Source organism: Myxocyprinus asiaticus, chromosome 14 (assembly GCF_019703515.2).
Source record: "Myxocyprinus asiaticus isolate MX2 ecotype Aquarium Trade chromosome 14, UBuf_Myxa_2, whole genome shotgun sequence".
NCBI classification, from domain to species: domain Eukaryota; kingdom Metazoa; phylum Chordata; class Actinopteri; order Cypriniformes; family Catostomidae; genus Myxocyprinus; species Myxocyprinus asiaticus.
In genome coordinates, this window is record NC_059357.1 from 44,449,423 (window position 1) to 44,500,606 (window position 51,184).

At 38.1% G+C, this 51,184-nt stretch overlaps 1 protein-coding gene across 1 annotated transcript; it reads right to left on the minus strand.

Moving 5' to 3' along the window:
• Positions 1 to 2,179: 2,179 nt before the first annotated feature.
• LOC127452310 (von Willebrand factor A domain-containing protein 3A-like) lies at positions 2,180 to 50,946 on the minus strand. Its single transcript, XM_051717696.1, has 30 exons — positions 50,839 to 50,946; positions 47,209 to 47,289; positions 46,964 to 47,018; positions 39,571 to 39,672; positions 39,348 to 39,454; positions 35,693 to 35,818; positions 31,768 to 31,867; positions 31,626 to 31,688; positions 31,021 to 31,155; positions 30,760 to 30,898; positions 30,141 to 30,244; positions 29,955 to 30,035; positions 27,751 to 27,848; positions 23,993 to 24,112; positions 21,380 to 21,454; positions 20,064 to 20,205; positions 19,052 to 19,241; positions 17,372 to 17,442; positions 16,892 to 17,047; positions 15,962 to 16,040; positions 15,469 to 15,573; positions 8,511 to 8,611; positions 8,230 to 8,382; positions 7,826 to 7,934; positions 7,409 to 7,553; positions 5,053 to 5,197; positions 4,523 to 4,674; positions 2,979 to 3,096; positions 2,668 to 2,765; positions 2,180 to 2,592 (listed from the first exon to the last, which is right to left on the minus strand). Exons 1-30 carry the CDS (start codon positions 50,928 to 50,930, stop codon positions 2,559 to 2,561), a joined length of 3,276 nt encoding a protein of 1,091 aa, XP_051573656.1. The 5' UTR covers positions 50,931 to 50,946; the 3' UTR covers positions 2,180 to 2,558.
• Positions 50,947 to 51,184: the final 238 nt, after the last annotated feature.

Consider the following 51,184-nt stretch of genomic DNA (forward strand, 5'->3'; position numbering starts at 1 on the left):
CTAGTAATAATAAAATAATATATCTAAGTGCTCTATACACAACAGGATGCACCACCCATATGGTAAAAAATTAAAATAAATAAATAAATAAATAAATATATATATATATATATATATACACACTACCGGTCAAAAGTTTTGAAACACTTGACTGAAATGTTTCTCATGATCTTAAAAATCTTTTGATCTGAAGGCGTATGCTTAAATGTTTGAAACTAGTTTTGTAGACAAAAATATAATTGTGCCACCATATTAATTTATTTAATAATAAAACTAAAATTTGATAAAAAAAAAAAAAAAAAGTTTTTGAAATTGATGACTTGGACAAAATAATAAAGAAAAGCAGCCAATAAGTGCCCAACATAGATGGGAACTCCTTCAATACTGTTTAAAAAGCATCCCAGGGTGATACCTCAAGAAGTTGGTTGAGAAAATGTCAAGAGTACATGTCTGCAAATTCTAGGCAAAGGGTGACTACTTTGAAGATGCTAAAATATAACACAGTTTTGATTTATTTTGGATTTTGTTTAGTCACAACATAATTCCCATAGTTCCATTCATGTTATTCCATAGCTTTGATGACTTTACTATTATTCTAAAATGTAAAAAAAAATTTTGACCGGTAGTGTGTGTGTGTGTGTATATAAAGAGCACAAACAGTAAAATATTTTTTACAATATTAGACAGGTGGTGAAAATCCCAGGAGATCAGCAGTTACAGAAATACTCAAACCAGCCCATCTGGCACCAATAATCATGCCACGGTCCAAATCACATTTTTTCCCATTCCGATGGTTGATGTGAACATTAACTGAAGCTCCTGACCCGTATCTGAATGATTTTATGCACTGCACTGCTGCCACACGATTGGCTGATTAGATAATCACATGGATGATTGTTGGTGCCAGATGGGCTGGTTTGAGTATTTCTGTAACTGCTGATCTCCTGGGATTTTCACACACAACAGTCTCTAGAATTTACTCAGAATGGTGCCAAAAACAAAAAAACATCCAGTAAGCGGCAGTTCTGTGGATGGAAACGCCTTGTTGATGAGAGAGGTCAACAGAGAATGGCCAGACTGGTTCGAACTGACAAAGTCTACGGTAACTCAGATAACCACTCTGTACAATTGTGGTGAGAAGAATATTATCTCAGAATGCTATATATATTTCTAATATATTTATTTTTTCTGTATTATTAAAAACATCAAATACACCAAAATACATTTTGCATTCACTTTCATAACTGTAGGCTACCTACAGTATAGGATAGTCAGAATGTGTCATAAATTATTTCATTCAATTTCCATGCCTTTGTTGTTTTTCGATGCACCTTCATGTAGCCTCCTAATTAATTGATAACTTTAAACACAAAGATCTAAAGAATTTTACCTGTTTGTCAATTGTGAGTTTTTTTCCATCAGTTGTGCAGACAGCGCGTCATCCCGCTCGTCTCTGGTATCTGCACCTGTCAATCACCTGCGCTTCACCTGAGCGCGCTGCCATAAAACACCGAATAGACCCGAAGCACACTGCAGTAGCCAATGGCTGTCTCGTTTGGAAGGCTGCGTCCTCCGGAGGTCGCGTTTGTCGGCCGCATACGTCATCGAGGCTGTCTCGTTTCATTTTTTGTCTTTCTTTTTCATATTTTTTTATCTATTGTCAATGCCTTTTATGTATATGCACTTACATTTATACAATTGGTAACCTTTTTTGCATTCCCAATAAAATAAATAAAAAATTAAACGAGACAGCCTCGATGACGTATGCGGCCGACTAATGCGACCTCCGGAGGATGCAGCCTTCCAAACGAGGTTCGGGAGGTTCGTGCTGCACTTTAATCCTTCCTTCCTTCCTACCTATATTGTAAGTGCCTCACTGAAACCCAGATTTTTTCTTTCTTTTTTTTTTTTTTTTAAAGAAAATGAACCCGGAACATTCCTTTAGTATACATTATTACACTGGGGCTTACATAAAAATTTACAGATGGATAGTTGAATGAAAATGTATAAAGATATATTGTCACACTGACTGCTTGACCTCTTTACAGAGACATGTCGTCACAATACATCTAATATAATTGTCATAATGGGAACCTGCTGTTGATTGACACTGATCTATATTATGTAATATCAAGGACCACAATAGAAATAAGTTTTTCACTTTATTGTGTTATCCTTGACAATTTGAGTTGTGATTCATTTAACTTTTTATTGTCAAATAAATCAAATCAAATTAAATACATTTCAGAATAATACCTTGAAATATGAGAAATCCTGTGTGAAGGGGGAAAAAGCCATTTTCCACACGTTTGTATTTCAGACATATTATAGGCAATTTAATGGCTTTTCAGCCCAATTTAAACCGAAACAGTACAATTCACAAAACATTAAAACAATTTTTGTTTAAAAAAGGTAACATAAAAATATCAAACCATTGTTTGTGGCCCAGTGAAACTGCTGTTAATCAATTATAAGCAGTGAACACAGGTCTGGATAAAAGGTCTGGATTTGACTAAAGGTGTAATTATTTGAACAGTGTTGGAGATCAGTGTCTATGTTCACTCCAGATTCTTCCACTCCAGAATAGTTTCCCTATGAAAACAAAACACAAGTCATCAGATAAAGAAAAGAGTCCTCTATAACATCAAGCATTACACATCAACAAACCTGAAAGTTTTGGCTTGTTTCTGAAAGAATCTCAGCTTCTCAATCTCTTCTGCTAGTCTCCTCATATCATCCCCCTCAAATGTTGGAAGCACTAGATCCTTTCATTGTGGACACACAAGCATCAGTGCATTTCATAACAACGCCAATGCAGAAACGGAGTTCCCAAAAACATTCTGAAAACTAAAAGCTAGCTCAAAAGAATCTTCCAACAATGCAATAATATTAAAGAAATGTTGTTTATTTCCCTTTCAGGTGCAGTTGAGCTTCTAATAAAAAAGTGTTAAAGTCACCAAAAGTAAGCATGTACGTACTGCACTGCAGAGATCTGAAAGGAGTTTTCTGACAACAGCAGTATCTGTACTGTCGGGAGCCTGATGGAATCGACCACCCGTTTTATGGGCCAGACACTTCAGAAACTCACTGCTTGCTCTGTTAAAGAAAAACACAACTCCAATTTGGAAACGTAGGATTAATCGTATAGGCTTTGTTCACACAGGCAGCAAAAATCTTTTTTTTTTTTTTTTTACCATTTCCGACTCAAATCTGTTTCTAGTCTGAATAGCAGAAAAATTCATAAAATCTGATTTTTTACAAACCCGATCCAAATCACATTTGCATGTGGTTTAAAAACCGATAAAAACTGGATGTTTGACAAAGTTTTTTTTTTTTTTTTTAACTGTGTCTTGACATTGTGTTGACTCTTAAAGAAAAATGTCAAAACTCCCAAAAATGTATATTCTATCATGTATGACATGGGACAAAGCAGGGAAGCTGCACAAACGAATAACACAAAAAACAAAACACATCACTCCAAACAAGCAGATCTACCACCAAGACTTGTGTACTTCTGCTGCTCCAAAGAGCCATGTGCACCGAGTGCATGCTATCTAGGTGTGCCTTGGCCGACTTGGCCGAATGGCATAATGCTAATAAACTAAATTTATATGTGTGCCTGGGCCTGCTTAGCCAAAAGACTTAAACGGCTAGTGACCTGACGTATAATGTGTACCTGAACCTGGAAAGCCCGAAGCTTATTTAAGTAATGACTTAGACTAGCTTGGTGTGGACTTATTTAAGCTAATGACCTAAGATAGCGATGTGAGCCAGACTGTACCTTGTTAAAGATGCGCTTCTATGTGTCATGGCCAAAAGCAGACCTAACTGTGCAAGCTGTTTGAAGAAAAAGCCCCAGCAACCACCTGAGCAAGTAGCATTTTCAGAGAAAGATATCGCAGTGCGCTGCAGTGAAACCGGCTTACTTGCAAATTGGAAAATTTTAATGTAAGGCAATGAGACAGTACGCAAGTTAATTGGTTACCCGATTACACTTCAAAGGACCTATCAGCTTACACCATGTGAGCTGACTGGCTTGACATATCACATGCGAGCGAGCTGACTGGCTAACAGATAACAAGTTCAAAGAACCTATCAGCTTGCACCATTCAGAGTTTAATGCCTGAACTTAGTCATTTAATGGTGACTGCGAACATTCTGCCTAAAATCTCCTGTTATATTCAATAAAAAAAAGAAAAAAAAAAGAAAGTCATATGGGCTTTGAGCAACATGAGGGTAAATGCATGATGACAGAATTTTTATTTTTGGCTGAACAATCCCAGTCATGATGGTAACCGATATAGATACAGTACTGAACATCCACATATAAGAATATTATTAGTATTAACATCAATATGAATATACTGGATATTGACTACACTGTGTGAACAAACTGATTGGATTTCATTACTTGCAAATAAAAATATTGGATATGAAAAAGAAATTGGACTTGGGTGCAGTGTGAACAAAACCTTAGCAGACTGGACACAAGTCAGGAAATACCACCATGAATTCAGTTCACCTGTCGTGGCAGTCGAGTGTGATGGTGTGAATGGTGAAGTCTTTCTCTTGTCTCAGTGTGTCTATTTCTCTCAGGATCAGACTGTGGCTGGAGTCAGACCTGCCATCACTGATCAGATACAGACCCTCAGCATCTTCAAAACTACAACCTGCCTGAAGAAATATAAGCATTTTACACTAATGTGCACAAGTAAAACACAAAGCTTGAATATATTGCTTTTTAATGTATGGTATGCATCATTCAGGCATTTATACAACATACTTAACTATATGCTTTCTTTCCCTTGTATTTTGATGCCCAAATAAATATACATTAATAAACATAAACATACATTTTTTCATTAAAAAAAAAAACCTTCTAGAACCTCCTACACCGGTCCTTTGCATCACAAATACAACGATCTATCAGTTGAGCTACCATAAAAATGTGTAAAATATTTTATATTATAGGTATTATTTAAAAAGATTGTGATAAAGTGTACTTTTGTTTTAAGCAGTGACTCATTCTTCCTCATTAGTTAGTGTTGGTACCTGCAGTGCTTGTAGAGTGGATGAACCTCCATGTGTGCTGAGCTGATTCAACCACTGAACTGCATCCATACACAGCTCCTCACTGGACTGAACCAGTGCTGTCTGCCACATCCTCACCTCTTCAGAGAACACCAACACATTAAACCTGATCAAGTTCCAGCAAAAGGAGAGAATGAAATTGTAGGGTGTATAATGAGAGAAAAAGGTAAAAATGAGTCTATTAAATGATGTATGCATGTTCGCAACTATTTGCATTGTGAAAATAAATTATGAGGAAGAAAATTATTTAAATGTCTCTGACATTGAATGAACAAAATCCAAATATAAAGTATATGTATTAGGGTGCTTCTTCAACTTCAGACACAGCAATGTACACTTAATGCATAGAAAGAAATTTTTCACACTCTAACTAGTTTTTATTTAAATTTACTTATTTGTATTATTTGTCTAACAACAATGTCCAACAGCATATGTACATGCATCACAGGAGATTTATGTCACTGTTGTCTCCATTGTCTTGTTAAGGCTAATTTTATAGCTAACATCATGTGTTCTAAATACACACAATTAAATAATATGTTAAATAATATGCACTTTTTGCATAATTTGGCAAAATTACTGTTTAATTGGAAATGACGCCAAATAAAAATGATCTGCTCACAAGTGTTATTTACCTTAAATTATTTTTAATTTTCCTTAAATATCACTTGTCTCATATAACTTTGTTATAATGTAGGGATGTCATAAAATGTTGATATATCAATTATTGATCAGCACGTTATTTTATCTATATATTTTTGAGGCAAAATTTAGCCAACATTTAAATTAGAAGCCTAATATGCTTGCTTTTTAATGTACTCAATTGGCCTCTGTTTAACAGTGTGGAGAAATAGCGTTGGGAGACCACAAGGGGGCAATATAACATTTACTGAAGCTGGTCGAGGTATCACACACACACAGGACGAGCTGATGCAGCGCAGCAGATGGCAGTCCAAAGTTACAAAGGTTTTTGTACTTCTTCAAGAGTTTGCCGGTTAGTGAAACTGGTGTAACTGCGCAAACTGAACAATTAGAAATGGCGACATTTATTTTGCAATTTCTCTGTATGTAGCTTTAAATAGGTCTTTCATTCAAGCTGTCAAACCACAAAGATAGCGATGTGAGCCAGATTGTACCTTGTTAAAGATGCGCTTCTATGTGTCATGGCCAAAAGCAGACCTAACTGTGCAAGCTGATTGAAGAAAAAGCCCCAGCAACCACCTAAGCAAGTAGCATTTTCAGAGAAAGATATCGCAGTGCGCTGCAGTGAAACCGGCTTACTTGCAAATTGGAAAATTTTAATGTAAGGCAATGAGACAGTACGCAAGTTGATTGGTTACCCGATTACACTTCAAAGGACCTATCAGCTTACACCATGTGAGCTGACTGGCTTGACATATCACATGCGAGCGAGCTGACTGGCTAACAGATAACAAGTTCAAAGAACCTATCAGCTTGCACCATTCAGAGTTTAATGCCTGAACTTAGTCATTACTGTCAAACCACAAAACGACATACTTGTAACTGAAAATACATCATGTAGGCTCTATGAAAGACACATGTTCACAATAAATCATCCAGTGATGGCTAGAGTAAATAATCTTTGTCCTTTGATAATGATTTGTGTCGAATTAAATGGAAAACTATGGGAGTTGCACTCTGTGGCGATGCAGATTTTTGAGCATCATCCGGATTCGTAGGTGGGAGTTGTAGGTGTGTCGTATGTGTGTGTACCTTCATGGAAATTTTCTAATTTTACCCTTCACACTTTACCAAAGTTATGTTGAGAAATATGTTTAAAAGAGAGACTATTTTGCATTGAGCAGCCCAATTTAAATGATTATATAAATCGTTAATCATTGGGAAAATCATCAGGAAAATCTTCAGATTATCGATCCCAAGCCTATTAAAAAATACAATAACTTTTGAAAAAAGTTTATTAGGGGCGAAATTGTCGTAATATTTGAAAAAACACAATAAATATTAAAATATGTTATGTTTATTCACTCTTTGTTTAGATGATCATTGTTTTAACATGTAATAATTAGCATTTTTACAATGGATTGTCCTAGTTTAATATTGAAAGTCTGGGTCTGGGACAATGCTAAAACAGTAAAATCTACAAATAAAAGGCATTTGCAAAATAAATGATGAAGGTGTGTTAAACAGTTTACAATTCAGTTTTAATGAGACCTTCTATAAAAAAAGAAAAAAGTTGTAATAATAATCAGCCTCTGGGACATGGAAGTGCCTGAAGTTGAAGAAACACAAGTATATTTTTAACTATATATCGCCCTCTAGAGTCAAAAGAATGTACCTGACGTTGTTGGCATGCAGCTGGTCCCAGATCAGTGAAGCCAGTCCTGTCTGGAGTTCAGGAAGATAGGCGGTCATAGATCCAGACACATCCAACAGAATACAGACTGCTTTCTCCAGCACTGAGCCAAACATATGTCTGCTGCCTGCATGGAAAGTCATAACTCAGAAAACATAATGGAGCTTGACAGCCTCTGGTCACCATTAACCTTCATTACATGGAAAAGAGTGTCCAGGATATTCTTCAAAAATGTACCTTGTTTTGTTCAACATAGGAAAGAAAGTGATAAGGAGCGACAAGAGGGTGAGTAAATGATTCATCACACTCACTATTCTCATTGAAACTATGGGGACAAGTACACAACGAGAGTCATCCTTTGGAGTTATTTCCAAGAAGGGGTTGTGATGTCTATTTTACCTGTCAGTAACCACTCCATCCTCTGGCTGTAGCGCTGCATCAGTTTCTCAGTCTGATTCAGGTACTGCTTCAACTCACCAGGAGTCACATGCAAGTGTTTCACAGTCCCCTATGATTAAACATTGAAGGGAATGTTAACCCAAAATGAAATGTATCTCTTTTTCTTACTTTGAAAAAATTTTGAAGAATTTTCAAGCAGCTCTTTTCCATACAATGACAGATCATACAGTAATTACCATGGCTGTCAAGCTCCAAAAAGCACAAAAAGTATTGTTTAAGGCAACATGGTCTCATAGAATCACATTACTATATATATATATTTTAGCTAAATGATTTGCAACAACACACACACCAACCCCTTATATATTTTCAGTATGACTAGTGTAATACAGCACTGTACTTACATTGATGTGGACACTGGGGAATATGGCACAGTATTTAGCAGACACTCTCTTGTGGACAGATGGCACTAGTGTGTTGTGATGGGAGCATTCGGGTCCAGACAGCAGTTTATGAAGGTCCAACTTCAGATTCTTCAAACCAAACCTTCTCAGCCACTTAAAGAATGCAAAAGAGGAAATAACATGTAAAGATTTGAAAAAAACCCTACCCCTAATAGAACAATAGTATGTTGGTTTGGTCAAATATGTGTTTTCTGAGAGGGACAGATAATGCAGTGCAGTACCTGTTTAGTTGAACAGATGTCCTCATGTTTCGGCAGTTTAACGACTGTATTTATCAACTTACGCACACTCTTTGGTTTGGGATATTTCGTGAAGACAACACCTAGATAGAACAATACAACAAACAATATATATCTCAATATGATAAGGATGTCCCAATACCATTTTTTTGATACTGAGTATGAGTACTGCTACTTTTTTGTGGTACTCGCCGATCCAGATCCAATACCTGTTTTTTTTTTTGTTTTTCTGAATGGCATATCAACAGTTTCATTAAAAATTAATTACAATATTTTATCAAATGAAAGTATAACAATTAATTTTCAACATTATTTTGTATTATTTTTATCAAATGAAGTGCTTTTATTCAGAACCTCACAGCACAATCTAAAATACACTGGAGTTGTATTTTATCAAATAAAGTGCTGCATAACAGAGCGTCACAGATGTGAGATATTGCTTAAATATAATACAATTACTATTGACTTATTAGTAGTAGTAGTAATATAACAGTGAATATCAAATTTCTGTCATACTTTTTTTAATTTAAATTGAGCTTTTATTTTGGCAAAGCTTTTATTTTGAAGTGTTTCTTTGTTGTTATGACGTCATGATGAGCTTCACCCTCCGGAAAAGCTGGTCGCTACATGACTCAAAGTGATTATTAAACCACAAAGGCTGCTATTTAATTAAATAAGTATGTACTGTTTGTGCCTCGTGCTGCAACATGCATTTGCATTCTGTTCACTGTCATCTGCTTCAAACAGAGTGCTCGATGCGCATGACAGTGTTCCCTATATGAGCCGAGGTGGATTAAAAGGCATGTGCAGCTGGTGTCGCACAACACTGTCTCCACACATTCACAAGTGCTCACATTTGCAGCGCGCCGCTCATGCAAACTACATATTTATCTCATTAAATTGCAGCTTTTGCTGTAAAATAATCTCACTAAGACATGATGTGATTTTAATTTGTGCACTGAATGTTTACGTAATGACATTTGTACATCAGATGGTATCGGTTTTTGGTATCGGACCATTTTTACAAGCACAAGTACCAGTACATGAGCGTGGTATCGGGACATCCCTACAACATGAGGCAGAAATTTATATGTTCTTATAGGGCCACAGAAAATGCTAAATGCAAATAATAAATAGCAGCTAACCATACAATCATGCACTGTTAGGATAGCAAAATAATTAAGCAATATCACACAAGCAAGAGTGCTGTTGATTCGTATATCAGCATGGCTTTAACTCAGCTGAGGCTAGTTTGTTTAGTTGTAGTTTTTAGCTAACTTGTTAGCTGTAGTTTGTTTAGTTTTAGGCTTGTACATTTTGGCATGAACAAATTGTTCTCGTTCCCTTCCATTGTTTTGATGCTGAACGACTCAGTTTTTAAAGGAATCAGTTGAGTCATTGTTGAATGATTCAGTCAAAACATAAGAAACTCATTTGTCGCAACCTACTCAAGTACATATGCAATCTCCAGAAATGGTCACTGAATGAATCATTGAATTAAATCAAAATGAATATGAATCAAATCAAACAACTTGTTGCCATTCACTTCCATTGCTTTGGTGGTGAACAGCTGTGTCTTTTAACAAATCACTTGAGTCAATGATTAAACGACTCACTCATAACATAAAAGATGCACATTTGTCGCCAGCTACTAGAGTAAATATGCAATTTGCAGAAAATTCAATCAAAATGATGATGAATCAAATCAAATCTTTTATTTTAAGCAAACTAATCGTTCACGTTCGCTTCCATTGTTTCGGTGGTAAATGAATCTTTTTTTAGAACATCAGGTTGAGCAAATGGTTGAATTACTCACTCATCATATAAAGACGCTCATTTGTCGCCACCTACTGGAGTAAATATGCTGTCTCCGGAAATGGTCAATGAACGAATCAGTAAATGAAATGAAATTTAATCAAAATTACATTTTTTAAGTGAACAAATCATTCTCGTTCACTTCCATTGTTTTACGTCTTATAACAAATCAGTTGAGTCAATGATTAAATGACTCAAAACAAAACAAAAAAATGCTTATTTGTCACCACCTAATGGAGTAAATATGCAATATCCATAAATTGATACTGAACGAAGCAGTGAATGATATCAAAATGATGATAAATCAAAATCCCTACCACTATCTGGAAAGCTACGAACACGGAGAATAGGGCTGGGTGTCGATATAGATTTCCCGATTCGATTCCAATTCGATATCGATTCAGATGGGTATATTTTAGTTATAATGTCCATTTTTTTTTCAAACATATTAGGGATGCATGATATATCTGCGTACGAAATATTATTGGCCAGGGAAAATCAAAATATAATTTTGGCCAATAATTTGTTGTTTTATTTGCTTGCGGCTGAGAATCTCTGACTGCCTGCAAGCGTCTTTCATTGAAGCAGAGACTCGGACAGCCACAAGTGACAGTGTGTGTGCGCATACACAACGTGTCTGTGTGAGTGAAAGACAAGCTCATGTCACTCTGTGTGGATTATTTGAACATCTCTGCACCTTGTTACGCTGTTTTGGGTCTGGTTTTAATTCAGGATCATCTGCTGTAAGTAATGACATGCCATTTCCCATATTCTGTTTATGTTTCATGTGGCAATAAATAAAAATGCAACAAAAAACATTTTTTGGCAATGTGTGAACGGCTTGTAACGCAACTTAAAAAATGAGCCCTTCCCGGACTTCCTAGGTTGCCTATTAAAGCCTGTAGACTGATTTTCATACGAAGGGAGCGGGTCGCTTTTGCCGGGAAAATTCCAAGGATGTGACAGTAGCTTCTCTTCCGCTATTCAACAGCATCAACAGACAGTCTGCAACACTAGGTAACGTTATCTTAGAGATGGAATCCAGCAAACGTCCGGCTCCCAGCACAACACTGACTCCTACACAAACTCCAAGTAAGCCAAAAAAACAAAACAAAAAAACATTTATCTACTGAATCCCATCTGGCTAAGCGGGAACATGATCGTGGTCGAGTGAAAACTAGAGTGAACATCGGCTGAATTGGCGTTGAAAACTAGAGTGAACTGAATTGGCATTCTTCTTATTGGACAGGTAAGCTTACATAACTGCAAAGCATGTGAAATATAGTGCCATAAGGATTGATCTGTGTAATTTTAGCAAAACTACAATAACACATGAAATGAATGCTAGACAATGTTCAAGATAATGCAAAAAGCTCCATTCATTAGTGTAACGTAACTTGGATATACAGAAAATATATACATTCTATTATTATAAAACAATAGCGCATCGAGATATCAAATTTATATATCACATCAATACTGAATTGTGTCAACATATTTATAATGTACTGTCTATTTTATAAACAGCTGCTGTCATCATCCACCAAATTTAGCTAACAGCTATTGATAAAGCTGGCTAGCTAGCTAACGTCAACATAGGCTATCGTATAAATGCAGTCAATGGCTGTGTCTCGTTTGGAAGGCTGCGTCCTCCGGAGGTCACATTTGTCGGCCGCATACGTCATCGGGGCTGTCTTGTTTCAGAAAAGCGAGTAGGACACTTTGAATGCAGCCTTCGAATGTGAACTTCTTTCACGGGAATTCAGAGGATGCATGAGGTGTATCCTTCGTGGGCACTCACAACCCACAATTCTTTGCTTCAACGGAAATGAACATCATTTGTCTAAAAACATTACGCAAATTTGCCTGAAAATATGACGTTCAGATGCAAGTAATGTTAATTTCCAAGTTGAAGTACAGTAGATGGGTGCAGAGTATATAATATGTATAATTATAGTAATATATAATTAAAATACATTATTTTAGACTAAAAGTACACCTGTAAAATCTATTTTCTTTTCTCTCTATATCATTATATCTCTCCTAAAATGTACCTCATGCATTCCCATCCAAAGGGACTTTGTTCCCTTCTCACTCAAAGCGCTCGCACTTGTTAAAGAGTGGCTTGCTGTCATAGCAACCATGATAAGTTCTGTTTCCGTTTGTCCTACGAAGGCCGTCTCGTTTAAACAAGACTTGTTTAAAGGAGGACACTCGGTATACTGCAGCCTTCATAGGATTTCTGTAAACATAAGCGCATGTTAACGAGAGTGACTCGAATGGCTTTATCTCATCTGTGCTATGCCTGATTTTCTTTTCTCCCCTTTTCTCCCCAATTTGGAATTCCCAATGCGCTCTAAGTCCTCGTGGTGGTGTAGTGACTCGCCTCAATCCGGGTGGCGGAGGACAAATCTCAGTTGCCTCCATATCTGAGACCGTCAACCTGCGCATCTTATCACTTGACTTCTTGAGCGCGTTAAAGCGCGTGTGGAGGCTTCACGCTATTCTCCGCGGCATCCATGCACAACTCACCACGCGCCCCACCGAGAGCGAACCACATTATAGCGACCACGAATTGCCAAATATATACATTTTTAGTCACATAGCATGAAATTTGGTTGCAAATGCGAGTGATTTCCTCTCACTGTAGTGGAGGGCTGCGCACAGAGTAAAAGATTTAAGAATTTATATTGATATCGTTCAAATGAAGATTGCGATGCATCGGAAAATCAATATTTTTACACACCCCTAACGGAGTAGCAAAGTGATACAAATAGTGAAGCGTCCCAGTGCTATTGGACTGTGTATATTAGCAATCAGATTCAAGGACCAGAACTGTTGTAACACGATTACAGTGGTGTAAAGTAACGAAGTACAAATACTTCATTACTGTACTTAAGTAGCTTTTTTCAAAAATGTTACTTTCTTGAGTATTTAAGTTTGTTGCAATTTTAGTTTAAACTTCACTACATTTTTTAGCCAAACAAATACTTTTTACTTTGATACAGACCCTCTCGTTACTCATGACCTCGATTAAAAAAAGTTTGTTTAATTATTTGCAAAAAGAGAGCAGAGAGCAGCTGATAAACAGAGCACAGTGTGTTTGATTGACAGACACAGACACTCAGCGCTTTTCTCAGATGCTGTGGATGATTACAGTACGTTTTTTTACCACATGATTTTGCTTTATTCATCGATGATGATAAATGGAAAACTGGGTGCCGTATCAACTCAATGGTTCGTTTGGACGGTTAATGTATATGAAGCTTTCCTAAATATCCCTCACATATGAAACATTTTGAAGTTTGATTCATTTCAGTGAATCGGTTTGATCAGAGGACTCATGTACATGAACCGTATTAAAGGACGATTTATTTGAGTTTCACACAGATTACCCTACGCATTATGTCACTTCTTATTTGTTGCTGAATATTTAGTCAAACGCTGCTGTTCACCACTGTTTTCGATTAATTTATTGACAGGAATGTGTTTACATTTACAGGATTTACACACTGGTAACTTTTCAAATGCTGTTTAATACTGATAATTATATTTTATAATAAAGATAATACTTCCATGTAGTTAGGCCCTTTTTTAATAGCTTGTAGTGTAGTAACTATTTTTAAAAGGGTAGCTTCAATTCAAAACTGCTCAGGAACAGAATAAGTAAATATGTTGAATTTATACATTATAACATTATTGATATAATTGTTTAAATTCATTATATTCTGTTCATGTTTATTTCCATGAACTATAGCTTATTTCTGGAATAAAAGGTCTATCTTAATCCACCTGCATCTCAGCTTTAATTATCGTATACTGAACTATTGATTTATTTTGTATTACTGATTTATTTGTATAGGGACAGTACAAGAACAGAGATTCAGCAAAAAAAAAAAAAAAAAAAAAAAAAAAAAGAAATAAGGGGGATGCATTGTACGTACAGATTATAGCACATGCTAATTTGCATCTCAGGTCCCTAGATAAGCTTTTTTTTCCTAGAAAAAATCAAATCAAATAAATAAATACTAATAAATAAAACTAAACTAAAGTAAAACAAGCATTTGAAAATTGAAGGGAAAATATTAACTATAAAAGTTAATATTTATTGTATCCAATATCACAAATATGGCTTTAAAAATAACAACATGAATGGGTCGCATTTTATAAGATGAACGGATTCGAATTTGTAGTACTTTTACTTTTTGATACTTAAGTGTTAAAACACTGTACCTTTTACTTTTACTTAAGTAGTGTTTTAATGGATTACTTTTACTTAAGTAATACATTTGTGTGCTATCTGTACTTTTACTTAAAGGGATAGTTCACCCAAAAATGAAAATTCTCTCATCATTTACTCACCCTCATGCAATCCCAGATGTGTATGACTTTATTCATCAGAACACAAATTAAGATTTTTAGAAGAATATTTCAGCTCTGTAGATCAGTACAATGCAAATTATTTGGTGCCAAAATTTTGATGCTCCAGAAAGCACATAAAGACAGCATAAAAGTAAGCCATATGACTCTAGTGGTTTATTCCATGTCTTCAGAAGTGATATAATAGGTGTGGGTGAGAAACAGATCAATATTTTAATCAATTTTTACAATAAATTCTACTCCCTGCTCAGTCAATCTCCACTTTAACTTTCACTTTCACAATCTTCTTCTGTTGTTTATGGTGATTCACATTCTTCATGCATATGCCCCCTACTGGGCAGGGAGAAGAATTTCAAGCAAAAATTGACTTAATGATCTGACTTATTGATATTAATAATACTGATCTGTTTCTCACCCACACCTTTCAAATCACTTCTAAAGATATGGATTAAAACACTGGAATCATATGGATTACTTTTATGGTGTCTTTATGTGCTTTTTGGAGCATCAACATTTTGGTAGCCATTCATTTGCACTGTATGGACCAAAAGAGCTGAGATATTCTTCTAAAAATCTTAATTTGTGTTCAGCAGAATAAAGTCATACACATCTGGGATGGCATGAGGGTGAGTAAATGATGAGAGAATTTTCATTTTTGGGTGAACTATTCCTTTAAGTGTAGAAATTGAGTACTTTTTCCACCACTGCAGGAGTAGCAATTCTTAAAAGGGAGGATGCCACTAACCTAAGTAGCCATCTTCCATGTAGAAGACAGACTCTGATGCTTTGGTTCTCCTCTGATCAGCAGACTTTGATGAACATGCTGGTCTGTTGATATCAGCTGATTGGACTAAAAAAGACCACAAAAATTAATACTCTGTAAAACCTTAATGCAGCATGAGTCACATAAATAACCCAGCATTCCGTAGCCTATTTGAGGAGGCTTTTGACTGAGACAGATATAGAAACTGACAGGCTTTCTGAAGCTGACGTAGATCAAATGAGATGCTTTATCTAGTACAATCTAATGCAAACGATAATCATACATGACATCAACAAGGAAAAAATATAAGCCAATTTCCCAGAAAGAGAAAGCTTTAATATATGACACACTATATCTTTTTAGAGTATGATATAGAAAAAACATCTTGGATGGTCTGCCATGATCCCAGAAATAAGATGTGCTTGGTATATGGATCTCTAATAAGGACAAACTGGATGTTTGTAAGGCATCACACCTGGTGGGATATCTGCTTTAGAGCTGCTCGGCCTCCAAGCCAGTCTGCTCTCTGCAGACCTGTTCTTCTGCTTGCTTACCTGTTCATATAATACATCATGATGAAAAAGGATTCATTTAGATGACACCAATTTTAAGATTCCTTAAAGCTGAAGTGCATTTCTAGAGACACCAAAGTTTCTTAATGCAGCTTATTCTGGCTAAGAACCGCCCACTTAAACAAGAAGAGCCATCTGACTGACATGTAAAGCGATCAATCACAGTTTGTTTTACTTTTAGGTGCTGTTTAGGGGTAGGCTTATCTGAGAACAAAACAATAAACTTGAATGAGCATCATTCACAGTAATTCATATTGTGTCATGGGAGTGGGCGGTTGCTGCAGAGCTCTTTTGGTGTGCTTTGTTTGCCACAATTCTCTGACTGGTGGATCATTTCTCATAAGGATCATGGGTAGTGTAGTTCTTCTCCAGGAATTCTGTAATTAAACACTTTTTTTTAATGAAGTTGAAATATCGTAGACTGGTGGCTTTAACAGAAGCATATACAATCGATCAACAACTTCGGAGCTCATGGCAGGTCTGTTTTTAAAGGTTTATAAGTTATCGTTAAAAATCAAATCCCCTATGGAGAAAATGATTTTACTTCTAGAACCACATTGTTGCACTCTTATTTGTATTAGACAGTTAGTAAAGGGACTGTGTGTCATCTAAGGCTGAGACTACAGTAAGCTTAGATCAGTGTAAATTTCTTTTCAGAACAGTTATCATGTATGCTTAATTTCTTATGTAAATACAGTACAAGCTCTACATATTGATGTACAACATAAAGTAGTGTGACATGTACAATATAGTACAACATACAATACAAAATATATCAGTGTAGAGTAACACGTTTGATTGACAGCTGTTTGCGTTCAAAAGAATAATCTGACCAGTCTAGCGCGACTGAGTGCTGTGGGTCTTGGAGGTGGCAGTTTTGCTCTGTGGGACTGGGGTTGGATGGTTGAGGTACTCATCTCCTGAAACAGACTTTCTCCTGAACTTCTGCTGGATCCCTTCTGAATCAGAGAGTCCACTAAGTCAGAGCACTGCACCAGAACGTAGATGGAAGTCCAACATAAGAACCACATATTTGTTGGAATAACTTGCACTGATTAATCATGCATAATACAAACAGGAATGTGTATTAGGGTCAATTTTGTTGTAACATCATTTTGATTAAACATCCAGTTGCTTTTAAAGAACTTGACCTGACCTCAAAGACCTGGATGAACCTTTCTAAACATCAAGGGCTGATCAAACTTTGCTTCAAACTTCTCTTTGGTGTCCCATGAGTTATTTAGACATCATGGACACAGGTCAAATAAAGGTCGTGTGAGAAAAGGGTCACTTACACACTGCTGTAATCTCACCTTCTGAAAATAATTAGCGGCTGTCTCCATTTCTCCAATTAGAACAGTGATGTCATCACTCTCCACGATGCCTGCAGGGAAAGGTGAGGCAGAGGCTCATATTTTCCACTGCACATGCTATTACATACACACACATAAATGAAAACACAGACAAACAACAGGCATCCAATCACAAGTCTCACTGGACATCATGTGCTGTACACATGACATATACAAAAACAGCAAAACACTTAGCGTTAAAGTAAACAGCAGGACTTTGGACATTTTACAAACATCAAATTCACAGAGCTCAACTCTGGATGGCAGAACTGTTTGTCTATAACCAAAAAGGTTTTCTGCCATTTTAAGGACAGACAATGATAAACAAAACTGAATGACAGCCTGAACAAATACGTTTTAATCTCTGAACAAATGTTTTAAAAATGGAATACAGTACTTTATTTATGGTTCAAAACATGGATTATTTATCCATGGGGTTAAGATTGATCGATTCATCCATCCATTTGTCCATTCATCCATCTGTTTGTCCATCCATCCATCCATCCATCTATACATCCATCCATTCATTAATTCATCCATCCATCCATTCATTTGTATATCAGTCTATCCACCCCTCCATTTGTCTATTAGCTATCCATCCATTATTCCGTTTGTCTATTATCCATACATTCATTAATTCATCCATCCATCCATCAATCTGTTTGTCTATTATCCATCCATCCTTTCATTTATTACTTTATCTATCCATTCATCCATTCATCTAGAGGTCAGCATTCCTGTGGGACCTGATTAGATATCTTGCGGTGCAGTATTCAACTTCAGTTTAAGGCTGGAGTTGGTGGTACTTCCAAGAGTTGTGGGCAGGAGTGGGCAGTTAGAAAATAGCCAATAAAAATGCAATGTGGATATCGTTTTTGTTTTATAATTAATGAAAGCAAAAAAACTAATGTATTTTTACAATAATAAACAGAAAATATGACGTAAAAATGTGCACATAGCAGGTGCATCAAATTATCCAACCCTTATTTAGAGTAGGCTATGAATGTAGTCAAAGGTCTTTAGGAAAAGTTAGAGCAACACGTGAAACACTCATTCATCAAAGGATGTGAAACTCGGACTGGAAAATGGTCAAGTTATTGTGAAGAAACCAACTTCAGGCAAGTCAGATGGGCATCTTTTTCACACGTCATCTGATAATAGCAATAACAGAAAAGTTCAATGTTCTTTGGGTACACTTGTCTATTTCTATGGCTTTTGCTCTATGTGGAAAACAATTAAGGGTTGGGGGAATGGGAGCAGTCAGGAAGAAAATTTTTGTGGACAGAGAACGGGTTAACATGAGAGAAAATTCAGCGGGAGCGTATCCATCCATCCGTTTGTCTATCGGTCCATCCATCCGTCCATCCATCCATCCATTCTTTTGTCTATCAGCCCACTCATCCGTCCATCCATCTGTCCATCCATCCATCCATCCATTCATTCATCAATCCGTTTGCCCATCCATCCATCCAACCATCCATCCATTTGTCTATCGGTTTTGTCTATCCATTCTTTAATCCATACCTTTTTTTAATATCAGTTCCTCTGCTCAACATTTCTTCCAACACTGGTTTGTCCTCACAAAAACATCATCATCATGTATCATTGAGGCAGTTAAAGAGCACAACACCCCCTTCTCACCCATCTCAGTCATCCAAAGGAATCGTCCATTGCCCGCATGTGCTAGATTACGCAGGGGCCGTGCGGTGTCAGCAAGGGTGGCGTAACAGGACGGAGGGCAGCTCTGAATGTCCTCTCCAGTGAACAGGCATACGTGGAGATTCAGGTTTACTATGCTGCAGCGCTCAGACACATAGGCAGTGACAGAAACCTGAGAATAAAAGTGTGAAAAACACTTTGACTACATTTGTAATGTGGTGACCGTTTGCATAAAAAAAGATGCCCCCATCTTGGTTCTTTAAGTATTTTTCCCATTCATTTCATAAAATGAACAACAATCCCATGAAATATTGTGAATGACGTAACTGAATTAAAAACAACTTATTTAAAGTTGTTGATTATAAGTATATAATAAGTATATAAACTATACATTTTAATTTTACTGCAAAATATTCTTAATTGTATTTTCTATTCCCAAATACGTTTTCATACAGGTTTCCTGAACTCTCCAATGGTTGGACAAAAACGTCATACTCCCACGATTGGTTGAGCCATTGTTGCTCTGTCAGGATGCTCAAAGAAACAAGAGCAATGTTCTGAAAGCACCTTCTCTTTATTATTTAACATTGAAAAATATCAAATTACAATACCTTTAAGTATTAATACACTAATTTGATTTCAGCAAATGCACTTTTCAGATATGAGCAGCAGAAGGCAGCAGAGAGTGTCATGGTCATTTATGTGAAGGTTAAACGTAAGTTCTTAGCAATTCATCGCTTCATCAAAATGTGAACTATATTTCCAGACAATATAATATTCAAAGGGTTTTAGTTCATAATTCAACATACTGATATGCTGGTTGGTGACATAATGCCACATTCATACCAGTGCGGGCTAGGCAAAAGGGCACCTCTCTGAACCCTAAAATGACAAAAGGCACACCCTATGGTCTCATCCACATCAGCTGTGCCATTTGGGCCAGGGCCTCTTTATTGCAAGGGATTTTAAAATCAACCTTGAGGATCTGACTAACCATCTCCTGATCAGGCAAGCCGGTGGTGAGGAGGTATACTCCATGAGTCAGCAATGAATCTTCACATGGTTCCTCCTCTAGAGCACGCCGTAGAGCAGCCAGAGTATTACAACCCCCGACACACTCCATTCCCAGAATCCACCTGAAGACACACACACGCAGACAAGATCAAGACAAGGCGGTTAGTACAAAGATTTGACATAAATCAATACTTCTTACAGAGAGCTTCGATTAAACTTTAGACCCAAATTAGCCAAACAAAGCAGTTCTTCAGAAATATATAGACTACATGTTCTAATTTGAGATGAACCGAAGCTGAACTTTGTACCCCACAAATAATTAATCAAGTGATATAAATATATATACAACTGAATCACACACAAAAACAAACACAGTAATGATTTTTATGACTGTAATAAGAACTGGGGTGGAAATGTCTTTAATTATCATTTAAATAATGTCACAATGCAAAAAAATCTTACTGGTCCTAAAAAAAAATTTCGTTTCTTTTAACAAAATAAAATGTGTGGGTGAAATTTGAGATACAAATTTTCCTGACAGGTTTTATGAGGTTCACAGAGAAAGAAACGGTGTAAAATAAGTGTTCATTTAAAAGTGCACTCAGTAACTTTTGTCTTTGTGTCATCTTGTACTTCCACTGACACCTAGTGGTTTGGATGCAGCATCATTTAAAATCAATAGTTTTCAGTTTCAGATGCCATTGTAGAAACGTTGTAATCACAGTCAGCCATGATTACTTTAATCAATGAGTGAAAGTGTCAAATAACAGGACGGTTACTGGATTAAGTGAGTAGTATTCGGCTGGTCATGTGATTCTAACATGGCGCCCCCATGTGTGGACCCTCTCCATGTAGAATAAAACAGCTTTTATAAGGTTACTGATATGACTGGAGTCTTCATTTTAATGTGAGTGCTCATGATTTCATACATATATTGCAAAATTACAATTCATGTCTTTAGGAGTTCAACTATTTTAATGAGGAAAAAATTAATGAGTGCACCTTTAAATCCAGCAATTTTGTATACATCTATGAACACTTCCTTGGTCTTGCAAAACATCCGCACCAATTTAGAACCATTTTAAATATGGGTCAAAATGACCCACAAGACCAAGGAAGCGTTAAGGGTGCTATGATTAAATTATATTATACATTTCAGCATTATATTGGCCACCGTCCACCCTTTTCTCTAAATATCGGCATCAGCCATTAAAAACCCATACTGGTCGACCAATATTAACAAACAGCACTAATAAAAAAGACAAAGCCTTAAAAAGCAGAAGTAAAATCTCTTACTGCCAAACAGCTTGCAAGTTTTTATGAGTGGGGGGAACCATCTTCTGTTGCCATGACTGCACATCTGTTCCAAAACTGTGATAAGCATTAACCAGATCACATGTAGTGAATACATTTGCAGAACACACAATAGTAAACTTGACACAGATGACACAAGGATCATTTCTTCTATGCGGCACAATTTCATAATTTACATATTTTCATCGTCTATATTTTTCTCATTTAAATTGTCTCTTTATGAAATATTTTGCTTGAGAAGTGCGCTTGAGTGTCTAAATACTTTTTGGGGCTACGGTAAAAGTCAAAGAGCATACATACATTCATTCAATAACAGAGTGAATTAAATTCTTGAGGATGTGGAGGTTACAGCATGAGTCATTTAAACACTCTGAAGTGAGGCCGTGCAGCTGCTCTCTGTTTTATTAAGAGCAGGTATGTGTGCTGTGCTCCCAGCAAAATTTATCAAGAGTTATATTTAAGCCAGACTAAAGTAGAACACTCATGACATCGCTATAAGAGGAGTAGGCCTCTGGTACAGATGCTTTTTACTCTCCATTAACAACTTCAATTTCAGTGTGTGTTTGCAGATGAAAACTCGCTGGCGTTGATGCTCTGACACGAATCTTGAATCCAGCTTCACGATTGCTGTAACAAAGCGGATAGCCACAATCTTCCAGCAGATTAATATTGTAGAGGATGACAGTTTAAGGGATTTAATGCCCACTGCAATGAATATGCAACCTATGTGGGGAGTAGTTCTTTCAATTAGTCAAACTCTCACTTAGACTTGGTCAAAATGGTCAACTGAGAGCACTCATTTTTATATTAACATTTTCTGCCTAAGACAATGCAAGTACAATTTGGTAAGTTTAAAATAGTAGACCTACAATAAAAACGGTAAACTAAAAACAAAACTGATGATTCACCGCGATCATTTGATTTAAAGGAATAGTTCACCCAAAAATTAAAATTCTCTCATCATGTACTCACCCTTATCCCAGATGTGTTTGACTTTCTTTCTTCTGTTGAACACAAATGAAGATTTTTAGAAGAATATCTTTGCTCTGTAGGTCCATACAATGAAAGTGAAAGGAGTCCAAAACTTTGAAGCTCCAAAAAGTACAGTACTGTTCAAAAGTCTTAGGCACATAAGAGGTTTCACAAAAACATTTGTCTTAAAATGGTTATTTATATCTGCTACTTTAGTGTGTCAAAAGGAAATATACATGTTATACTCCCAAACATTCCTTTTGCAAATAGAATAGAATAGAAGAACAGGGAGCCCTGCAACGGATGGCATGGCCCTCACAAAGCCCCCCACTGAACATCATGTTAATCTGAGACTACATAAAGAGACAGAAGTAATTGAGACAGTCTAAATAAATAAGAGAACTGTGGCGAATTCTCCAAGATGCTTGGAACATCCTATCTGCCAACAACCAAGAAAAACTGTGTCCAGGTGTAAGTAGGAGCATTGGTGATGTTTTGAAGGCAAAACTGTTCACACCAAATACTGATTTAGCTCTTTTTCTGTTTACTGGACTTTGTATGACATAAATTGATTAATGAAAACTATTTATGTCATTCTTTTTTTAAGAAATCCTCACTTTAAACATTTTCACAAGTGCCTAAAACTTTTGCACAGTACTGTACATAAAGGCAGCATAAAAGTACTTTAACCGTGATTATCTGAGAGAACTGTTCAAAGCACTTCAACTATTGAGCACTTCAAATTCTAATCACATCTCACTATCCAAATAATGGATTTTAAGTGAATATAGAAATCATAAACGCGTTTCATGAATGTTGAGTCTCATTTTTTTGGTGTAACACTGTATTATTTGAGGCTGTCACCATTCTGCACTTCAGACCATTAAGAGCAGCGTCTAAAGTGCATGTGAAGATTAAACACTAGCTGAAATGTATGCATGATACAAGGCTTTCGATATTAAACGCAAAATGTTTCACTTTAACATTCGTGTAATGGCAAATGTTCTTGATTGTTGCAGGTTCATACACAGAGGAGGAGACGGTGAGGAGATGAGCCGCTTATTCTGTTACTATGGATCTGAATGGCAGTTGTGCAGCTGGATACCGACACTTCAAGCTATTCGAGCACTGTTTTTGCTGCTGTCAATATGGAGAAAAGCTATAGTGATTTAGTATTTAAGATTACCTCAGATTTCCAGTTTTTGACTGGTTAAAAAGAGTCCCAATGAAATAACATTGTACTTAATTCAGTCAACAGCACTGGATTAAATGTTCATTATATTATATCCTTTTGTGTTTTACAGAAGAAAGTAATACAGTTTTGGAATTACATGATGGTGAGTAAATAATGACAGAATTTTCCTTTTTGGGTTAACTATCCCTTTAAGTATAAGCCTTTAGATCAAAAGGTTTTTAATATCATGAAAAAACATGAATTCAATCAAGTTTATCAAAAAAGAATTTGACCACAGAGAGAAATTATCCAAACATGAAATATCCTCTAGAGAGAAACCGACAAAAGACACTGAGACCAAATGACAAACCTGTCACTATAAATGACTGATAATGTGTGTGTGTGTGTGTGTGTGTGTGTGTGTGTGTGCAAATTTGTGTATGACTTACACAATGACATTGAAGCTGTGTTTATTAACCAGTTGTTCTTGCAGCAGTAGTCGGAGGGCATGCTGGATGTGGAGCTGGTAGTGGGCATTCTTCCCAGACATATCCACAAGAATCTGCACCCTGAGAGAGAGAGAGAGAGAGAGAGAGTCTGTAATCCATGATCCTCCTGACCTGATCTGAATATCAGTGCAGCACTAATGGATTTCTAGAAAGGTTGAAGACTGGAGAGCGAATATCAATAAGCACTAATACTCATATTTACTCTATCTTCCGATTGACATATGAGGGCAAGTCTGTTGGTTTAACGATCTAAAAAACTGGTGATTCGATCAGAGTTCTCACTGTATATGACCCTGAGAAAAGAGCAGTCTGTGTTTTACCGGATTCTCTTAGGCCGCTGATCTCAACTGGTATATAGAGCCTGATCCAATGAAAATTATGTGACGGTGGTGCCATTTTTGCCAAATTATATTACATGGTTCATTGCATGTATCGTGCCATTTCGGAGGTGAAATGTACACTGTGTGGCACTAAAACTGAGTTAAATGTTCTCCCAAACAGATGAGGTTTTGAAGGTTAATGCTTTATCGAGTTTTAAATTAACAAAATCAACCTCCCTACCCTAAACCTCAAACCTAAACCTAACGGACAGTGTCATAAAAAACAAATGTGAGATGAAAAACGCAATTGCTGAAGCAACGACATAATTTTATGGAGCTTCTATGACACTTTCAGCTTACGTGTCAACTCGCATGCTCTTCAGGACTCGTATCCCGGTCCTTTACATCACAAGTGCAACACTCTATCAATTGAGCTACTGTACAATTTGATCAAACTCAAACAAGCTTATAAATGTAGTTGGTTATGAAACGCGAACATTAAACTGTATCGTGATGTACTATAGTAAAAGTGTTTTAATGGCATTAAGATAAGATTGCGTTGTGTGAGGAACAGGGCGAAAAGTGTTTATGAACTGATTTGTGTGACAGTGAATCAAAGTCATTGTTGTTGTAGCCCCTTCAGTGATCATTTCACCAGGAAACTGTCGCGATACGTACAGGTGCATCTCAATAAATTAGAATGTCGTGGAAAAGTTCATTTATTTCAGTAATTCAACTCAAATTGTGAAACTTGTGTATTAAATAAATTCAATGCACACAGACTGAAGTAGTTTAAGTCTTTGGTTCTTTTAATTGTGATGATTTTAGCTCACATTTAACAGAAACCCACCAATTCACTATCTCAAAAAATTAGAATACATCATAAGACCAATAAAACATTTTTTTTTAGTGAATTGTTGGCCTTCTGGAAAGTATGTTCATTTACTGTATATGTACTCAATACTTGGTAGGGGCTCCTTTTGCTTTAATTACTGCCTCAGTTCAGCGTGGCATGGAGGTGATCAGTTTGTGGCATTGCTGAGGTGGTATGGAAGCCCAGGTTTCTTTGACAGTGGCCTTCAGCTCATCTGCATTTTTTGGTCTCTTGTTTCTCATTTTCCTCTTGACAATACCCCATAGATTCTCTATGGGGTTCAGGTCTGGTGAGTTTGCTGGCCAGTCAAGCACACCAACACCATGGTCATTTAACCAACTTTTGGTGCTTTTGGCAGTGTGAGCAGGTGCCAAATCCTGCTGGAAAATGAAATCAGCATCTTTAAAAAGCTGGTCAGCAGAAGGAAGCATGAAGTGCTCCAAAATTTCTTGGTAAACGGGTGCAGTGACTTTGGTTTTCAAAAAACACAATGGACCAACACCAGCAGATGACATTGCACCCCAAATCATCACAGACTGTGGAAACTTAACACTGGACTTCAAGCAACTTGGGCTATGAGCTTCTCCACCCCTCCTCCAGACTCTAGGACCTTGGTTTCCAAATGAAATACAAAACCTGCTCTCATCTGAAAAGAGGACTTTGGACCACTGGGCAACAGTCCAGTTCTTCTCCTTAGCCCAGGTAAGACGCCTCTGACGTTGTCTGTGGTTCAGGAGTGGCTTAACAAGAGGAATACGACAACTGTAGCCAAATTCCTTGACACGTCTGTGTGTGGTGGCTCTTGATGCCTTGACCCCATCCTCAGTCCATTCCTTGTGAAGTTCACCCAAATTCTTGAATCGATTTTGCTTGACAATCCTCATAAGGCTGCGGTTATCTCGGTTGGTTGTGCATCTTTTTCTTCCACACTTTTTCCTTCCACTCAACTTTCTGTTAACATGTTTGGATACAGCACTCTGTGAACAGTCAGCTTCTTTGGCAATGAATGTTTGTGGCTTACCCTCCTTGTGAAGGGTGTCAATGATTGTCTTCTGGACAACTGTCAGATCAGCAGTCTTCCCCATGATTGTGTAGCCTAGTGAACCAAACTGAGAGACCATTTTGAAGGCTCAGGAAACCTTTGCAGGTGTTTTGAGTTGATTAGCTGATTGGCATGTCACCATATTCTAATTTTTTTGAGATAGTGAATTGGTGGGTTTTTGTTAAATGTGAGCCAAAATCATCACAATTAAAAGAACCAAAGACTTAAACTACTTCAGTCTGTGTGCATTGAATTTATTTAATACACGAGTTTCACAATTTGAGTTGAATTACTGAAATAAATGAACTTTTCCACGACATTCTAATTTATTGAGATGCACCTGTACAGCGAGCTATTTAAAAATCATTTTGCAAAAATGTAGGTATAAGGATGCGATTCATTTAGATTAGGTTGGGTATATAATACCAGATGAATAATAAAACGTAATTAATGAAATCATGCATTGTTAGGACAGCAAAATAAATTGGCATATCAATTTTTACAAGACTTTTAACAAAATACAAATATTTATATATATACTGTATATTTTGCACATCTAATCAAACTCTACAGTATTTTAGCATACATTCATCTGTCTTTTGGTAGAAGCTTGTCAAATTAGACAGATGCCAACATAGACAGGTTGTGTGACATACCCTCATCCTCAAAAAACATGAACAAAACTACGCATTGTAAAAGAAAATACGATGCAGGCTAAATTAAATATGAGTTCACCTGCAGCTAAAAGAAACATGGTTGTCTTTTATGTGGTGAAATATTGGCTGTCGAGAGCATGAAAGCATTCAAATTTAAAGAGACATTAAGATACCAAACACTCAACTATCAACCCTAAAGATCACACTTCTGCTGTTACTTGTTCGACCATCATGAGACAGGTTAGTTTTACCCTGCTGATGATGTGTTGTTGCAATGTTAATCCTGCTCAGTACGAGAGGAACCGCAGGTTCAGATATTTGGTGCGTGTGCTTGGCTGAGGGGCCGCTGGTGCGAAGCTACCATCTGTGGGATTATGACTGAACGCCTCTAAGTCAGTATCTCCCATAAATGTAATAATACTGCAGCACCACAGGACTCTGATTGGCCCGGGATAGCCGGTCTGCGATGACCAGGCGAGTAGAGCTGTTCGAGACGGGGCCGGGGCGCAGCCGGATGAGTGCTGCCCCTCTCCCATGTTTGGCACGTTTGTGGAGAACCTGGGGCTAAATGACTCGTAGACGACCTGAACGATGGTAGTAAATGTTTAATTCAGTCTATATTCATAATTTTGCATATAGTTGGGCCTATGCTCTCCATGGTAATATTAATACATTTTAATGTTTGATATAAAGGGCATTTTCATTTATTATGTTGGGTCGCCACTTGAAGTCCAATGTAAAATATGGGTCCTGAAGCAAAACCAGATGTGAATCACTGTGTTAGATGAAGAGCTACACATCCTCACCTCTGCTCACACACGGTTCCCCATATCTGCCTACTGCCTGTCCTGTTCAGCCACTGAACTCTCCTTTCACACAGACGCACAGCACCCATGAGCCTCCTCTACACACCATACATAAAATCCAGGAAAGAAGGTAAAAATACAGAAAAATAGCACCAGATACTAGTGATAGATAGACAAAGAGCAAAGGCTGCCCCTGCTGGAAAATCATTGAAATCCTGAGAAATCACACTTGTCTCTCTGACAGCCCTAGACTCTGTAAACAGCAAGGCAGCATAAAAGTTATCCATACAACTCCAGTGGTTTAATCAATATCTTCAGAAATGATATGATAGGTGTGGGTGAGAAACAGATCAATATTTAAGTCTCTTTTATACTATAAATTTTCCCTGCCCAGTAGGTGGCGATATGCACGAAGAATGCGAATTGCCAAGAACAAAAGACGAAGAATGAGAAAGTGAAAGTAGAGATTGATAGTTAAAAAAAAAAAAAAAACACTCCAGTGGTTAAATTTATGTTTTCAGAAGCGATGCAATAGTTGTGGATGAGAAACAGATAAATATTTAAGTCCTTTTTTACTATAAATCTACACTTTCAAACAACCCCATCCTAAGAGTTCTTCTTTTTTTTTTTTTTTTTGGCAATTCACATTCTTCGTGCATGTCGCCACCTACTGGGCAGGGAGGAGAATTTATAGTAAAAAAGGACTTCAATATTGATCTGTTTCTCAACCACACCAATCATCTTGCTTCAGAAGACATGGATTTAACCACTGGAGTTGTATGGATTACTTTTATGTTGACTTCATGTGATTTCTGGAGCTTTAAGGGGACCTATTATGCAAAATTCACTTTTACATGGTGTTTGAACATAAATGTGAGTCGGCAGTGTGTGTACACAACCACCCTACAATGTTAAAAGTCCACCCACTCCTCTTTCTTATATTTCTATTAATCAAAAACAGTGTCTCAAAATGACTGGTTTTCGTATCCGCTCTAAAGTGACGTCACTTTAGAGCAGGCCACGCCAACGACCAGTGACGGACTCCACCCTATTATCATAGATCCTCCCCTGAGTGATTGACACACAGTCCGCCATTTTTTTCCGCGCTGGAGCAGCTACAGAGAAAAGAATAATGTCTCAGCTTCATAAGCATCATAAGTGTTCTGTTGTTGGCTGTAAAAGTGAACATAAGAGTCTTCATGTACTCCCGGCATCAGAGCCACTGAACACGCAGTGGACAAGTTTTGTTTTTGAAGAAAATGTGCCCCAAAACATACCAAAATTTGTGTATGTTTGTGCATGGATCAGTACCAACTGTTTGTGTTCCAGCTTTATATATCCTGAAGATGTAAGTATCGCACTTTATATCTTGTGAATGTTTGCAAATCGCCTTTCCGAATGTGCTTGTTAGCTGATTCCACGGCTAATGCAGCTAAAGTTACCACTGTCTCTGACTGTATTCACGGAGACCAGAGCTATGTTGTTACAGCTTGTTTGCACATGATGTCACGTCACTGCATGCTGTGGCGTGAAATGCAGATGGAGGGCAGGAAGTGATTTTCTACATAAGAAGCACTATCACAAACTCAAAATGCCTATGTTTTGTGTCGTTTACGGTTGCTCATACATATATGGCTGAACTCCGGTATTTACGGTGTCAGTCATATTGGTTCTGATTTGTTGATGCTATAGTATCGGAAGAATGGGCTGTAAAGGCACAGCCACAGATGAGCTGCTGCGGGGAGCAGCAGCTCATCTGCATTTAAAGAGACACACACAAGAACAGCGTGTTTTTGATTCCACCCAAAAAGAGGCATTTACAATATGATATAATAAATGATCCGTGGCGTATTTTGAGCTGAAACTTCACAGACACATTCTGGGGACACCTGAGACTTATATTACATCTTGTAAAAAGGGGCATAATAGGTCTCCTTTAAAGTTCTGGTCACCATTCACTTGCATTCTATGGACCTACAGAGCTGAGATATTCTTCTAAAAATCTTCATTTTTGTTCAGCAGAAGAAAGTCATACACCTCTGGGATGGCATGAGGGTGAGTAAATGATGAGAGGATTTTCCTTTTTGGGTGAACTATCCCTTTAAGACCACCTTAAGATGGAATTACATTTTTTTTTTTCAGCAGGGGTGTGCCTGTCTCTAGCATTAGAGTATAAAAAGTGATTCTTGGTATTAAAACTGCACCTGGTACTTTTCCAATGATGGAAGATCCACATGCAAATTCTTCACCGTTCCATCGTGCCACTCAAACTGCACCATGACCCGCTGTGGACAAACACAGCTTATTGAGTTAGCTCAGTAAGACTGCAGTGAAGTGAATGGATGGGACTCAAACCAGGATTCATCAGTGAAGCAGGACAAGTACATCACCTCATGGACTGTAGAGGAAACAGTCTTTCCCAGGATTGGCACAAACATCTCTTGTGGAGAATAGGCATTACGAGCCAGCAACTGATACAAGTCCAGCTTCTGAGCTGCATTAATACAACTGTTAGCCAAGTGTGACCACTCTCATCAAGGGAACTTAAGATATACACTTAACTGGCACTTAAACTGACACATGGTCCAACAATGCCTTGTTTGTAAGACACTCTAATTGTGTTTATGGGACTAACAGTGTGGTTTACAATGTGAACTTCCTCAAAAATATATAAAATGTCAAAATGTATTTAGAATTTGAAATCAAAATGAAATTGCAATTGACCCAATTTAATTTTTTAATAAACAATCTTATTATATCCAATTTATTGGTGCAAGTCATTTCAAGCCATTGTTTTAGGCTAATGTTGTAGGTCATGCAGCCTTTCTAAAATAGTTAACACAGTATGTTAATGAAACATTTAGTTTCATGCTTAAATACATCACATTACTAAAAAGTAAAATGGGTTACAAGTACTGATTCATGATGATATTTAAATCAAGATTGACCCCACAGACATTCTCTCTTCAGAGTTTGAATAAGTCAATGCAGGTCAGATTGGCATGTTACCCTTCAGGCCGTGGCTCTTCAGCCATTCACTGGAGCTGGTGGCTGCTGGGCCTGTGGACTGGATGTATAGTGGTGCACTGAGAGCACATGTTACAGCAACGGGGTCAGAAAGAGAGACACTGTCCAAACCTGCAGAGATCTGTCAAGGTAAAAGTGAAGGGAGGTTCAGTCCAGGAACATTCAACCAGAGTTTCCAGCTCTAACAATGCTATGGCATTGATAAAATAAGGATTTTAGTGAGACTCAGGAATGTAGTATCACCTCTGACTCAGTGACAGTGACAGCTCTGTCTCCGAGTTGACCCTGACGCATGCTCTGAATTTGGGCAAGAACATCCCGCGCTGCTTTAATCTCCGCCCAGAGCAGCTCCACATCTGTACTATTATCTACTACACCCTGTTACACACACAAACACACTTACACTGATATTCTTACACCATTTATGAGATACAGTGGCCCCCAAAAGTGTTTGAACACATAAATAAGTCCCACTTAAAAATTGGATTAGATTAAAAAATCAAGCCAAATGGCATCATGTTAGTTCTTTTCTGAGCCACTTTTGCAATGACTATTAACCAACTGGTGTCAAGGTGATTTTAAGTGGATGTATGAAGTCGAACTGAATGTAATTAATCACATTAACCATGGACATCCATTCCACTAACATCTGACAACCACAATGTGTTCAAATTGTTTTTGTTTCATTTTCAACAGTAAGTACTATTTTAAGTACGTACAAATATTTTTTGGGGCCACAGTATTGTAATATCAATTTGATGTCCATTTCAGAGATATTTGTGAAAATTGTGAATAGTAACATTTATTTTGAATTTAATTGACCAGAAGTATGATTTTTCACAGATTACCAGTGCAGCAAAATACAAGTGATGTTTTCCACTGGTAACTGCTGCCATTCGCTTCACAGTCTCCTATGGCAGGAAATGTCAATCAGTGACAGTGACGAGAAATGTCCCTCTGCATATTAAATGAAGAAGAGTCTATACTCACAATGGCGACTGGACTGCTGCAGTTGTAGGCGACCGCATGAACAGATGGCATTCTCCTCTGAGCTAAATAATCACATATAACGTCTACTGTCTGATCAGGGCTGAAAATAAAATTCATTTAACAAATGATCATTAAAAAAGGATTCAAACATAATTTGGCATCAGTAATTGCAATAGAGTTGCAACAGTGACCGCTCAATTTTGTGGTAGTGTGGTAGTTTTCTTCATAGGAATTTGAAAAAAAATAAGTTGTAAGCCACGAACCAAACCAACCAGCTTTCAGAAGAATTACAACATTGCATAAAATATTTGGGGGAAAAAGACAAAGAAGAGACTGTTTAATTAAATTCTTTTATAAGGGAATTAACTACTACCATTAACCACTGTGAATAAACGAATTGAATCAGATACAGCAGTAAAATATAAATGTAATTACTGTTAGTCACTGATTTTCAGTATAAAATACCATTTATTTAAAGTATAATGTGAAACATTCAGATACATTTAAATATATAAGTAGTTTCCCTACTGAACAACAACAAAAACAACTAAAAATTAAATCAGTTAGTTGGTCTTAGCTGGTATCACAGCCTGGACAGGCTGGTCAGTTGGCTGGTTTAAGAGGGGTTTTGGGCACTTTTTAGCTGGTCAGGCTGGGAGACCAGTTTGCCGACCAGTAGGGATGTCATAAAATATCGATATATCGATTATTGATCGGCACGTTATTTGATCAATATTTGATTGAGGCATCGATATATAAAAATTAGCCAACTTTTAAGTTAGAAGCCTAATTTGCATGCTTTTCAATTCACTCAATTGGCCCTCTGTTTAACAGTGTGGAGAAATAGCGTTGGGAGACCACAAGAGGGTGATATAACATTTACTGAAGCTGGGTCGCCTGTAGGAAAAGCACCGGGATCACACACAGAGGACGAGCTGATGAGGCACAGAAGATGGCAGTCCCAAGTTACAAAGGTTTTTGTACTTCAAGAATTAACAAACTTGTTGATGAGTTTGCAGGTTAGTGTATGAAACTGGTGTAACTGCGCAAACTGAACGAATACAAATGGCGACATTTATTGTGCAATTTCTCTGTATGTACTCATGAATAGTCTTCATTCAAGCTGTCAAACCACAAAACGACATACTTGTAACTGAAAATACATACATTGTGTAGGCTCTATGAAAGATACATAAACTCAGCAAAAAAAAGAAATGTCCCTTTTCAGGACACTGTATTTTAAAGATAATTTTGTAAAAATCCAAATAACTTCACAGATCTTCATTGTAAAGGGTTTAAACAATGTTTTCCATGCTTGTTCAATGAACCATAAAAAAATTAATGAACATGCATTTGGGAACAGTCGTTAAGACACTAACAGCTTACAGATGGTAGGCAATTAAGGTCACAGTTATAAAAATTTAGGACACTAAAGAGACCTTTCTACTGACTCTGAAAAACACCAAAAGAAAGATGCCCAGGGTCCCTGCTCATCTGTATGAACGTGCCTTAGGCATGCTGCATGGAGGCATGAGCATTGCAGATGTGGACAGGGCAATAAATTGTAATGTCCGTACTGTGAGACACCTAAGACAGCGCTACAGGGAGACAGGAAGGACAGTGGATCGTCCTCGCAGTGGCAGACCACGTGTAACAACACCTGCACAGGATCGGTACATCTGAATATCACACCTGTGGGACAGGTACAGGATGGCAACAACAACTGCTCGAGTTACACCAGGAATGCACAATCCCTCCATCAGTGCTCAGACTGTCAGCAAGAGGCTGAGAGAGGCTGGACTGAGGGCTTGTAGGCCTGTTGTAAGGCAGGTCCTTACCAGACAACCGGCAACAATGTTGCCTATGGGCACAAACCCACCTTCGCTGGACCAGACAGGACTGGCAAAAAGTGCTCTTCACTGACAAGTTGCAGTTTTGTCTCACCAGGGGTGATGGTCGGACTCGCATTTATCGTCGAAGGAATGAGCGTTACACAAAGGCCCGTACTCCGGAGCGGTATCGATTTGGAGGTGGAGGGTCCGTCATGGTCTGGAGCGGTGTGTCATAGCATCATCGGACTGAGCTTGCTGTCATTGCAGGCAATCTCAACACTGTGCGTTACAGGGAAGACATCCTCCTCCCTCATGTGGTACCCTTCCTGCCATACTGCTCGTTCTGTGCGTGATTTCCTGCAAGACAGGAATGTCAGTGTTCTGCCATGGCCAGTGAAGAGCCCGGATCTCAATCCCATTAAGCACGTCTGGGACCTGTTGGATCGGAGGGTGAGGGCTAGGGCCTTTCCCCCCAGAAATGTCTGGGAACTTGCAAGTGCCTTGGTGGAAAAGTGGGGTAATATCTCAAAGCAAGAACTGCCAAATCTGGTGCAGTCCATGAGGAGGAGATGCACTGTACTTAATGCAGCTGGTGGCCACACCAAATACTGACTGTTACTTTTTATTTTGACCCCCCCCTTTGTTCAGGGACACATTATTCCATTTCTGTTAGTCACATGTATGTGAAACTTGTTCAATTTATGTCTTAGTTGTTGAATCTTTTTATGTTCATACAAATATTTACACATGTCAAGTTTGCTGAAAATAAAAGTAGTTGAAAGTGAGAGGACGTTTCTTTTTTTGCTGAGTTTATAAATAATAGATCATCCACTGATGGCTAGAGTAAATAATCTTTGTTCTTTGATAATGATTTAGGTCAAATTTAATGGAAAACTATGCAAGTTACCCTCCGTGGCACTGCAGAATTTTGATGCTGAGTGTTGGCGGAGTGTACGTATCTTTAAAGGAAATAATTGTTACGAATTTTAGGACGCGCCATGTTGCCCGCCAGATGCATCCGGTGCGCAAACCCCCTTTAATTTACCCTGCTGCTCACACTTTACCAAAGTTGTGTTGAGAAACATATTTGAAAAGACAAAAACTATTGTGCAATGGTAGCCCTATATCGATAATCATCGGTAAAATCTTCCTATTATCGATGCGTGAAAAAGGCATTGACCCCAAGGCTTCCAAACAGCTAAACCAGCTGAGAACTAACTTTTGAGAATTCAGCTAGTAAACACAATTAAAAAAATACATTAGAAATCACACTGATTTATGTCTTCTACAGCAGACTGATCTCACTTTGAACAGTAGTTGACAGTCAGTAGGTCAAAAGTTCTTCAGCTGAAATCAGTCTGTGCTTACCAAAATTCAAATCACTGCCCTAGAAGTGTTACTGAATGTATGGGCATGAATGAGCTGGTTCTGAGTGAAATGTCCACATGGCGGTACCAAAAGTGACTTGTGTTTTTAGTTGTAAATGATCAGTCAACAGGAATGCATTTTTTATTAACCCGACCTCACCCCAACCCTAAACTTATCCGTCAGTGGAGTAAAAATGTAAGACCTCGCTGTAAGTGAAAATGCAACCTCCAAAGTGCGCTCACCATTTTTTATGTGAACGCGATTACTTCCTGGTTCGTACGGGACCAGAGCCCGTGTAGTGCTAGAGGGAAAATTTGAGCACAGTTGAAATTATGTAAAAATGTCTGATTGGGGATAGCTTTTGTCAGTAATTCTTGTTTTTTCTGAACTTTCGGAAGCAACATAACGATTTCCTATGTGATCATGTTGTCTGCAAAAGGGAATAGCATTACCTAACAATCTCAGAGTTGTGGTTTTTCACGTTATCACTGACAGACTAAGGAATTGTTTTATTCCGGAGCCGTACTTTTTCAATCTATTATGCTGGGGAGGAAATAGTTCTCAGCTGCCATTTTTAAACCCTCTCTTCAGACATTACCAATTATTGTATTCAAGCTATTTAAGGTAAACTGATGGATGATTGCAGAAATGCCTGACAGATATATCATGGAAATGAGTTGGCTGCTGGCTCAAGTTAAGTTAAGGAACAGTGATTTATCTCTCACCAGGAGCCCAGGATGATGAGTAGTGTGTCCAGCTGTGTGTGGGTCATCACCCTCTGCACCGCCTGTAGGAGGTCACAGCCTCCACTCGCCTGCAGCTGCATAACCCACGCCCGACTCTCCGTGAGCCTGAGACAGAATACATACATTTAGAAATGATGCATATTTATGTATATACTTGTAACACAAACAAAGATTTCACCACCTTGTCTCAAACATGTTAGCTCTGCTCAAATGAGTTGTCTTCTTGTCTACTGTCTACACAGTGGTGGGTAGATTACTTCTGAAATGTAATCTGGTACTGAAATTACAAGACTTAAATTGTAATCAGTAATTTAATTTTATAGACTACACTTTTAGGTAATCTAATCCAATTACTTTTGGATTACTTATTGCATGTTGTAATGCAAACATAAAATCAACAGCAACTTGATGTAATCTGTTACTTCCCAACACTGTGTCTACATATCACCTACCTGCACCTTAAAGGCCCAGATACACAGTACTTCATATGAAATAAAAGAACGAAAGGGTGTGACGTCATTTAGAACATAATCTGGCCAAAAATAAGGTGTTTTTGTGTTCATTTCGGTGGTTCGTTACTGCCCGCCTAGGCGAAATTTTAGGACAAATTCTTACTGGCTGCTAAACACCTTCTTACTGCCATTGGCCACATCATCGGTAGGTGTGACCTGAAGCTCCATCTACCTTGAGGCCAACAACTAATTCTTTATGTTGTTCAGTCAGTCAATATGGTCACGCCGGCATGCAGTTTTTAGCGAGCTGCTGCAAATTTACCTTCATCTGTACGATCGTTCGTGTAGAGACGTTTTCCAAAAACATGTCATGCCTTATTTTTATTATTAGTCTACAAAAGGAATCAAATCTACTCAAATACTCTCAAGTGCCCATTCACTTTTATATGCTACTTCACTCATGTGCCTTCTGCAGTGAAAGACATTTACACATCTGCCCAAAATCAGGTATGCCCCACTTATCATTCATTTGTCTGTATTCTGAACACCAATTTTTGCAGTTGTATCATTGTCATCATAAATTACAATAACAGAGAGTAATTGTCGCATATTTTGGCCACGTATAGCATGAGCGCATTAGCGTCATGAATTCAGAATGTAAACAAGACAAATTGTGCATTTTCTTCTGCATATACAGGTCCATCTCAATAAATTAGAATGTCGTGGAAAAGTTCATTTATTTCAGTAATTCAACTCAAATTGTGAAACTCGTGTATTAAATAAATTCAATGAACACAGACTGAAGTAGTTGAAGTCTTTGGTTCTTTTAATTGTGATGATTTTGGCTCACATTTAACAAAAACCCACCAATTCACTATCTCAAAAAATTAGAATACATCATAAGACCAATACAAAAAACATTTTTAGTGAATTGTTGGCCTTCTGGAAAGTATGTTCATTTACTGTATATGTACTCAGTACTTGGTAGGGGCTCCTTTTGCTTTAATTACTGCCTCAATTCGGCGTGGCATGGAGGTGATCAGTTTGTGGCACTGCTGAGGTGGTATGGAAGCCCAGGTTTCTTTGACAGTGGCCTTCAGTTCATCTGCATTTTTTGGTCTCTTGTTTCTCATTTACCTCTTGGCAATACCCCATAGATTCTCTATGGGGTTCAGGTCTGGTGAGTTTGCTGGCCAGTCAAGCACACCAACACCATAGTCATTTAACCAACTTTTGGTGCTTTTGGCAGTGTGGGCAGGTGCCAAATCCTGCTGGAAAATGAAATCAGCATCTTTAAAAAGCTGGTCAGCAGAAGGAAGCATGAAGTGCTCCAAAATTTCTTGGTAAACAGGTGAAGTGACTTTGGTTTTCAAAAAACACAATGGACCAACACCAGCAGATGACATTGCACCCCAAATCATCACAGACTGTGGAAACTTAACACTGGACTTCTAGCAACTTGGGCTATGAGCTTCTCCACCCTTCCTCCAGACTCTAGGACCTTGGTTTCCAAATGAAATACAAAACTTGCTCTCATCTGAAAAGAGGACTTTGGACCACTGGGCAACAGTCCAGTTCTTCTTCTCCTTAGCCCAGGTAAGACGCCTCTGACGTTGTCTGTGGTTCAGGAGTGGCATAACAAGAGGAATACGACAACTGTAGCCAAATTCCTTGACACGTCTGTGTGTGGTGGCTCTTGATGCCTTGACCCCATCCTCAGTCCATTCCTTGTGAAGTTCACCCAAATTCTTGAATTGATTTTGCTTGACAATCCTCATAAGGCTGCGGTTCTCTCGGTTGGTTGTGCATCTTTTTCTTCCACACTTTTTCCTTCCACTCAACTTTCTGTTAACATGCTTGGATACAGCACTCTGTGAACAGCCAGCTTCTTTGGCAATGAATGTTTGTGGCTTACCCTCCTTGTGAAGGGTGTCAATGATTGTCTTCTGGACAACTGTCAAATCAGCAGTCTTCCCCATGATTGTGTAGCCTAGTGAACCAAACTGAGAGACCATTTTGAAGGCTCAGGAAACCTTTGCAGGTGTTTTGAGTTGATTAGCTGATTGGCATGTCACCATATTCTAATTTTTTGAGATAGTGAATTGGTGGGTTTTTGTTAAATGTGAGCCAAAATCATCACAATTAAAAGAACCAAAGACTTAAACTACTTCAGTCTGTGTGCATTGAATTTATTTAATACACGAGTTTCACAATTTGAGTTGAATTACTGAAATAAATGAACTTTTCCACGACATTCTAATTTATTGAGATGCACCTGTATATTATTGGTACTAACCTAAGGTTAGAAATTATGTTGTTCAATGTTAGAAACAATTAATGCATAAATATGCACGATTTTGAAATTAAAAAAACTCCAAGCCACCAACAGCATAGTGGAGGAGGAGGATGGCTACAACACCAAAGACCAGGGTTCAAATCCAGAAATAAATAAACCCCTTTGATAGATCCTATATTTACCAGTCCATGTAAAAGCATGTGGCCCATGTCAATTTAAAGGAAAAAAATCCCTCTTAAATTTTGCCTTCACCTAAACCTACCTGTACTTCAACCTCAGTAGAGAAATTTGCAGAACAACCTGAAGTTACACAGTAAATCTTAGCATGTTGCTAAAATAATAACACGATACTCTAATAAGCATCAAAATTCAAAGCACATATAAATATTTGGTAAAATAATCACATTTTAATTAGACTGCACTATTTTGCATTATTGATTTTTTGGGGGAATAAAATGATTTATAATTAACAAATCTTTCACTTCATCCACTAGCATGGATTTTTTAACTGAGCTTGTTTTTTCACTCTTTCCTCTCATTCTCTCCTCTCCTCGTCTCTCCCTAATGGTTTCTTGGCATCTAATACAGGCACAAACTGTTCTCACATGTCCACTCATCCCCAAATGACAAAGCTAAAATAAAACAACCAGGCTATTAAAATAGACACTGAGCATCCTATTGAAGATAATGGCCCGGCAGAGGCATTTTTACAACACAAGGGGCTTGCATGATCACAGTCCATCACTGACCTTGTGAATCATGAAAATAATATAATTGCTCACCTTTAAATTACCAATCTAAAAATAGCTTGTTGGTTTAAACATCAGGGAGCAATGGAGTGGGATACACTCTCAGCTATAGGAATACCCAAAAGAAACCCATTCACCTTAGTGGGCAGGTATATGCCGGCTCTTCCCAAAGACTGCTAACTTCTGTGCCGTAGGATAGTAGATGCAGTTGATTCTTTAAGCTTAGTTGCTCTTCAATGAGAGTCTTTGATGGTATAACAGGAGCAAAGAAAGGAAAATCACAACATGAGCAGAGTTTTTTAATAAATGAGCAAACAAAGCAAGGAAATTGATGCAATTAGTCATCGTGAGGGATCCTACTAAGAGATCTTGCTGTAGATCTGGTAGCCTCTCTTCAGAGCAGTTCAAATCAGACGTGTCAACAAGAACTCCAACTCGGGATCCGTTTAACACTCCAAACACCTAACAGAAGAAATCAAACCAGCAGAAGATACCAAAGTTTATGACTGGTTAAACCATACCCATTTTCCACCGAAATTATACTGTTGCTCACTTTAGAGTCAAGTTGAAGACAGTTGAAGTGAGAAGTTTACATACACCTTAGCCAAATACATTTAAACTCAGTTTTTCACAGTTCCTGACACATAATCGTAGAAAACACTTCCTGTCTTAAGTCTGTTAAGATCACTACTTTATTTTAAAAATGTGAAATATCAGAATAATAGTAGAGAGAATTATTTCTTTCATCACATTCCCAGTAGGTCAGAAGTTTACATACACTTTGTTAGTATTTGGTAGCATTGCCTTTAAATTGCTTAACTTGGGTCAAACATTTTGGGTAGTCTTCCACAAGCTTCTCGCAATAAGTTGCTGAAATTTTGGCCCATTCCTCCAGACAGAACTGGTATAACTGAGTCAGGTTTGTAGGCCTCCTTGCTCGCACATGCTTTTTTCAGTTCTGCCCACAAATTTTCTATCGTACTGAGGTCAGGGCTTTGTGATAGCCACTCCAAAACCTTGACTTTGTTGTCCTTAAGCCATTTTGCCACAACTTTGGATGTATGCTTGGGGTCATTGTCCATTTGGAAGACCCATTTGCAACCGAGCTTTAACTTCCTGGCTGATGTCTTGAGATGTTGCTTCAATATATCCACATAATTTTCCTTCACCTTAATGCCATCTATTTTGTGAAGTGCACCAGTCCCTCCTGCAGCAAAGCACCTCCACAACATGATGCTGCCACCCCCATGCTTCACGGTTGGGATGGTGTTCTTTGGCTTGCAAGCCTCACCCTTTTTCCTCCAAACATATCGATGGTCATTATGGTCAAAAAGTTCCATATTTGTTTCATCAGACCAGAGGAAATTTCTCCAAAAAGTAAGATCTTTGTCCCCATGTGCACTTACACACAGTAGTCTGGCTTTTTTATGGTGGTTTTGGAGCAGTGGTTTCTTCCTTGCTGAGCAGCCTTTCAGGTTATATTGATATAGGACTCGTTTTACTGTGGATATAGATACTTGCCTACCTGTTTCCTCCAGCATCTTCACAATGTCCTTTGCTGTTGTTCTGGGATTGATTTGCACTTTTCGCACCAAACTACGTTCATCTCTAGGAGACAGAATGCGTCTCCTTCCTGAGCGGTATGATGGCTGCGTGGTCCCATGTTGTTTATACCTATGTACTATTGTTTGTACACATGAACATGGAACCTTCAGGCATTTGGAAATTGTTCCCAAGGATGAACCAGACTTGTGGAGGTCCACAATGTTTTTTCTGAGGTCTTGGCTGATTTCTTTTGATTTTCCTATGATGTCAAGCAAAGAGGCACTGAATTTGAGGGTAGGCCTTAAAATACATCCACAGGTACACCCCCAATTCAGTACACCTCCTATCAGAAGCTAACTGGCTAATTGTCTAAAGGCTTGACATCATTTTCTGGAATTTTCCAAGTTGCTTAAAGTCACAGTTAATTTAGTGTATGTAAACTTCTGACCCACTGGGATTGTGATATAGTCCATTAAAAGTTAAACAATCTGTCTGTAAACAATTGTTGGAAACATTACTTGTATCATGCACAAAGTAGATGTCCTAAACGACTTGCCAAAACTATAGTTTGCTAATATGAAATCTGTGGAGTGGTTAAAAAATGAGTTTTAATGACTTCAACCTAAGTGTATGTAAACTTCTGACTTCAACTTTAACTGACTTTATGCAAGTTAGTTACAGTCCTCTAATCTGATTGGACAAGTGACATTCCAAGAGTGCTGATATTTGGTATACAGCACAGGGATGCTTCACTTCACTTGCAATGGTTGTTCCTACTTTGGCGTCTTTTGTAACTACTTTCATTGGTGGAGCAAAACTAGACAAAATAGCTGTGGCCATATTAGGGCTGTTCCAAAACCTAGTGAGCTGCCTCAGAAGGCAGCACTTTATGCATCACTGGCATGCTCCCGACGTAAAGGTGGTTCCAAAAGGTAGTTATCTTAATTATGTTGTCTCCTAAGATATCTTGTTCTAGGGCTTTACTGGTTGTTTAGATCAGAGTTACTATCAGAAATAATTAATAATTATTTCTGTAGTTATTAATTAATATTTAAATTAATCAGTTGAATCTAACTCATTAAAACCTCATATGGGGCTCCAGTAAATGTAGTGTGCTACTTTTAGGAGCAAGTTTGGTTATTAGTAATAATTAATCATTATCAAAGGTAATTATTAATTATTAAAATCAACAGAACATTGATGAGAATCAATGTTAGCTTTTTAAAATCCTTTAAATCAACAATTATCAAAGATAATCGTTAACTGTTAACATTGATGAAACCTTGCCTACCCACTCACCTTCTTGTTTGGGTTTTCGTTCGAAACTTGCATTACTTTTCGGCCGGCGAACGTTTTGTTGTTTAGGCCTGCCATGACCCTGGGGGTGTGTCTGGTCACCACCCCCCTGGTTCTGTTGCCTACCCTGCTGGCGGGGTGATAGGCGCCTCTGGGGTCCGGTTCTAGCATTCACCTTAACGCGAGGCATTTTGTTGCCTTCAAGCGCTAGGTCTGCATATTCTGAGGCTTGGATCCCCAGGGCTCTGGCGTCACCTTCGTGCCCTCGGGCAGGGCACACGTGTGTCTCCCATGCAAGTTGCGCGTATCTTCTGATTTCCTGCATGGTGGGGTTGCCCATTCTGCAGTGCATCGTGACGTCATATCGCACGCACTCGTGGAGGTTGTGAAGGAAAAGAGACCTGAAATCTCGTTCCTCCTCCAGACCTGGTGCATTACTTCCTTGGAAGTACGTGGTTCTCAGGCTTCTATAATACTCACGCGGAGGCTCGTGCCTCTTCTGGGTGATGGTGAAAGCAGCTATGGTAGCGGAGGCTTTGTCGATATACAGCGAATACTCCTCACGTAGGCCTATACACAGAGCTGAGTAGCGGTTTCGTGTACAAGTCGGTAGCGTTTCCATGAACGCATGGACACTCCTTACCGTGGTCTTCCACATAAGCTTTAGTTTTTCACGCGACGAAGCATAAGGCAAGTCAACCAGGCAGTGCTCAATTTCTCTAAGATAATTGTCGATGTTTGAATCTCGATTACTTGGGTCAAAGCGTTCTATGTCCCCTCCGAGGGACTCGAGTTGTCGGATGCGCAAGCGTTGGTTTTGGTATGACCACGGGTCGTCCGAGTCATCCGAAACACCATAGTCACTCGGATCGCTATAGTGATGAGGACGACTTCCTCCCCTTCGTGGTGGGGAAGGAGTCCAGTCGACGCGTGGGGGTGGACCCCGGGTTGCGTATAGCTCCCTGGCTAATGGGATCTTTGAGCCGCTTATGCCACTCTGGGCTTGAAAATAATCGTTCCCCTTCCGTGGTGTGGAATCAGTCAGTTTGAAACATAAGGTGGCATGACTGAAAACTGACTGGGGGGGGTGGCAACTGTAAGGAGGGGCACCTGCATCCAACCAGCGGGCTACTGGAGGATTTTGAAAGGAGGACGTCTTGGAGGACGAAGTCAGAGACTGTACCACTAGGGGCAGCTCGGCTCCTAGCGTGTGTCCCTGGGTTTCTCGGGGGCACATTCCTATGTGTATCGCTAAAAAGGGGGCCCTCTTCTATGTCAGATGTTGTGCTGTGCATTTCAGCTGCACTTACCTGATCTGACTCTACTTTTAGCTGGGCAGCTTGAAGCTGCCTGCGCAGGGTTTCGTTTTCCTCCTGCATCAGGGCATTATCTTCCTGTGCCTGTACTTTCTCAGCTTGGGTGCACCTAACGTCTTGGTGCAGGCTGAGATTTTCCCTCTGCACCGCTTGATAGCTGCTCTGCAGCTGGGCAAGCTGGGCCTGGTGCTCTGTGGTTTGCAGTTGGGTTTTGCAGTGATGAAGAAGGAACATTTGGCCCACAAGGTCCAGGATTGTGCGCATTGGCTTCCCGACCGGGTTGTTGACATAATCAACTAGTTCCTGCAATGCTTCATCACAACGACTAATATTGTAGCCATTAAGGTTATCTCTCTCCTCTACGGAGAGACGGAGGACAGCAGCAACCACATCCTGCAGTGCTGGGTCGACTAACCTCTGTGGAGCTTCAGCTCCAGTCACGCAGGGTGATTGGTGACTCATTTTACTGGGGCCGTAAAAATTCTTGTGATAGTGGCTCTGATAGCTTGTTGTTTTACAGTTGATATAATGCTAACACAAAAGCACAGGTGAGAGGCTTCGACCTGTGGCTTACGGTCTACTGTTATGTAATGTGCAAATTTCACGGCGTTCTCTCTTTGGTGGACATCAATGAAGTGACTTGGCACCTCTCTGTAACATTTAAATGAAAGCGTTAGGAGTTAAATAACAACAACAGCAGGTTTTAAGCAGACTATAGTAAATTTACCAACCCCTAATTCACTCTTAAGAGTACTTTCACACCACACTGGCTTATGTTTGGCAAGTTTTGAGAAGTAAATTGTCAAACAGAACCAAACTTTGAAGTAAGGATTCAAGTTATTACTTTGGATTCTTATGCATACACACTGTGACAGAACTGGCACGTAGGATGCCTCACACGGGGCACCAATTATTATGTAGGGCTTTACTGGTTGTTTAGATCAGAGTTACTATCAGAAATAATTAATAATTATTTCTGTAGTTATTAATTAATATTTAAATTAATCAATTGAATCTAACTCATTAAAACCTCATATGGGGCTCCAGTAAATGTAGTGTGCTACTTTTAGGAGCAAGTTTGGTTATTAGTAATAATTAATAATTATCAAAGATAATTATTAATTATTAAAATCAATAGAACATTGATGAGAATCAATGTTAGCTTTTTAAAATCCTTTAAATCAACAATTATCAAAGATAATTGTTAATTGTTAACATCGATGAAACATTAATTAAAATTAACACTAGCTTATTGATCATTCAAATTCAATCATCAAAGATAATTATCAATTATCAAAAATCAATAGAATATTAATAAGGATTAACATTGACGGGGCACCACCCTGAAATCAGGGACTAATAACCAAATAGTAAAACAGTCTCAATATTAGATTGTTTTCTTAGGAAAATCGACATCCGAAGAATATCGATTTTCGGGGAAAAAACAATGAATGAAGGTTTGAATCCGAGCACTGACATCCCATCAGCATGACACAGGCGTATGCAAAACAAACCAAAACACTTCTCTTTGTAATATAAACAAAGTTTATTTATGCAGTAATATCAATTAATAATTAATACAATGCAGTCAATAAACTTCCGACTTACAACTACAAACTAAACAGTGATATGATTACATATGGAAATAAAAGTAATTCTATAACACATAAGGTGTGTGTGTGTGTGTGTGTGTGTGGGTGTGTGGTTAGTACGAGAGAGAGAGAGATGACGCCCTAAAGCCGATTTCGCGATCGTGGGAGAGAAAACAGCTGTCAGTTTATCACTCAGAGACGCGGTGGACGGCTCGTAAACAGTCCCACGTTATTTGACTCTTTAATGGATGAACTCAGTTGCTGTCTCACCCGCGATGGCGAAATTGCACAACAATCCAATTTGGTTGGACCACAATACAGCAAAACAAATTTGTGATAATTAATACCCTGAGTATTAATAATGAGCGGACATGGCGGTCCGTAAACTGTACAAGCAAAAACCTTGAAACACAAGAATAACACACTATAATATTCTATCTCTGCCCAGACGTAAACCCCTTACTTGAATCGCATGAGGACACAGGTAGAATGTGTTTTCCTCCGTCCTTTAACTCTGACCCGGTTCCTTGAGCCTCGGGTGATGACGGGAGGCCGTTTCCTCGCTCTGTCAGCGGGCGGTACGGCTGTTGATTCTCGATGGGCTGGCGGAGAACTCAGAAATGTCGACTTGATTGAAGATGGAAGAGAAATCTTTAATCTCTTCACTTCTGTAGGCAAACGGATGAAGATGCGAATTGCTCGGCGTTCTCCTTCGGATCCGTTAGAGTGTTCGGTTGAACACAGAATAATCACAACTCGTCCAGCGAGATGGAGATTGTATGGCTACAGTTTCAAGTCGGACGTTACTTCCTTGTGCCACGAGGTTGCACGTGAGAGCAGCGTTGAACTGCTTCCACACACTGCAAGCAAAGTTGCTGGAAGCAAATTCTGGAAGCATTTCAGAGGTATTTCAACTCCTGATGATGTCATGTTTGAGGGACGTTCTGTTGTGTGCCTCATCTAATAGGAGTTGAGAGTTCGATCCTTTAGTGAGCAAGGCTTCATGGATTTGTAGTCTGTTTTGGACTCCCTTTGTTTGATTTTGGCGCGATTTTTATCAGTAAGATTTACGATTTGGGGGTCTTGAGTTAGGTTTTTACGACTGTTAGGCCTGCCTTTGTCTTCTATCTGAATACATGAGGCCCAACATTGTTTTAGGCAAATTCTAATGTATCATTGTATGTATCCTTCCCCACGTAGCCAATCCCAGAAAGCACCGTGATGAGCTCGGTGGAAAAATAAATCCAACATGGTGGACAAAGCCAGAGAAATTTTGCTATGTGTATTCGTGCTCATCAGATTATCGCATTGTTCCTCTCGAGCACCATGCACTAAGCATGAGGAACGCTATTTGAAAGATGTCCGGAGCTGCTGCCTATGAAGAGAGTTCTAAATCGGTCTCTTTTGAGGCTTCATTTCAGTTAGGATGCCGACATAAAAGACAGCTGCCTATGTAGGCAGGAGACAGCGAGGTAGCTCACTAAGTTTTGGAACAGACCCAATATGTCTTGTGGTTACTCAATAAAAACTTCTTGTTTATAAAACTGTTGTACTGAATAACAGCACAGTTGTAATTCCCTGCAGCCTTATGTCTGCAGCCAGATCATAGCCATGTTGATATCCAAACAATACGATTGCAAATGTGTGATATTGCTTAAACGTTAAACCAGCTCATAAACACACATAGTACATTGTGCTCTTCCTTTATGAGGAGTTCATTTATGACTCCCAGGTTTGAGATCATATTTTAAAATCTAAGGTTATTTAATTCAGCGTCTTAACGCCATTATGATCTGTCTTTGATGTAATGGTCAGAAATTAGTTAAATATACGCTATACTGAATACAACTCAGCAATCAATTTACACATTTGATCTGCAACAGTGGGCTAAATTGGGTTCTGGCACTGATTACGGCACACTGATGGTGGAAAGGGGGTACCAGATCTCTGATTGAAACTAATCTGCAATTCATGGACTGAAGATATCCCAGATATCCAGTTTACCTTCTTGCTTCCTTGAGTGAGCCACTTTATTTGATCATGGTACATCTCAATGGCTCTACAGAAAGCAGATCAAAACATTCATCTCAATCAAGATCTAAATTTAACTGTACTAAAGCCATCAACAATTAGATTGGCTAATTCATATAAATACATGTGTAACATATAAATACTAAGCCTTCACTGTCATTGAGAATGATAAGGCATCATCATAGTGACTGTACACAAATGGAGGAGATGTTGCTCACATGTAAAGCTGTTCCTCGAAGTCATTGAGTGACTCAGTGCTGATGTGCATCTGTTTGCACACTCCATCTCCTCTCTCAGGCCTGTCATAAATACACAGAGTTGTATCAATTGGTGGAATCTCATGAAGAACATATCCAAGTCATATTTTCCCCATATTTCAATATTGTTGTCATAAAAAAATAAAATCTTATTTTTCGTTTGATTTAAGGGAAAAATATAAACTGGGCATGTTCTTGCCAGGTTATCCAGGTACAGTAAGTGCTTTTCTTCCTATAAAAGAGCTGTTGGATGTTATTTAATTTATTTTGATTTGCTGTCAATATTAAATTACCTTGTGAATATCTTAATGATTTTAATGTGCTTTGTTACTATTATTTGACCATTAAGTTTCCTAAAGACTGTGTTTTTAGACTAGTTTCATGTTCCTTTCTTGTTTTGCAACTTGCGAGTATGAGAGTGTTAAAACAGAGATGTTTTGATTTTGCTCTATGATTTAAATGTCAGAAGCAATGGTTTTAAGTTTAATTTACTTCTGTGAATCAGTTCAAACTGTTTTAATTAATATATTTACATATACCGGTGCATCTCAATAAATTAGAATGTCGTGGAAAAGTTCATTTATTTCAGTAATTCAACTCAAATTGTGAAACTCGTGTATTAAATAAATTCAATGCACACAGACTGAAGTAGTTTAAGTCTTTGGTTCTTTTAATTGTGATGATTTTGGCTCACATTTAACAAAAACCCACCAATTCACTATCTCAAAAAATTAGAATATGGTGACATGCCAATCAGCTAATCAACTCAAAACACCTGCAAAGGTTTCCTGAGCCTTCAAAATGGTCTCTCAGTTTGGTTCACTAGGCTACACAATCATGGGAAATACTGCTGATCTGACAGTTGTCCAGAAGACAATCATTGACACCCTTCACAAGGAGGGTAAGCCACAAACATTCATTGCCAAAGAAGCTGGCTGTTCACAGAGTGCTGTATCCAAGCATGTTAACAGAAAGTTGAGTGGAAGGAAAAAGTGTGGAAGAAAAAGATGCACAACCAACCGAGATAACCGCAGCCTTATGAGGATTGTCAAGCAAAATCGATTCAAGAATTTGGGTGAACTTCACAAGGAATGGACTGAGGATGGGGTCAAGGCATCAAGAGCCACCACACACAGACGTGTCAAGGAATTTGGCTACAGTTGTTGTATTCCTCTTGTTAAGCCACTCCTGAACCACAGACAACGTCAGAGGCGTCTTACCTGGGCTAAGGAGAAGAAGAACTGGACTGTTGCCCAGTGGTCCAAAGTCCTCTTTTCAGATGAGAGCAAGTTTTGTATTTCATTTGGAAACCAAGGTCCTAGAGTCTGGAGGAAGGGTGGAGAAGCTCATAGCCCAAGTTGCTAGAAGTCCAGTGTTAAGTTTACACAGTCTGTGATGATTTGGGGTGCAATGTCATCTGCTGGTGTTGGTCCATTGTGTTTTTTGAAAACCAAAGTCACTGCACCCGTTTACCAAGAAATTTTGGAGCACTTCATGCTTCCTTCTGCTGTCCAGCTTTTTAAAGATGCTGATTTCATTTTCCAGCAAGATTTGGCACTTGCCCACACTGCCAAAAGCACCAAAAGTTGGTTAAATGACCATGGTGTTGGTGTGCTTGACTGGCCAGCAAACTCACCAGACCTGAACCCCATAGAGAATCTATGGGGTATTGTCAAGAGGAAAATGAGAAACAAGAGACCAAAAAATGCAGATGAGCTGTAGGCCACTGTCAAAGAAACCTGGGCTTCCATACCACCTCAGCAGTGCCACAAACTGATCACCTCCATGCCACGCTGAACTGAGGCAGTAATTAAAGCAAAAGGAGCCCCTACCAAGTATTGAGTACATATACAGTAAATTAACATACTTTCCAGAAGGCCAACAATTCACTAAAAATTTTTTTTTAATTGGTCTTATGATGTATTCTAATTTGTTGAGATAGTGAATTGGTGGGTTTTTGTTAAATGTGAGCCAAAATCATCACAATTAAAAGAACCAAAGACTTAAACTACTTCAGTCTGTGTGCATTGAATTTATTTAATACACGAGTTTCACAATTTGAGTTGAATTACTGAAATAAATGAACTTTTCCACGACATTCTAATTTATTGAGATGCACCTGTACATATATATATATATATATATATATATATATACAGTTCAGTTTTTCATAATTCCTGACACATAATTGTAGAAAACATTTCCTGTCTTAAGTCTGTTAGGATCACTACTTTATTTTAAAACTACGTTCATCTCTAGGAGACAGAATGTGTCTCCTTCCTGAGCAGTATGATGGCTGAACGTGGTACCTTCAGGCATTTGGAAATTACTCCCAAGGATGAACAAGACTTGTGGAAGTCCACTATTTTTTTTCTGAGGTCTTGGTTAAATCTGTGGAGTTAAAAAATGCACACACAACCTAAGTGTATGTAAACTTCTGACTTCTACTGTGTGTGTATATATATATATATATATATACAGTACACTACCGGTCAAAATTTTTGAAACTCTTACTCATTCTCTATTATATATATATATATATATATATATATATATATGTTGTTGTTTTTTTGTTTTTGTTTTTTTTCACATTTTAGAATAATAGTAAAGTCATCAAAACTATGGAATAACATAAATGGAACTATGGGAATTATGTTGTGACTAAACAAAATCCAAAATAAATCAAAACTGTGTTATATTTTAGCATCTTCAAAGTAGTCACCCTTTGCCTAGAATTTGCAGACATGTACTCTTGACATTTTCTCAACCAACTTCTTGAGGTATCACCCTGGGATGCTTTTTAAACAGTATTGAAGGAGTTCCCATCTATGTTGGGCACTTATTGGCTGCTTTTCTTTATTATTTGGTCCAAATCATCAATTTCAAAAACTTTTATTTTATTAAATTTTAGTTTTATAATGAAATAAATTCTATTTTTGTCTACAAAACTCATTTCAAACATTTAAGCATACGCCTTCAGATCAAAAGATTTTTAAGATCATGGGAAACATTTCAGTCAAGTATTTCAAAACTTTTGACTGATAGTGTGTGTGTGTATATATACATTATATATATATATATATATATATATATATATATATATATATATATATATATATATGCCTTACGATTTTATGTCAAAGGGTAGGTTTATTATATGTTATAGTGGTGTTTAACAGATCTGAAATAGGCTATTTATTGATTTTTAATTTAGCAAGAAGAGACCTGTGTGGAGAGTGTTTTTTAGACGGGAATAAGAGATCATTCTGAAAGGAGCTCTGCCATCTCTTAAATTTTTGCTTCCTAGTTTTACAGAACAGTAAGTAATTATAGTTCTACCAGATGGTTTCTAACAAACTAATTCATGTCCAGCAATAAACAGCCTGTACTGGTAATGTGTGGGGAGTTTTTGTTGACAATATGGTTTAGCCAATGCCAAAGAAATCTGTTTATTAACTTGCACGTTAACACATTGTACACTTACAGTATAGACAGCTCTGTTAGTTATTATAGGAGCGTTCTAGTTTTGTTGCATCGGGAGCAAGTCTAATAGCACAGGGTGCAATGAGTACATTGTTTCTGAAAACTTACATAAGAGTAGTAGTGCAGAGAGAGAGAAGGTGAGAGAGAGAGAGTCCACAGCTCTCCAGACTGCATGTCTCCAGCCACTTTTCTGAGTTCATATATTCATCAATATGATTCCTGTGCTTCTGCACTCTCTGAATATTAATGACACAGAGGTCAATGACAGTCTGCACACAGTATTACAATAACAGCTGTAAGTGAAAGAAGTATTTAAAAAAATGAAGCTTAAAATGTAGTGATTAAAAACTACATTACTTTATGATTCAATATAAACCACAAAAACAAACAAACAAAAAAACCTGTAGAGGATGCAGTCACCATTAATTCTTCAGTTTGATCGTCTCTGGAGACC

Excerpts from the sequence above, each read along its gene's own strand:
- LOC127452310 (XM_051717696.1), bottom strand. The coding sequence starts at position 50,930 with ATGAACTCAGAAAAGTGGCTGGAGACATGCAGTCTGGAGAGCTGTGGA. Across the intron at positions 31,689-31,767 it reads GCAGCAGTCCAGTCGCCATT|GAGACTGTGAAGCGAATGGC; the intron begins GTGAGTATAGAC and ends TTCCTGCCATAG. Across the intron at positions 31,156-31,625 it reads ACTTGTATTTTGCTGCACTG|GGTGTAGTAGATAATAGTAC; the intron begins GTAATCTGTGAA and ends TGTGTGTAACAG.